At 41.7% G+C, this 69984-nt stretch overlaps 1 protein-coding gene and 2 pseudogenes across 1 annotated transcript; 1 reads left to right on the top strand and 2 right to left on the bottom strand.

Moving 5' to 3' along the window:
- Positions 1 to 3850: 3850 nt before the first annotated feature.
- On the bottom strand, positions 3851 to 10495 carry Maged1 (MAGE family member D1). Its single transcript, XM_028779601.1, has 13 exons — positions 10223 to 10495; positions 9598 to 9671; positions 8195 to 8893; positions 6996 to 7667; positions 6839 to 6902; positions 6585 to 6664; positions 6337 to 6428; positions 6062 to 6141; positions 5908 to 5950; positions 5654 to 5716; positions 5241 to 5355; positions 4263 to 4648; positions 3851 to 4051 (listed from the first exon to the last, which is right to left on the bottom strand). Exons 2-12 carry the CDS (start codon positions 9640 to 9642, stop codon positions 4271 to 4273), a joined length of 2331 nt encoding a protein of 776 aa, XP_028635434.1. The 5' UTR covers positions 9643 to 9671; positions 10223 to 10495; the 3' UTR covers positions 3851 to 4051; positions 4263 to 4270.
- Positions 10496 to 27577: 17082 nt separating this feature from the next.
- LOC114631305 lies at positions 27578 to 28168 on the top strand (annotated as a pseudogene).
- A 29541-nt stretch (positions 28169 to 57709) lies between these two features.
- LOC114631304 lies at positions 57710 to 62971 on the bottom strand (annotated as a pseudogene).
- Between the last annotated feature and the right edge of the window lie 7013 nt (positions 62972 to 69984).

The following is a 69984-nucleotide window of genomic DNA, read 5'->3' as shown; positions in this document are numbered from 1 at the left end:
CTCTCTCTCTCTCTCTCTCTCTCTCTCTCTCTCTCTCTCTCTGCCTCTCTCTCTCTGCCTCTCTCTCTCTCTGTCTCTCTCTCTCTCTCTCTCCCTCTCTCTCCCTCTCGCTCTTTGTGTATGTAAAAGCATACATGTCTTTCTTTCTCTCTGGCACACGTGGAGATTTTAAAAAATACATTTGAGAGTAAATTACAATTACACCCTGTTACTGCAAACATAAAAATAAGACCCCCTTAACATTGAAAGCCTTATTTATGTTTTGCCAGCTGTACAAGTTGCATTAGAATTTTAGAGGAGGAATAGAATCAAATCCAATTCGGAGTGTGAACAGGACAGAACAGCATTCCAGAGGCTGCCAACAAACATAGGGGTTACTTTGTCAGCTCCAGCTCCAGGCCCCACTGACACACTTTCAAACTCCTTTGTCAGGCTCCTTAGAACTTCTTGGGAGCCTTCATGTCTCTGGTGCTGCTATAACCATGTTGTCCTCTGACCCAATCCTGCTTGGATGTGAACACCCAGACCAGCAGCCCAGGACTCTTTGATCTAGCCTATCTTGGAGGATCCACAGTCCTCTGTGGATGATGGCGGTGGTGGTGATGATGATGTTGATGATTTATTTTTATTTTGTATACATTTGTGCTTTACCTGCACATGTGGCTGTGTACGGGAGTTGATTCCCCCAAAGGGGAGTTACAGATGCTTGTGAGCTGCCATGTAGGTGCTGGGAATTGAACTGGGACCTAGAGGAAGAAGTAGCCAGTGTTCTTAACTGCTGAGCTATCGCTCCAGCCCCTACCCTTGTTCAAATTTACATACACTAGATCACATAGCCAGAGTTTGGGGGTGATCTCATTTCCTCCCTCATGTACAAATGAACAACTGAAGCTCAGTGTAGAGGCGGAAGAGCTGGATGACCTTAGTGCAGGGCTTTGGGGCCTGGAATCCTTCCCACGTATGCTGCAGCTCACCTGAGCTCCTCTTCCTTTGGGGCAGATATAATCTGGAAAGTACGGATCTAGGCTGTGGGTAGTGACGGGCGTGGTCATAGCAATGCTTCACAGAAGACCTGTAATTATCCTGGAGGTTTATGGGCTATGGGTTACTCTTTTCGAAAACTGCAAAGCAACGTCCATCTACCAGAATGTGGAGGCCAAGGAACACACACTGGGACAGGCCTGAGGAAGGTGGGGTGCTCTGGATCCAAACCAACTGTTAAAGAACTGCATGCTGAGATCACCCTCCCAGGTGGAAAGGCTGTCTCAACGGTCAGACATTCCAGGTGCTTCCATTTAGACAGAAGTGAGAAGTGATAAGAACCACAGGCCAGACCCCTGGAGCCTCAGGGTTGTGACACTTCCTGCCAAACAGGTCTCAGGGTGATTCTCCAGGCATGCCTGAGAAGAGGACCAGGACCCACGCCCAGGTGAAAGGGAAACCTAAAGCCAGGACAAAAGGCACAACAGGGATTGGGACCCTATACTTCCTCCTAACCCTGGGCTCTTCTCAGAATGTCGACATTGCCCTGGACCTAAGGAATAATGGCCACTGTCCCTGAACACTATTGAGCCTTCCCCAAATAGTCTTTGCTTTTTTCTATCACATATATTTTCTGTTCCCACCTTGTTCATCTGCCAAATACTAGTTTTTAAGTAAGCTGTGGTCTAGGCCTATTTTTGTTCCTGGTGAGAAAGCCTCAGTAACTCAAGCAGTTCCGGGTTCAGGTCATAGCCAAAGACTATCCAGCTCTGCTTAGAGCTGTTTTACTCCCTCAATCCCCATTTTCTAAGCAACAAAGATCCCTCTTTATGCCTGTGTGAGAGACTATTTAAAAAAAATGTTTTGAGATAATTACGTTATTTTCCCATCTTAAAGCCCATGTCTTTCCTTCCTCCTCCCATATATCCCTTCTTGTTATTTTTCAAATTCATGACTTTTTCATGAATTATTGTTACCTTTTTAACTTTTTTATTGGTTATTTTATTTATATTTCAAATATCCCCCTTCCCGGTTTCCCATCTGCAAACCCTCCATCCCATCCCCCTCCCCTGCCTCTATGAGGGTGCTCCCCACCCACCCACCCACTCCTTTCTCCCCGCCCTGATATCCCCCTATGCTAGGGCACCAAGCTTCCACAGGGCCAAGGGCTTTTTTCATTACTTATTCACTTTACATCCAGATCGCAGGCCTCTCTCTCCTCTCCTCCAAGTCTCACTCTCACAGATCCCTCCCCCCACTACCTCTCCCCTACTCCGCAGAGAAGGAGAAACCCCCTTGGGTACCACCCCATCCTGGGACATCTAGTCGCAGCTTTTTGAGGCCTCTCTCAATATAAATTCTGTATATGTGATGAAGTTCCCTGATCCTGTGTCAACAGGGGATTGTGAAGGCTCCAGGAAGGACAGGCTACATTTCCAGAGACTGTAAAGAGGTAATCTATTAGCTCAGCCCTTCCTGGCTAATAGGGTTATGGGCATTCCTTCTTACAGAAAAGACTGGCACTGGGCTCATGGGGTTAAACCTATTCTTGCCTTTATCCTAGTTATTTCACTTTCCACATGGACATAATAAACATCCTGGAACCCTAAGCCATTGACCATCTTCTGTTCTCCACTCTGACACCACCAGGTGTTTGATTTCTGATTTTTAAAAATTTATTTTTATTCTTTAATCCTTTTTTACAGTCCAGACTTCATCCTCTTCCTGGTCTGCCCCCCACTCCTGGCCTGCTCCCCATCCCATACCTCCCCCACCCCCATCTCGAAGAGGATGTCCCCACCCCCCTCACCCTTATCCCCACCCTTCCCCACTCCCTGGGACCTCCAGTCTCTTGAGAGTTAGGTGCATCTTCTCTGAGTCCAGATCTGGCAGTCCTCTGCTGTAAATGTGTCAGGCTGGTGTATGCTGCCTGGTTGGTGGCTCAGTGTCTGAGAGATCTCACGGGTTTGAGTTAGTTGAGACTGCTGCAGCTTTTCCCTAAATTCAACCACTGGGGTCCCCAGTTTCTGTCCATTGGTTGGGTGTAAGTATCTGTGTCTGTCTGTCAGCCGCTTTTGGGCCTCTCAGAGGGCAGCCATACTAGGTTCCTGTCTATAAGCACACCATAGCATCAGTGTCAGGCCTTGGAGCCTCTCCTTGAGCTGGATCCCAAGTTGGGCTGGTCACTCACTGTACCTCCTCTCCCTCAGTCTCTTCTCCATTTTTGTCCCTGCAGTTCTTTTAGACAAGAATAATTCTGGGTCAGAGTTTTGATTGATGCCCTGTCTTTCTGCTAGAGGTGGGCTCTACAAGTTCCCTCTCTCACTGTAGGGCATTTCATCTAAGGTCCCTCCCTTTGAGTCCTGAGAGTCTCTCACCTCCCAGGTCTCTGGTACAATGTAGAGGGTCCCTGTATCTCCTACCTCCTGAGGTTTCCGGTTTTCATTCTTTCTGCTGGCCCTCAGGGCTTCAGTCCTGTCCCCTACCCCCATCCCAATATCTTATAATGTTTCCCCCTTCCCCTCCCTGTCCCCTCTCCCACCCAGGTCCCTCTTACATGTATTTGTTTTGACCATCCACCTGCCTTCACCATTCCTTTTCTTATGCAGCATATCCATCACATTCATTCCTTGTGTGATATGTAATGAATAAACTATTACCCCAGTCCTTAGATTTCATTGACAATTGTGTTCATTCATCCCTCCTTTGGTTTCCAAACCATTAGTTGGATCGACTCACATTTCCATCTTGTGAAAGCTGATCTGCCCTTCAGGTTAGATCCAATAAATATGTTGATCTCTCTCCCTCCCCCTCTCTCGTTTTTTCTCTCTCTCCATATACATACAAAAAAGATGAAGAGCACATTTAATTCACTTTGCAATTTCAACATTTATTTCTGATACCAAAACTTGACAACACACAAGGAAAAAAAAGTAATAGAATAGCAAATAAATTTATCTTGCATGCCACTCTCAGTCAACAGGATGTGGCTCTCTAGATAGCTGTGTTTTGAAGGAATCTGAGGCTTCAGCCTCACTCAGGGAAAACTATTGCAAATGATGAGCAGTATCTGTGGATACAAGAAAAAGAGAAAATGATTCAATTAGCTGTCTCAAGTAATAAAGAACATAAACACCGAAGAGTACTTCTCTGTACTTCCCTTTTCTCCACCATGGGTTTTGTTACTACTAGCTTTGGAATGTGAATACAATTCCCCCACTGGCCATATATCCCCCCCCCCCCGGGACCCCTACGGGCTTAATTCAAAGTGATTTACTTACCTGACAATTTACTCAACCCAGAAGAAGCCAATGGCACCGAAGTTGGCGGCGAAGTTGGCGGTGGCAGTACCACTGGGGCCAATGATGGGGCCAGTAAAGGCCTGGGGAAATCTGGAGCGGGCATTCTGGTGGTATCTGGCCCAGAAGGTAAAGGGGATCCTGGACCAAGGATCTCCAAAATCTCCTTCCTCATCCCAGGTCAGCAGCTCAAACTCAATGTCATCCCAGCTCCAGGGCCCAGACACAGCCTCGTCTCCAATTCCCATGCGGTTTCTTGCTTCAGCTCGGGCCTCTGCCTCAGCTGCAGCAGCATCCAGAGCGTCCAAGGCTTCATCTGCAGCTTCCATGAACTGTGCAGTCCAGTCACGAGGGTCTCTCTTCTGAACCTACAATGAGAAATAAAAAACAAAACCAAACCTTTTACAATATTCAAGATACACAATCAGTAAGAGGAATGCAAAAAGAAAATACTGTATTATATATATATATATGTACTGTATTTTATTGATAAGTGGACGATCTAAAACTAGACTCCTAGGAGTAGATTTGAATGGTGGTTGCCAGGGGTTTAAGTGGGATGAGGAATAGGGACATATTCATTAAAGTGTATGAAGTTTAGCTAGATGTAATGAGTAAGCCCTGGGTACCTATTATGCAACAGAATGTCGATTAGTTAATGAGTAGAGTACATCTGTAAATTGCTGAGCTGACTTTTCCTTGTGTGTTCCTATGTGTGCGCACATACATGTGCAGGTATGTTCAAGGATAGAAGCCAACCTTGTGTGTTGTTCCTCAGGTACCATCCACATTATTATTTGAGATAGTGTTTAACAAGTAGGCTCGAGCATGAGCCCGTGTGAAGCCCTGTGAGCCACTCCTCCCCAGCACTGGACTGCAAACACGCACCATCACTCCCAGCCTTTTTACACAGGTTCTGGGGATTGAACCCAATTAACCTATCATCGATTCCTCCATTACCTCTGCAATGAATCTCAGCACTTTCATCTTGCTAGTCTCATGGTAGGAGCGCAGACCCCAGAGGAACTCGTACTCAGGAGGGTTGCTGTTGGGCACTCGTCTGTAGTCCAAGTATCTGAGAGAAAAAAAGAGTCTGTGTGTATGGGCAGTCTGCAAAAACAGTACATATTATGCTAAAGTTGTTGCTTCAGGTTTTTATAATCTTGGACCACCCTTTCCTGAGAATGTGTATTATGAAAATAGTGGACAGGCTTTACTTATATCTATGCTGTAGAAATATTCTACCTCAAAGAGTATCTTCAGTAAACACTTCTGAGTAAGTCTGTGAGCCTACACAGGTGCGCTCTAAGTCATGTTTAGAGAATCTTTTTGGATGCAGACCAAGCAGAGTCAGAATTACAAGGACCACTTACTTCTGCTTTACAAACTCGTAAGTAAGAAGTTTTCTCAGATCACCAAGGAGGGGATGTCTGACCCTGTTGGTAAAAAAAGAAAATGACAATCAGAGAATTTGCCTGAAGAAAAGTTAAGAAGGAGAGAGCTTAAAGATTGTTTTCCTATCTGTCCACATCATAATTTAGACTCCCCCAAGGCCACCAGGTTAATGCAATCTTGGTACCATCCCCTCCTGCTAAAGGGTACTTCAGATGAAAGAGCCTCATCATACCCAGGACGGAGTCCCATCTTGCGCAGTGCTTCCCAGAGGACAGCTGTAATAGGAGGTGAGGGAGACAAGGCACGTTAAGTGAGCATGAAAATCAGGCTGTAGCCAACACCCCTACCCCCCCACCCCAGTCCTTGCTCCACGTCCAGTCACTCACCCTCACTGGCACGGTTGCCATTCATGAAGATAATGCCCAGAATCACTAAGAGGAGGCCTAGTTTCGGTGTGTCTTTGGTCCTAGAGGAGTACAAAAAGAATATAGACATATATACACCCAGAAGTCATTTGCATGAAAAACCCCTCAAGTATTCCTCAGTAGAGATCCTTATGCCCCCACTCTGCCCATGACCTCCTATGTGACTGAATACTGAAACTCTTATGGAAAAAGGCATCACTGAGAAAGACCATATTCCATCCCCTCTCCCATCTTACGTTCCAAGGATGCCAGCCAGGGACTCAGGAGTACTGATGAGAATATACAGATGCTCTTCTTTGTCAATTTCCTTCAGCTGGATTCCAAATTTCTATAGAAGAAAAGATTATGAAATAATGGCAGTTAGGATAATGTGCCAATAGGCAGGCAGTCACAGCCCTATAAACCTTGTCCTAAACTTCCAGTAGTTATCTCACAAAATGGAGACTTATTGCCATCATTCTAGTTTCTCAGTCTGGCTCTTTACCTTCTCCAGGACAAAGCATGCGCGTTCAATGATTTCTGGATAAACGTCAGTGTATTCGCGGATGATATCCCTCAGCATTTCTGTGGGAGAGAAGAGAAGCACCTGGATTGAGCTGGAACATCTCAATAGCAGCCCCTTTGCCAGCCCTGGTGAGGGTAGCCCTAGGTTCCTCAGAAGTAGAACCAGCTATGGGAGGGAGGGGACAGAATAAGCAAAAGATGCCCCAACAGGACATCAAGGACAGAAGAATTTACCTGAGCGTTTGATGGGCACCTTCGTGTAGTCTTTAAGCATCAGGTACTTGACCAACTTATTTGCCTGGGGAGAAATAATTAAAATTATGTTTGCATAAAACTTGGCTGATTAGAAATGGAAGGACTGCAGTAAACTGTGGAGGGGTACAGCACTTACTCTTTCCTGAAGAAGGGCCACATCTCGGGGCTGTGGAGGACCCTGGTTCTGTGAGGCACGAGAGTTGGGGGACGATCTCAGATTAGGTGAGGGTCGTAAGTTCTGCCAGTCAGGGGGAATTGGCCAGTCAGTGGGGATCCAGTCAGGTGGAAAAGGCCAGTCAGAGGGAAAGGACCAGTCAGGAGGCATTGACCAGTCAGGGGGTAATTGCCAATCTGGAGGGCCTTGCCAATCTTGAGGGCTCTGCCAACTAGGCGGGGCTTGCCAACTGGGTGGACTCTGCCATCCAGGTGTACTCTGCCATGCCATAGGGTTGGGCCAAACAATGGGGCCGGGCCAGACAATAGGATTTGGCCAGATCACTGGATTCTGCCAGATTACTGGGTTAGGCCAGATTACTGGGTTCTGCCATGCAACTGGGTTCTGCCAAGCTGATGGGGTCTGCCTAGCTGGGGGAGTCTGTCGTGCTGGTGGGGTCTGTCTGGTTGTCTGGTTCTGCCAGCCTGAGGGGTTCTGCCAAGCCAGTGGTGTCTGCCACAGCACGTTAGGGGGTGGTGCAGCAGGTGGGTTCTGAGTGGTCACTGGAACTGGAGCAGATCTCCAGTTCCCGGAAGCCAGTGAGGTGCGCCTTTGATCCCCACTGCTGTTCTCTTCCACATTCAAGTTATTAACCTGCATCATTAGAGAGAAGAAACTTTCAGGGTCACTATTAAACCTGGGAACTCCCAGTTGCTATCCTAGGAAGAATCTAGGAATCCTCACCTATACCTCACTAGCCATTTTATTTCTCTTTGTCTGTCTCCAAACCAGACAAAGAAAAAAACATAAAGTGGGGCCAGGGGTTTCTCCTTTTCCCCTATGACTACTGGCACTGTTTGCTTTCACTCATTTCTCCCCAACTGTGTTCTTTCTCGATGGTGAGGTAGATTTTTAAGATCTAATGATAATTCTGTGTGACCCTGCCTAGCTTAAGACACGGTGTTTACTGTGTAAGATGGCCTACACACACTGCCTGTGTCCTTGTATCAACTCACGATAATCTGTGGACAACCAGGGGTCAGGAATAAATATTTACCTCAGCACCCCCTACAACTTTGCCAAAATACAGATATATACATGCCCTTTATTTTGTTTGGAGCAAAGGAAACTCAAAGAAAGGAGAGACCCCAAAGCAAAGGGAACCTAGGAGGGAATCTCACCTTGCGGGTCCTCTTGCCCCGAATTATAGTCCGAGACTCCACATTCTGAGCTTGGGAGCCATCGGCTGATGTCTGGGCTGCTGCACCATCAGTTTCAGAGATACCTGCGCTGGTCCCTACGTCAGCCATTTTGGTCTGATTTACATTCTGGGTCTGGCCATCAGCTCCAGGGACTTTAGTGGTGTCATTCCAAGCCTTAGCTGTCTTAGGCTGGTTGTTGTTGGTCATCTCATTGGCACTGGGAGACTGAGCGAAATTGTAGGTGGCACTGGAGCCAGCCTTAGTAGTGGTATTCTGACCCTTAAAGGCCATTTCCGACTTTTTAGCTGATTTGCCTGTGGCTGCTGCCTGGGAAAAATCAGAGGCAGCATGTGGACCTTTAGAGGTGGCATTCTGTGACTTAAAGGCCATCTTAGACTGATTCTTGGGCATCTCCTTGGCATTACGTGCCTGAGAGTAATCATTTGGCCCCTTTGTGGTGGTATTCTGGGCCTTAAAGCCTGTCTTAGGCCTGGCAGCAGCTGCTGAAATCTCAGTATCAGCCTTCTCATTGGCAGTTGGGGGCTGTGAACTCTGGGGACTAGCATTTGGCCCACTGGCAGCTGCTGTGGCCTGGTTGGTGGGCGGAGCCTCGGAGATCTGGATGGCTTCCATCAAGGTCTGCACAAGCAAGGCGCTGTCTTCTACAGAGGCCTCAGCCTGCAAATACAGGAGGGGGGAAAATTTCAATCTCTGGGCCTTACAAGCCAGATCAGAAGGAGGGGCACGGCGCAACGCAGCAGGGGAGCTGTAGACAGGCGTCTCAGTTCTCAGACGTGGGGGCAGAGGCGGGTCAAGGGGAGGGGGGGCGGGAACAAAATTTAATTAGGGGTAGAGGGGGCAGGGCAAGGTGAGGGACAGAGGCAGCAGGGACTGGTGCGGAATGTGGTGCAAGCACTGAACCCCAAATGGGTTTAGAGACGGGCTGGTTAGGCTTGCGGTGGGAAGCTCAAGACCCGAGGGGGGAAGAATTGAGGAGGATAAGCGGGGAGGGCGGAGGGGGAGTCTCGCGGCGTGGAGAGGGGGAGGGTGGAGGCGAGAGGTTGGGGGATGGGGCGACAGACTGCTCTACACGCGTCAGGGTTATGGAAAAAAAATGGTTCCTTACCCAACCCGCATTCTCTGGGCAGAATGCCCTGACTAACAGGGTCTCCCCTTTCTCTAAGCAGGGACCGATGACTGAAAAGGGCCGCCCCTCCCCCCATTCGATAAACGCTAGAAATTTGAGAGCCCGCGGAGTCTAGGCCGGAAGAAGGGCAAAATCAGATCCTGCCATTTGCGCCACCTAAGGGGCCGGGGGTGGGCGTAATCTGTCAGCAGGGAAAATGGAGGAATTGGGAGCGCGGGGGGGGGGGGGTTCTCACCTGGAAGCCGCGGAGGCCTGCACCACCGTCCGGTTTCTGAGCCATAGCTCTTGTCTCTCTGGCAAGAGCAGAGCCTAAGGGGGGTGTGGGAGAGGAATCAGGCATTATACTACAGAAGGAAAATACGTAGGACCTAATTGTGTGTGCGTGTGTGGTTTGATTCTGGGGGCGGGTGAGGTGCTGGGTACCGGAGAAACAGGCCTAAACGGAGCGGGAAAAGTAAACGGTCGTCCCGATAGACAATCTAAAATTTCAGAAGCTGACACGGAAAAGCTTCAAATCCGCGTTTGGGAATCAGATAAGAGCTCTGAATGCGGTAGTTTACGGGGGTGGGGGGAGGCGGTTAGCGGGGAGAGCTTCGAGTCTGGAAAGTTGAATTAAGGTTTTGAATCTAGAGGAATCGTATAACGGATCAAGGTCGGGAAATAGGATTCAGTGAAGGAATTGGATAAAGATTCAGGGAATGAACGGGGGTTCACATTAGAAAGGGTCGGGAGCGGGGTATGAATCCGGAATCAGGCAGAGGAGGGGGCTTCTGAATTCAGGGTAAAGGGTCTGGGATAAAAGAACGGGGAAAAAGGCGCCACACCAGGGGGCAGATGCCCAGTCTGAGGGCGAATCTCACCTTGCCTCAGGCCCCAACCCCAGTCCCCTCGCTGCTTCCTTCTTCACGACTCAGAGGCTCGGGACTGCGCTGCTAGGCTCTCAGCACCCGCACTCTCTCCTTGTCCAGGAGAAAATGCCAGCGCGGCAGCTCGGGCGACCCCGCCTCTTCGCCTAATATACCACCCACCGCCTCAGGAAGCTTGGCGCATGCGCAACAGATCACTGTCCAAATAAGAGTCCCGCTTGCTTTCCCAACAAAAGCTTCATCCTGGAGACCTTGTCGCGCATGTGCACTTGAAGGAGATCCCGCCTCTTTGCCAACACACTATCCCACCGCCAACCAGGTTGACAGTGTACAAAGGTTCCTCCTCCCCTTCTTCTTACGCATCCACTCCTTCAACAGATGCGCAGAGCCTTTTGGTCCCACCCCCTTGCCCAACACACCAGCCCCCTACCTTTATCCGCAATGCGTCTCTACTCAGTCCCGCCCTTTTTCCCGAACTTTCTCTAGCCAGGTCCGCAACTACCTCCCACCCCCTTGCGTAGAGCCTCTTAGGTAGGCCGCTGCAGGGGGTCTCTTATTTCGAAACACGCTAGGCCTCTGCTGAGTTCACCCACTTTGAAACGCAGAAACCTTAAAGGCCAGAAAAAAAATACGTTGCCGAGATACCAGAGCAAGGGTCGGCCCGAGGAATCTATATGCTTCCTCTCGCTAGACTCAGAAAATTAGCTTTTCTCTCGCCCTTTTTGCAGTTTTTGCGGTAGAAACATTTCGTGAGGGGTGGGTCCGAGAGGTGAGGGAAGGGCGTAGGGCAGTGGGCTCTGTCCTGGGGCTTCTTTTTCTCACAGGCAGCCTTAGGAGATGGATGAAGGTCAGCATCTTCATTTAACACATCTGGTAGCTAAAGCATAAACCCGCTGTATGAACCAGGGCATTGAGCTAGTAACAAACAGAAAAGACAAAATTTGCCACAGCACAGTGGTGTACACTGGTAATCCCAGCACTTTGGACACAGAGGAAAAGCCACGAGTTCCAGGCCAGCTGTGCAACTCTGAGACTTTATCTAAAGGACAAACAAACATCCATGTGGGGCCTGGATTTTCCTTGCTGTAACATCTAGTCTGAGAACAGAGGTACTCCTTAATCCTCTATTGGAATAACAAGATTCCCTCTCCCCGATATTTGTTCCAAGGGAATAAGGCTTGTGTTCTAGGAGGCCTGGCATATGTAGGAACCCTTCAGGTTCACTCTGTGTTCCTCTTGGCAGGCAGTCTCCAGGAGTGAGACCGCAGGCTTGTTGCCTGCTGGAGCAGCCAGAGCAGTCAGGTGTGTCTGCTCTGTTCTTGCAGAAGGAAGCTAGGCTTGGCTTTAGAATTCCGGGATGAGTATCTGGTCTGTCTGTTCCTGGTTGTGTGAACCCCTGAGATATAGTCACTTTAGTGGACTTCTCTGAGCCTGGTTTACTCACTACACAAAATAGGAATCCCAGAAAGAGGGTTGTGTCCAAGGACACACAGCCAGCTGTGCTTCCAAGATGGCTGGAGAAACAGACACAGAAAAATGGCATACAGATGCCAAGTGACTCACACCGAACCCAAATCCCAGGCAGATCTTAGCGCATTTCCCATTTATTCTGGCGTCAGCTTCTGCGAGGAGCCTGCATATGAAAGAAAGCTAATGCTAGGAAGGACTGCAGCATTTTGTCCCCAAGGGCCAACATCAATTCTGCCAGGCTGGATGACTTCCCTCATCTGTTGCATAGCAACCTCCCCTGTCAGCTGCCTGTTTTTCCTCAGCACTTCCTCTGTAAAGTGTCTGCAGTGGGACGTGATCAGACTCAGGAAAGGAGAGCTGAGGTGCCATTTTATGTTTTATCTGCTTCCATGTCTGTATCTTCAGTCATGATCCAGCCTATACGTTATGGACTCGTATCGTGTTCCCCACCTCCCTTCTCCAGGTGGATATCTCTTGGTATTCTTAAAATTATTATTTCCAAATTTATTCTGTTATATATATCCTCCTTACCACCGTTTCCTTTAGTTTTGTTCTTTTAGTCACATGGGATTGGGAGCTTCTTTAGGGATATTGATATGGAAGGTTGCCCGATTCACTCATTGTTGTACCTTCAGCATGAAGAACAATGCCTAGCACATTTTATATTCTCAGTAAAGATTGGTTGATAAGTGAATGAATCACACAATCTACCCCATTGCTAAAACAAGAAGCCCGAGAGGAAATTGTTTTTTTCCCGATAAATTCACTTATTATTTTTTGTCATATACAGAGACATAATTCATTATGGAAACAGTTTATATGCATCATTGAGGATTGAAATATTGTCTAAATGCTATCGAAGTTAGGTAATCATTTTTGAATCCTCACCACCTTGAGCCAGTGGCTAAGGCTTTTATGCTACATTTTCATATAGCATTTTAAAACACAGGCACCCAGTTTCTTACGTCAATAAGATAATGCACGTGGAAAATATTTTAAATTACACTCTTTTGCCTAATATTCCACATTCTTCTTTCAGTTCTCTCAGAGGTGCATTGTTAGCATGATGTTTAAATTCCTGCTTGATCAAAGACTCATGTTTTTATCATTTGACAAGAACCAGGAGCATACGCATTTTTACATGTTTTATCTTACCAAAAAATCTTTTTCTGCGTCATTCTTTTAAAATGTTTAACGTTCTTTTTTGTTTCTGTTTGTTCGTGTTGTAACAGGGATCCTGGTTAGCCGAGTTCATTATAGGGGAAAGGCAAAGGACTGACTGACTGACCAGGAAAGACAAAAGACTGGAATGCAGGAAAAAGCTTTTATGGAGGAAGGCTCGCAGGCTCTTTCCTTGGGATTGGGAGGGGAAACTGGGAGGTGAGAGTCTGAGGGATGGGACATGAGTCTAGATAGGCTGCTTTGTTGTTGTTGTTTTAATTAAAACCCCTGGGTTTTAAATAAATAGGAGTATTTTTCTTATTTCTTATCCAGATGTTTGTCCCTGAGCATGTCTGTCATTCTAACTTTCCCTCAAAGTGTGTGTGGGTTTGTCTCTGTGTGTATGCCACATACGTGCTGGCTTTTGGATGCCAGAAGAGAATTGTATTCCCTGGAACTGGAGTTATAGAGGTGGTTGTGTGCCACCTGGTGTGGGTGCTGGGAACTGAACTGACATCAGCTAAAACCGCTTGGCCATCTCTAGCCTCTATTTTTTAAAAAAACATTTATTTGTGTGTGTGTGTGTGTGTGTGTGTGTGTGTGTGTGTGTGTGTGTATACAGATTTCCATCTCTTTCTCTTTAAGTTAAATGAACAACAGTGCAATTTCTAGGACTTATAGTAAATGTGTGTTAGCTTTACAAGAAGCTACAAATCTTTTCTAGAGTGGCTGAGCCATTTTACATTCCATTAACCACATATAAGTGGTTCGATTTCTACAGATCTTTGGTGACATCTGTAGTCAGACTTTTTAGCAATAGTGTGTAGGAATAGCTCACCATGGTTTCAATGTGCATTTACTTGGTGGTTAACTGAATATATTTCTGTGTGATAATTTCACACCCGTGTCTCCTTTTTAGTAAAATGTCTCTGTATACTTTTTTATCCATTTTCTATTTGGGTTGTTTTATTGCTTTTGTTAAATATGTTGGATCTTAAGAACAGTGCTGCACAAGCAGGAGGATTTGAGTTAAAATTCCTAACACACATGGAAAGAGCTTGGTAGAGATTTGCACACCTGTTGTGGGGGTGGAGACAGGAGGATTGCTGGATCGTTCTGTCTGGCAGTGAAAGACTTTGCCTGGGAATAAAACAGAAGCACCTGACATCCTCTTTGGGCTTCCGTGAGTGCATAGGTGTGTACATATGTACCACACACATTTGCCATACTTATACCTACACACATGTATGTATACAGAGTAGTAAAAAGAAAAAGTTAATTAATTTAAATGTTGAATATTGACTTTTTCTAGTTTATTCATGAGTCTGTTGTCAGATATGTGGTTTGCAATTTTTTCAGTTTATAGTTTATCTTATTCTCACTTAATACATTTATTTTATTTTTTATTTTTATATTTATTTGTGTGTGTGTGTGTCTGTGTCTGTGTCTGTGTGTCTGTGTGTGTCAAGGTGCCCATGAATGCTGGAAGAGGATGTTGGATCCCTTGAAGCTGTAGTCACAGATGGCTCACATGGGTGCAGGGAACTAAACCTCATTCCTCTGGAAGAGGAGCAAGCACTTGTAACTGTTGAGTAATCTCTCCCACCCCTCTCTCTCTCTCTCTCTCTGCCTCTCTCTCTCTCTCTCTCTCTCTCTCTCTCTCTCTCTCTCTCTCTCTCTCTCGTGTCTCTGTCTTAGTAGTCTTTAAAAAAATTTATTTATGTTATGTGCATTTGGTGTTTTGCCTGTATGTCTGTATGAGGGTGTCAGATCCCCTGGAACTGGAGTTATACATAGTTGTGAGCTGCTATGTGGGTGCTGGGAGTTGAACTCAAGTTATCTGGAAGAGCAGTCAGTGCTTTTATCCTTTGAACCATCTTTCCAGGCCCTCTTTATATTCTCTTCTCCTCTCCCCTTCCTCTCTCTCTCTTTCTTTCCCCCCCTCTTTCTTGTTTGAAACATGGCTTTTCTGTGTACAAACTCTGGCTGTCCTGGACTGTCTTTGTAGACCAGGCTGGCCCTGAACCCACAGAGATTCTCCTACCTCTGCCTCCTAATTACTGAGATTAAATTCATGTACCACTATGCCTGGCTCCTTCTCTTTTTCATTTAAATTTTATTTAATTTTTTATAATCCAGATTTTATCCCCCTCCTAGTCTATCCTCTGACTATTCCCCATCCCATACCTCCCCCAACCCCACCCTCATCTCCAGGAGGATGTCCCCACCCCCACCCCCTACCCCCAAACCCTACCAGACCTCTCCACTCCCTGAGGCCTCCAGTCTCTTGAGGGTTAGGTGCATCTTCTTTTTATTTTATTTTCTTTTTAAAAGAAGATTTATTTATTTTTATTTATATGAGTACACTGCAGCTGCTTTTAGACACACCAGAAGGGTGCATCGGATCCTGTTCCAGATGGTTGTGAGCCACCATGTGGTTGCTGGGAATTGAACTCAGGACCTCTGGAAGAGAAGTCATTGCTCTTAACCGCTGAGCCATCTCTCCAGCCCCTTCTTTTTATTTTCTTAATAGAGTGTTTTGCAAAAAAAATTTTGAATCTTGTGGAAATAAAATTGTTTGATTATTTTTGAAAGGTTTGTAGTTTTTGTGAATGGTAGAACATGCTTATAACTCCAGTATTCTGGAGGATGAGACTGGAGAAGTGAAAATTCAAGGCTAGCTAGGGCTACATAGTGAGACTGTGACTTCAACCAACCAACCAATGAACAAAATAAACCAAAGATGGTTGTTTTATGTCATTTCTAAGGGCTCTTTAAAGATATTTAGTATATGAAGACTTTTTCCTTTTATCTTCCATACGTCTTCTAGTTTTAATTATAAATGTCTGCCATCTATTTAGTTTTGAGGATTTTTAGAAGATTTACTTTGTTTCTTTTATGTTGTTGTGATAAAATGTTCTGCCAAAAAGGAAGTTATGAGAGAAAGGATTTATTTTGGCTTATCGTTACAGAGAGATACATGATACAATCTATCATGGTGAGAAAGACATGGCAACAGGCAGGAAAGCATAGTGGTAGGAGCAGGAAGCCAGCTGATATTACATAAGCACACAGGAAGTAGACAGGAAAAAGGAAGTAAGGCCAGGCTGCAAGCCTCCAAATATACTTGCTCCAGCAAGGTTCTACCTGCACACAGCACCACCAACTGGGGACCAACTGTTCTAACAGAAGCCTGTGTAGGGTAATTCACATTCAAACTACAACACCAAGCAAGCAACCACTGACTCCCACTCATAACCTTTAGTTTTAAGTTTTGTTTGAATGTCTGAAATGTAAATAAATAAAATATCCAATAAAAAATATAAAAAGAGAAAACATGTATAAAAAAAGTTTTGTTTGTGATATGAAGTTTAAGTTGAGGTTTGTTTGTTTTTTTCCCTCCAATTGGAGGAAAGTTAGAGTTATAAATATCCAACACCACAACATGGGTTTGTTTAAAGATACTTTCTACCTATTGTACTGGTCTTGCACTTTTGTCAAAATTCAATTGGTTTTATTTTATTTATGTGAAGCTATGTTTACATTGTCCACCCAATGCCATTGTTCTATGCTTGGTCACCTATCAATACCACAGCACTAATCACTGTATATTAAGTAGAACAATTTCTTTAAGTTTATCTTTTTTCCCCAAATCATCCTATTCTTTTATTGTTTTCACATATTTTTGGAAAGATATTGTCAATATGTAAAAACCACTTTGCTTGACTTTTGATAGGAATTTCACTCAAATTGTGTATAACCTTAGAGAAAATTAATATTTTAATTATTTAATTTTTCTAATCCATAACCTAGTATGTTATGTAATTTGTTATGTTCTCTTTTGGTTTCTATATTAAGATTTTGTGGGGTATTACTACAAAAGGGCTGTACATATTGTTAGTTGACACATCTATTTTAGTATTTTAGTATTATAAATACTATTCTACCATTAATTTTGGTTTCCACAAGTTCATTGTGTATATGTATATGTACATGTATACATGTATACATTTGTATATGTATATATGTATGCACACACATACACATATAATTTTTGTGGCAATGTGAATAAGAAAGCAGGCAAAATGATATCATGTTTACTTTATTTATTTATTTATTTATTTATTTTGGTTTTCTAGGACAGAGTCTCTTTTATGTAGCCCTGGCTGGCCTGGAAATCACTCTGTAGTCTTAGTTGGCCTCAAATTCACAGAGCTCTACCTGCCTTTGCCTCTGCCTCCTGAGTGCTGGGATTATTAAAGGTGTGTGCCACCATGGCCTGATTTACAACTTAAACTAATGTGGTAATCTATAATTATATCAACTGCACTTGGGCAATTACTTAAATAAATACCAATGAACATTCCACTAATAAGTAAAGGTTACCAGAAGAGAAAAGGAGAAGAAACTTCTGGATTCCTCTTCCCCAACTCCTACCAGACTTTTCCCACCTCCCCACCCACCCACCCAAATTCACACCCTTTCTTCTTTAGAAGTCAAGCAGGCATCTAAAAAATAAAATAAGATAAAATTAAAAGAAACAAACTAGAATAGGACAAAAGAAATAAATAAACAGAAAAAAGCAAATAGCATAAGAAATAAATATAGACACAAACATATATTTGTACACTCAACAATCCCATAAAAGCACAAAAACATGAAATCATAATATATATGCAAAAGACTTGTAAAGTTAAAAAAACCAAGATAAATATAGTCAAAAAATTTTCCAAAAATACTATTGAGTTAGTTTTGTGTTGTCCATCTACTGATGAACACTGAGCCTACCCTTAAGCGTAGTTAGTATACCCAGTGAGACTGTTGAAGAAAATGAATTTTTCCTTTATCAGTGTTTGTCAGTTGGCAATAGCTTTTGGGTTAAGATGGGGGCTTGTGTCCACTACTCCTCAGTCATCGAATTCAATCATTACATACACACACACATGCACAATTTTAAATAATATGCATAATTCAAGACTTGTTTCTTTTTAAATTATAACATTCTATTACAATTATTTTGACACAGCATTTTTTTTTTGGTGCCAAATTCCTTTTTCTAAGCAACTTGGAAAACTATATTTAGGGACTAAAATATTTATAATTGGACTTGTTTATAAATTCTTTATTTGGAAAAAATGTAAATCATCACAATCTTTTTTCCTATTGCTTCTCTATAGTTTTAGATAGCCTTTGCTATTCAAAAGGCAACCGAATATTCTATTTATCTGGGAAGCAATTGAGAAATGTATACTTAATGTCTAAAATTATGTGTTCTTTCCCCATTATTTACCTTTGAAAACTATGCAATAAGTGAAGACTTACTTCCCAACTTTGTGCATTGAGGGTCTACTTGCAGGGATTCCTCTCTTTGTCTCTTCTGATAACCTTTGTTTATTAGTGAAACGTTCACTGGTGATTATTTAAGTCATTGCCCAAATGCATTTGATATAATTATAAATGACATAAATGATGTAAATAATAAATAAGATACCATATTGCCTGCTTCCTTAATCACGTTGCCACAGAAAAAGAGTAGGTCTTAATCCAGTAAAAGAGTGATGATTCCTTCCATAACATTGCTGTCATCCTTGTACATCTTTCAGGCAGGTTGCTGTCATAGGTTGAAGGATTCATGAATAGGTGATACTGGTGATTACATTTTCCCTCTGGTGGCATGCAGAGTACGTAGTACCTTCTAGCAGCATGAGCACTAATCAATATGAATGAAGTTTGTAGTGAGGCACCAGCTCAATTTATACACATTCCTGACGTAAGTCAGTGATGTCTTCAACAACAGGGTCTTACCACCAGGTTGTGGAGAACAACCAATAGCCTTGGCAGTAGCCTGTGATGTTGAGATGGGCGGGGTGGGGGAGGTTATTTCTGGCACTGGAGGCTTCATTTAAATGGTGACTTCATTTATATTCTTTTTGTATATGTATACATTTAGGAATATTGCACATTAGTAGGTTTTCATATGGCATTTCAAAAGGCCCTTAGGGTTAGTTGTTCTTCCCCATAATCCTGTCTTTACCCTGATTTCACATCCCTCCTCTGCATTTAATTCTCCTGTTCTCATTTCTTCTTTATCTCTTTATAACACTATATTCCATTTCCCCTTCCTTGAAAGATTCCCTTTTCTCTTCTGATTTCTTACTGAGCATCTAACTTCTATGGTTATACTGATTGAAGCACACATATTTAAAGCTTAAAAGCTAACACACATTTGTGTTTTGAGGTCAGTGTAACCCCACCCAGAATGATTGTTCCTAGCTCCATACATTTACCTAAAACTTTCATAATTTTACTTCTCCTTAACTGCTGAATAATATTCCGTTGTGTAAATGTGCCAGATTTTCATTATCCATCATCAGTTGATGGACATCTGGGCTGTTCCCAATGACTGGCTATAGACAACCAAATAACCCTATTAAAAAATGGGTTGTTGGAAGATTACTTCCTTGCTTTTTCTAGGTTGCAGTTTCCCTACTTGTGTTGGCGTTTTCCATCAATTATCCTTTGAAGTGCTGGGTTTGTGGAAAGATATTGTGCAAATTTGGTTTTGTCATGGAATATCTTGGTTTCACCATCTATAGTGATTGAGAGTTTTACTGGGTATAGTAATCTGGGCTGGCATTTGTGTTCTCTTAGGGTCTGTATGATGTCAGTCCAGGCTCTTCTGGTTTTTATAGTCTCTGGTGAGAAGTCTGGTGTAATTCTTATAGGTCTGCCTTTATATGTTACTTGACTTTTTTCCCTTACTGCTTTTAGTATTTGGGACTTCATAAAATTGCAAAGTTTCTCTAAGGCAAAGGACACTGTCAATAGGACAAAACAGCAACCAACAAATTGGTAAAAGATCTTTACCAATCCTACATCTGATAGAGGGCTAATATCCAATATATACAAAGAACTCAAGAAATTAGACTTCAGACAACCAAATAACCCTATTAAAAATGGGGTACAGAGCTAAACAAAGAATTCTCAACTGAGGAAACTCGAATGGCCGAGAGGCACCTAAAGAAATGTTCAGCATCCTTAGTCATTGGGGAAATGCAAATCAAAACAACCCTGAGATTCCATCTCATACCAGTCAGAATGGCTAAGATTAAAAACTCAGGTGATAGTAGATGCTGGCAAGGGTGTGGAGAAAGAGGAACACTCCTCCATTGTTGGTGGGATTGCAAGATGGTGCAACCACTTTGGAAATAAGTCTGGTGGTTCCTCAGGAAATTGGACATAGCATTACCTGAGGACCCAGCTATACCACTCCTGGGCATATACCCAGAAGATTCTCTAACATATAACAAGGACACATGCTCCACTATGTTCATAATAGCCTTATTTATAATAGCCAGAAGCTGGAAAGAACCCAGATGTCCTTCAACTGAGGAATGGATACAAAAAATGTGGTACATTTACACAATGGAGTATTATTCAGCTATTAAAAACAACGAATTCGAGAAATTCTTAGGTAAATGGATGGAACTAGAAAATATCATCCTGAGTGAGGTAACCCAATCACAAAAGAACACACATGGTATTCACTCACTGATTATTGGATATTAGCCCAGAAGCTTGAAATACCCAAGATTCAACTCACAGACCACATGACGCTCTTGAAGAAGGAAGACCAAGTAGGGGTGCTTCTGACCTTCTTAGAAGGAGTAACAAAATACTCAAGGGAGCAAATATGGAGACAAAGTGAGGGACAGAAACTGAAGGAGGGGCTGTCTGAGACCATTCCACCTGAGTATCCACCCCATGTGCAATCACCAAAGGTAGATGCTGAGGTGGAAGTCAGGAAGTGCATGCTGACAAGAGCCCGATATAGCTGTGTCCTTAGAGGTCTGCCAGAGTCTGACATATTCAGAGGCAGATGCTCACAGCTAACCCCTGAACTGATCATGGCGTTCCCAATGGAGGAGTTAGAGAGAAGACTGAAGGAGCTGAAAGGGTTTGTGGCCCCATGGGGAGAGCAACAATACCAACCAACCAGAGCTCCCAAGGTCTAAACCACCAGCCTGGGAGCACTTAGGGTGGGATCCCTGGCTCCAGCTGTATATGTAAGGGAGGATGACCCTGTTGGGCATAGGTGGGAAAGGAGATCCTGGGTCCTATGAAGGCTGGACGCCGTGTGGGGGAATTCGTGGGTGGGGAGGTGGGGGTGGGTGGTAGGCACATCCTCATAGAAGCAGGAGGAGGGGGGAAGGGATAGGGGGGTCCCTGGGCGGGGGGGAATGGGGTAAGGGGATAACATCTGAAATTTAAATAAAATATCCAATAAAAAATAATAAAAAAGTAAAGAAAAAAGAAAACAAGGGGAGAAAAAAAAAGAACAGAGCAACAATGAACAGGGATGAGCAAGTGTCTCTGTAGTAAGATGTAGAGTCATTTGGGCACATGCCCAAGAGTGGTATAGCTGGATTTTAATTTAGACATTTTTTTCAGCCACTGGTATAGCTATGATGGTTCCAAGGCTCAAGAAAAGCTGGTAAGAATCTTGTCTATGTGGAAGACATGGCATATAATAGCATAGTTAAAAGAGGGACTATAAAAAGCTTAACAGGGAAAAGGAATCTAATACATCTCTTTTCTCCAGAAATCTGCTGCATGCACAATATTACTACTTGTATTGCTCATTGTTCCCTAAAGGTCCAGAACTGAGAACCAGTAGACATATGAAAAGGGGACCTATTAGTTCTGCTTACAGGATGTGTTTGGGTAGTTCAATAATAGCTGTCTCATGACAGAAAGGCTTAAATCCAGTAGTTGTTTAACCCATGAAGCTTAATATATCTACAGTCCCAAGCTGGTACTTCTGAAGGAGTCCCAGAGAGATGCTGCTTTTCAGTCTAGGATGAAATTCTGAATAAGCTGGATTCTAATACCAGCTGCATTAACAATGGTAGATGCCAGTAAGAGGGCAAGTAGAGGAAAAAAACCAGTCTCTGTCCATGTAGTTTTATATGGACTAGCACCAGAAGGCATGATCCAGATTTAGGGTGTGTCTTTCTGCTCCAAAGAGTCTGGAAAATCCCTCCCAAAAGTGCCCAGCAGATGGGATTTTAGCTGATTCCAGATGTAGTCAAGTAGGCAAGCAAGATTAGCCATCTCACTACCTATAAGAATAATGCTACTAGGAAAAAAGGTTGACTCAATCTGGAGGTTCTTCAGAAAATTGGAAATAGATCTACTTAAAGACCCAGCTATACCATTCTTGGGCACATACCCAAAAGATGCCCAACCATGCCACAGGGGCACATGTTCCGCTATGTTCATAGCAGCCTTATTTGTGATAGTCAGAAGCTGGAAACAACACATATGTCCCCCAAAGAAGAATGGATACAGAAAATGTACTTCATTTACACAGTGGAGTACTACTCAGCTATTAAGAATGAGGGGATCCTGAGTTTTGCAGGCAAATGGATGGGACTAGAAAATATCAACTTGAGTGAGGTAACTCAGACCCAAAAGGACATGCATGGTATGTATTCACTAACAAGTGTATATTAGTCAAAAAAGCACAGAATACCAAGGATACAATCTACAGAACTCAAGAAGGTTAACAAGCTGAAGGGCCCAAGTGAGGATGCCTCAATCCCACTTTGGAGGGAGAAGAAAGCAATCACAAGGGGCAGAGGAAGGGAAGGACCTGGGTGGAAGAGAGGACAGGGAGGGGAAAAGGGAAATCAGGTATGGGGATGGGAACAGGAGTGAAGCCTTGAGGGCCAGCAGAAAGAATGGAAACAGGCAACCTCAGGAGGTAGGAAGTGGGGGGGGGGCTCTAGAATATACCAGACACCTGGGAGGTGAGAAACTCTCAGGACTCAGTACCTTAGATAAAATTCTCTACAGTGGGAAGAAGGAACTTGTAGAGTCTACCTCCAGTAGAAAGACAGGGCATCAAGTGAGGAATGGGATTGCCATTTCACAGTCCAAAACTCTGACTCAGAATTGTCCCTGTCTAAAAGAACTGCAGGGACAAAAATGGAGAAGAGACTGAGGAAAAGGAGGATCAGTGACCAGCTCAAATTGAGATCCAGCTCAAGGGGAGGCTCCAAGGCCTGACACTATTACTGATGTGCTCATGGAGAGGAGCCAAGCACGGCTGTCTTCCAAGAGGCCCAACTAGCAGCTGACTGAGACAGATGCAGATACTTACACCCAACCAATGGACTGGGAATCCCTATGGTTGAATTAGGGAAAAGCTGGAAGAAGCTGAGGAGAAGGGTGAACTCATAGGAAGACCAGCAGTCCCAACTAACCTGGACCTCTGAGATCTCTCAAACACTGGACCACCAACCAGGCAGCACGCACCAGTTGATATGAGGACCCCAACACATGTACAGCAGAGGACTGCTGGGTCTGGACTAAGTCAGAGGAGATGTACTTAACCCTGGAGAGACTTTAGGCCTCAGGGAGTGTGGAGGCCTGGTGGTGTGGGGGTGGGGAGTGGGGACATCCTCTTAGAGAAGCAAGAGAAGGAATGGGGTGAGGAACTGTCTGAGGGTGGGCCAGAGGGGAAGATTGAGTGCAATGACTAAGAAAAGTGTCAGCTAAGTACTTGCTATATGCACAAATTCCTTAGGAGAAAGAACATACAGCATATTTATGCAACTAGAGCTTTTGCAAGCGTTTTAGGGTTTGTGAAACACTGGAGAATTTCTGATGGGAAGTCTTTATGTATGAAAGGTTTTTGTCAACAGTCAAAGCTGAATCCTCGGAGTATTTAGAATTAAGAGAACTCCTACAAATACAGTGATTATAACGACATCTTCAAGCACGATACCAGTCATACTTGATATCCAAAGACTCCACTCCCAAGGATTTATTGGTTCATTGTCACTATAAAAATGTGGGACACCTTCAAATTTTCTTTCAATCTAAGAAGTTTCACAGAGGGGATTTTCCCATGCAGTAGAAATTGTAGTTAGTGGCCAAGCTTTTTCAGCAATACAAAACTTCCTGATGCTCAGAAACACAATGAATGTATTGGTCATGGAAAAGGCTTCACAATAAACTTGGACTTTTTAACCATGTGAGACTTTGTTGTAGAGAAATATTCCCTCCTTCTAACGCACGAGTAAAATCATTCATGCCAGGATCAGAACTTACTAAGCATGAGGGAATTCAGAGTGGAAATAAACTGCACAGTAATGAATACAGGAAAGGGCTTCTGGAGACATTTATCTAAATAGAACACCAGAAAGTTCACAGATGTAAACAGATCCTTTCAATGTAGTCAATATAATAATGCTTTTATCTAGATCAAATTATATTAATCATTGGATAATCTTTTGCAATGACCGCCTGAAAATCTTCAAACAGAAATCAATCCTTGCTCATCATCTGCAAATTCATAATGGAGAAAAACACTGTGCCTATAATGAATAAGCTTTCAATTAGAGACTGAATTTTATCCATCATCAAAGGATTCATAAAGACAAGACCCGCTATGTATGTAGAATGATGAGTATGGTGTCAACAGTATTTCAGCTTTATTTGACATCAGTAAGTCCATAGTAGGGAAACTCTTTTATACGTAGTGAGCATAAAAAGCATTTCAATCTGAAGCTTAATCTTACTCAACATCAACGAAACACAGGGACAAGAGTCATATTAATATTATGGTAGTCTTTTGAGAAAGTCAGACCTTGCTAAAAAGATAAACTCCACATAAAAAGATAATTATAATATTTTTATTCATTTCATGTACTTATATACCCACTCAAGTGCCAATATTGGTACAGAGTTTGTTCTTAGAAAAAATCACATAGTATCCTACATCATTATTTGAACTGCATATGAAGAAATAAACTAAAAAATTACATGAGATATAACTATTTTTCAAAGATTCTGTCACTGGAAGAACAGGATCCTAAGGTAGTTTAAATGCTCTGGCTTATAGTGGCAATGTATGTTAAAAACACAGGGTGTGCTAACCTTTGTTGATCATTCAGTAACTCATTTCAGGAATCAGATTCACGTGCTTTCTTTCTTCCATACATGCTTTGGAGCACTGAGCATTCAAAACACAATGAAAAGCTAGCCTCTTCCCTGACAACATTTCCTGCTAACTCAAACTGGCTGACTCCTTTGACACAGCTTGCATATCAAACTTCACAGCCCACTTTCACAAGAGGAGTCACATGGATTGAAGCCAGATACTAGCACAAGACTTTGTGTATGATATTGCCTTTTCAGGTCAAGGTTTGTGATCCTTTTCCTTTTACAAGGCCTTTATTACAGCTTAGAAATATAAAGTTGCAAACAGGCTCTGATCGTATTATAGGTGTTCATATAATCTTTTCATGTATTTGTTCATGTGCCATTTTGTCTGCTGGCCAGCTGTTAGTCCATGTCTATGATTTAGCATATTTGTTACCTTTAAATAAATGTTGTGTGAAAAGTTTACGTTATAAATCCCTGAAAAGGGATTAAACCAAATTGGTCTATTAAGTAGAAAAGAGTATACATATGATTAGTTCCAATTCCTTTTAAAGTTATAACTATTTTATTTTGCAAACAAATTTATTTTATGTGTATAAATGTTTTCTATGTATGTATGTATGTATGTATGTATGTATGTATGTGAACTATGTGCATGAAATGCCTGTGGAAGCTAGAAAAGAGTATTGAAACCCCTGGAACTGGAGTTAGACAGTTTCAAGCCACTATGTGGGTCTAAGAATTAAACCCAGGTACTCTAGAAGAGCCTTAAGTGCTCTTAACTGTGGAGCTTCCTCTCTGGCCCCAAGATGTAACCATTATTAACAAATTATTTGAAATTTATGGAAAAAGTTAACTTGACATTATATAAACAATGTCATCACATAGTTTAAATTATATGTAAAAAATTACAACCAATAAAATAAAGTCTTAATACCATTCTTGGACCCAACACTGAGTCTCCTAGCCAGCATGCAACACTGGATTCCTTTTCTCTTTTCTTGGTTCTCCAGAAAACATAACCATTTGCTATTTTGCTCAGTTCTTCAGTGACACAAATGCCTTTTGTATCCCAAACACGATAATAGGGTTAATAAATAAAGATTTGTAGTTGTTTGTGCACTGTCTGTCCTGTTTTTTCTTGCTTATGAGATAGTTCACTCTCCAAGGTCATTGAAAGCGCCATTATCTTGGACAGCTTTTGCTAAGATGTAACATTCAGTAGCTCCCAGATACTTGTAAGGCTGTAAGAAGAATATGTGAAAGAGCCTTTTGAAAAATCCAAATGGGCATCTGTGGAACAAACTAGAAATCTAGGACAAGGGAAACTCCAAGGAACCATGACCTAAGATTCCTAGCAATAAAAGATATGGAACCTGAAACAGCCACCCCCTGTTACCAGGCAAGACTTCCAATGGAGGGACAGGGACACTAACCCAGTCACAAAACCTTCAGCCCACAATTTGTCCTGCCTACAAGATGTACAGGGGTAAAGATGGAGCAGAAATAGAGGGAAAGGCCAACCAATGCCTGGCCCAACTTGAGAGAGTCCACCCTTGACACTATTAATGACATTCTCCTATACTCGCAGACAGGAGCCTAACATAATTGTCATTTGAGAGGCTTCATCCAGCAGCTGATGAAAACAGATGCAGAGACCCACAGCCAAACATTAGTGGAAGAGGGGGAGGAAGGATTGAAGGAGCCAGAGGGGTCAAGGACACTATAAGAAACTCCACATAATCAACTAACCCTGGGCCCAAAGGGGCTCACAGAGACTCAATCACCAACCAGAGAGCACACATGGAGCAGACCTAGGCCCCTTATACATATGTAACAGATACACAGCCTGGTCTTCATGTGGGACCCCTAACAAACTGGAGCAGTGGCTATCTCTGACTCTGTTGTCTGTCTTTGAACTCCTTTGTCTTAATTGGGTTGTTATGTCTAGGCTTAATAGGAGAAGATGCAACTAGTCCTACTGCAACTTTATATGCCAAGGTGGGTTGATATCCATGGGAGGCCTTCCCTTCTTTGAGGAGAAAGAGAGGGGGATGGAGATAAGGGAGATGTGAGGGAGGGGCTAGGAGGATAGGAGGGAAGCCTCGATCAGGATGTAAAGCAAATAACTAAATAAAATTTAGAAATCCAACTGGAAATAGGATCTGCTTAAATCTGACAAGAACAAGAACATGATAATTTATAAGTGCATGGACGAGTAACCTTAGGTTGTACTATGTCACAAATGTAACTCGAATTAAATTCATTTTCAGTAAGTAGGTAAAATTGTTTATGTTGACTGGAGCAGAGGCTCCCCCTAAAACTGTAGCCTGACTGTGGTATCTGTTCTAGCGTCAGTGAGAGAGGAAGGGCCTACCATGGCAAAGACTGGATGTGCCAGGATTGGGAGATAGCCAGGGGGTCCACCCTCTCAGAGTAGAAGGGGTGGGGGGATTGCTGGTCTCTGTGAGAGGTGACTGGGAGGGGGCAGCATTTGATGTAAATAAATAAATTTAAAAATTGTATATGCTGTGTCTCCTAATATTAAGAGAGGAAATCAAATAAAAAAGAGCTAATAATGTTTAGAAGGATGTAAGAACACGTTTTCTGTAACAAAAAGATAAAAAAGAATATGCTTTTAGATTAAAAAGGGATATTTAGGTGGTACTTTTGTCCTAAAATAAAAGATTATTTTCAAAGAGGTATACTACAAAATCAAAATAATTAAGCATGTTTCACAGGGTCTGAAATAAGAAGTAAGTCTTGATGGCACTTCACCAAGGCTTAAATCGCACATCTTTCTACGATCTCCGTGCCATCAGGGTGAATGGGGTGAAGATAGATTTTTACACATTTCGAGACAGTGCAGTGCTGATTGAGGGTGTGGTGTCACTCTGAGAAACAACTACTTGGGATTTCACCAGCTCAATGAGTTGTAATGTAGCTTTCCCAGGTGCCTGGTGGATCTCAACTTCCCAGCACCTGGTTTGGACATCAGAACTGTCAGAATGAGGAGATCCTGAACAGCCTTATGTATGTCTGCCCTGGGGTTGTATATTAGCCCACCTTCAATCTTACCTTACACACAATCTTCAATCACAAGCTTAAAGTGTGATGTCACTGCACAGAATGAGCATTCTGTCTTTGCCTATCTGGAAGACAAGCTGCTCTACCCTTATGATGACCCATTCTCTCTCACGACTGGTCCCAAGCTCATCATGTGGTGTCACTCAGATGTAGCCTGGAACTTTGAAGTTTCTCATCGGACCAGAAGGGGAGGCCTTCCATCGTTACAGCTACACCTTCCAAACCATCAACATTAACCCTGACATCAAATGTCTCAAAGCTGCCTTCTAAAATGTGGACTGCTGGGGCTAGGGATTTCTCAGTGTTTCTACTCCCAAGGTAGTCTTTTTTTGGGATTCCGTATTATATCCTAAGGAGACATTGGGGGACTAAATAGTTCCCTTAATATCACTTCCTTCATTGAACACCTTGCTTTCTCTCCCTGCCTGTTTTCTTTAGCTCCCTCAAGGCTCTTGGTGAGTTCACTTGGGGGTTCGAAGTCTGGTAGGATCTGAGCCTTTACAGACTGATGGCACCTTCCTAAACCCTTATGGGAGATGTCTGGGCCCAGAGCCAGACTTCTTTAGAGTCCAATAAAGGGCTGGTGGGGGTGGGGGTGAGGAGAAGACTTTAAAAAATGGTAAACTTTAAAAAAAATCTAAGGTCAGATATTAGGAGAGAAGGACAAAATCACAGAAACACTGTAAGTTAACTTTTGACTTTGGAATTTTGAAATAACAAGGACAAAATGGAAACAATCCTAAGACCCAGGGAAAAGATTGTAGGCAAGAGAATAAGCCCGATTGATATAACAGGTTTAGTCCTTGGGAATGTTTTTGTTTTTCCTCAGGCAGAATGACCTTGCACCCTAGAAAAAACACAGGCTAAAGAGATTCTTAAAGGGGCAATGTTTGCCACAGGCTATTGGAAACAAATACACTTGGAACCTGGTAAATTATAGTCATCATGTGTCTCCTAGTTCCTGAGTGTGGCTTATAAAAATGTCAAATTTCAATATGGGAGCTAAGTTCTCTGTATTAGTTGATAGCCAGGACCTTTTTATAAACAAATTTATGTAATAATCTGTGCTTGTGAGACTGACCAAAAACCCCCAAATCTTATTTTTGTATGTTTTAGTCTTAGAGATTACGATTAGTTTAGACAGAATATTTTCAGTCTATAAGAGTTTACATAATAGTACAAGAGCACATACAGACAGGGATTGCTTTTGTTACCAGGTAGGTGACACATGATAAAAGAGCTGTATTAGGGCTCTCTAGGGGATCAGAAGTGAACAGAATAAATATGTATTACTGGAGGATTTGTTGGATTGGCTTATATGATATGGTCTGGATTGCCCAACAATAGCTATAGTCACATTTGAGAGGCTATGGACCAGTAGATGCTCAGTCTACAAGACTGGATGCCTCAGCATCCTCAATCTGGCACTGTAGATCTGATACCCCAGTTTTGCACTCATTGGAGTTATGTCTGGTACTTTCTTGTACTTGTTATTTCATAAGACTATTTCACCAGTTTGTATCCCCTCTCTCTTTGTTATGCTTAATTTGTCTAAAGTTTTGTCAGTCTAACATTTTATCAAAGAACCATCTTTCTTCACTAAATTTTTATACTGTGTTTGTTTGTTTCTATTTCACTAATTTCCTTGAATTTGTTTCTTCCTATTTCCTCTTTTTGGATGTTGTATGTTCCTGTTCTTCTAAAACTTTCAAGTGCATCATTAAATTATTAATACAAAATTCCTTCAGTTTTTTAATGTGGGCACTTAGTGCTATAAACTTTCCTCTTAGGACTGCTTATATGTGTCCCAGATATTTTTTTGATATGTTCTATTTATATTTTTATTTAAGTCTAGGAAATAAAACAAAATCCTTCTTGATTTCTTTTTATCTCAATTTTACTTTGGTAGTGTGTTGTTAAGTTTTCATAGATTTGTGTACTTTTTGCCAACTGTTGTTGATATATAGCTTTATTCCTTTGTGGTCAGATAGGAAACAGGTATTATTTCCCTATATTTGTTGAGTCTTGTTTTGTGTTCTAATATGTGGTCAATTTTGAAGAAAGTTTCATCAGCTACAGAGAAAAAAGTTATATTCTTTATATTTGGAACCAAATGTTCTATCAACCTACATTAAATCTCTTTGATTTACGATGTCATTTAACTCAAGAACTGTGTTTAGTTTTTTCCAGATGCCCTGTCTATTGGTGAGAGTATGGTATTAAAATCACCCACGAGCGTGGTGTTCTGGCCAGTCTGTGGTTTTAGATTGAATAATGTTTCATTTATGAAACAGGTACCTCTGTGTTTGGTGCATGCAAGTTTAGGATTATAATATCCTGTGGGTGGATTCTTTTCTTTGATGAATATAAATCCCTTCTTTATTTCCTCTAACTAGTTTTCATCTGATCTCCATTCTTTCAAATATTGAAATAGTTAGTACTTCTTGTTTCTTAGTTGCCTCTCCTTGAACATCTTTTCCCATCATTTTAGTTTTAGGTCATGTTTATCAATAATAAGATGTGTTTCTTGGAGCCAACAAAAAGATAGATCCTGTTTTCTAAACCAACTTATGAGAGTGAAGTAGGTAAGTAACATTTTGTTTGTTGATTTCAAGTCAGGTCTTTCTGCTTGTCTGTGTGTCAGGACGGTGAGTAAGAAGCTACCATCTTGGAAGTTCATCATCTTCATTACCTAGATATGGCCCTTCTCTGTCTGCTTATCAGAGATATGTCTCACTTCCACTCCTTCAACATTACAAGTTGGGCAGCACATGACAACACTCTAAAAACACATGTAACATGACTGCATTTAGCTATTGAGAAGGGCAAAGGATAAGGTGAAAGTCTATTTTTTTTTTGGTAAGAAAATTTGAGCATTTTTGGTCTTGACTGGATTGGATTGAATTGATTGATCCTGGAGTGTGCAGCTCCCAATGTGGAGAGAGAATGGGAAAGAGCAGATGTAGAAGTTAAGTCCTGTTCTTCTTCTCAACCCCATGTTCCCAGAAATAAGACTCAGACTCAAAATATATTCACAAATACCTTGGCCAGATAGCTAGGCTCATCTCTGACTAGATCATAACTAAAATAACCCATCTAATTTAACCTACATTCTGTCACATGGCAAGTTACCTGTGCTCAGGTGCCATGTGTCCATCTCCTCACATCTTCCTAGGTGGATCTCCTGAGCCTCACTCTATCCTAGAATTCTTTCTGCCTCTTGGGTGTCCCACCTTCTATTCTATTATTTTTAATAGGCTATAGGTTTTTAAATTGACAAGTGATGGATCCATACAATATACAACATATTCTCTCTATAGGAGGTGAAAAAAATGTCATTGGGAAAAACGGTTCTGGGAGACAGCCATATCTATCACCTTGGCTGGCCTAGCAGGGATTTGAGTCATGGCCTGAAGGCTTCAGGGTAGCCTAGACATAAGTCACCATGAGAAGTGATGCAGAAAGTCAGAGTGCAATAGTAAATAAGTTTTTATGTGGCCTGGATGTGGGGGAGAGAATTACGAAGGGCAGTGTATAATACTGAAGGCAGAATGACAGACTTGAGGTGGAAAAACATTATAGACATTATAAGAACATTTAAAAAGAGCTTGACATGAGTCAGAGAAGTGGGCATTATGGAAAGCATGGCAGAGAAGAAATAAAGACTAAAAGAAAGGCAGAAAGAAAGAAAGAAAGAAAGAAAGGAAGGAAGAAAGAAAGAAAGAAAGAAAGAAAGAAAGAAAGAAAGAAAGAAAGGAAGGAAGAGTTAACACACAAGAACATGTGACGGAGAAAAAGAAATTCCTTTTCTAACTTTTCTCCAAAAGATGGGGAGCCACAGCTCATGCTGCTGAGCAGGCAGAGATCAGGGAGATCACTTTTTTCTGTGTTAATTGATTAATTAATTAATTTACTTTACATCCTTATCAGAGCTTCCCCTCCCTCCTGTCCTCCCAGTCTCTCTCTCTCTCCCCTCCCCTTCCGCTATGTACCTCTCCCTTTCATGTCACAAGACTGAGCCCACCCTTGACACTATTAATAATATTCTGCTGTCCTTGCAGACAGGAGGCTAGCATGACAGTCATCTGAGTGACTTCACCCAGCAGCTGATGGAAACAGATGCAGAGAGCACATGTTTACAAGCTTTCTGCCACATCCACAAGATACGAAGGGACAAAGATAAGGAAAACCATTTGCTTACAAATTCCTGGGGAATAGTGTCTGGGATTACCTTCTTGTCAGAACAGTGGGCTTGTCAATTATTTCTCTCAAGGGCCAGACCAGAGGGGCAAGTGTGGCATGACTTTCCTAAGCTGTGGATCTGGTCTTAAAGTGACAGGGCCCCAATCTAAGCCATGGCTGGCTACAATATAAAACCCTGGACAGCAAGGTTCAGGAGTGACTCCCTGCTTCACAAAACTTAATACAAACAAAATATTTGATAGCTTAATAAACAGCACCCATAAGTATAAAATGTTTCTGAGTCCTTATAGTAAATCATCAAGCTTGAGGCTGCTCCTGTGGGCCGTCTGAACTAGAACATACTAAAAACGAAAGATAAGAAACTTCCGTGAGAAAGAAAAATGTTCCTAGGAGGAAATAACCTTCCCTTTGATGTGCCTTGATATGAAACATAAGCAAAACCCTGCTGACTGCCCCTTCTCTCCTTTTTGTTAACCTGTAACAACCTATCTTTTCCACATGGTTTCCTAAGTTCTAAGAGAGGCATTCATTACATTTCCTTATCCTCTTAAAAACATGTTTTAATTAAAATAGAATTACGTAAAAACTGCTCCTATGCCCCATCTCCACTCTCAAATTAAGTCTATTCGCTTTGAGTACCATTGTTACATACATAAATACATGTATGGACACATGCACGCACATCCACATACAGCTTCCTGAATCCATTTTTGTTGGCACTGTGCATATGCTTTCAAGGCTGACCACTCTGTACTAGATAACCAATAAGGAGGCTTATTTAGCCCTGGGAGAAGCTAATTTTCCTTCTCCTAGCAGTCTTTAGTTGCCTGTAGTTCTTTGTTTAGGGTGAGACTACATAAAAATGTATCCCCTTTCCAAATTAACATGCCCATTGATATTGCCATGATTTCTGTCTTGTTTATGCAGCCATTTCTATGAGAGACTGTTTCACAGCAATCTTCTTGGTATTCTGGCTCTTGCAATCTTTCTGTCCCCTCTTCTGCTATGTTCCCTCAGCCGTAGACGTGATGTAGATGTATTCACTGGGGATCGGCTCCCCATGATGCTGATTTCTGCAATGTGGGCAGTTGTAGTTTTCTCTGTGTTGGTCTCCATTTGTTGAAATCAGAGGCTTCATTGATGCAGATCTATAGGTTTAAGGTTAAGATTGAGAACGCAGTATGGAACAGTGCTAGTCTAGCAAAGTGGAGTTGTAGATCCTTTTCTAATGTCCCTGACCTCAGTAGCCCTAGGAAGCTGCCTAGGTTTCCAGTAGTAGGTGTATTTCTCTCCTGCTGAATAGGCCTTAGATCTAGCTAAACAGTTGCTGGTTGCTACTGACATGTGAGTAACACTTATTGCTCCTTTATGCATGCCTCACAATGCTGGTGTTACAACTAGATAGGTCTGTTTAGTTGCTTCCCTCCCTTAAAGTATTTCTTCACAGTATTTTCTGGAACAACGGAAGTTAAACTACAGAAAAAGGGCTTTCAAGGTGAGATACATGTCAAATCATCTGAGTCATGTGTCCTGTGTATATGGTGTCTTCAGCAATAGGAGTCCACCCTTAAACCATCAAAAGCAAGCAAAAATCACATAAATCATTATTGTTTGGGGAGTTGTTTGGACTATCCTGACTAACCATTCAAAAGGAGCTTTCTTGTGCATAATACTAGGGGTTTTGTTGGTCTATGGTCCTCTGGGGGTGATTGTCATCCCAAGTGGCTTAACTTCATATATATGCACATATATATACATGTATATGTATATATATGTATATATATATGTACGTATATATATGTGTGTGTGTATGCATATATATGTGTGTTTATGTATATTTGTTTGTATATATAAATATATGTATATATTCATATCTGTGAATATATATTGGAAAAATGGTGGTTAAACTATAGGAAAGAATATATATTCATTTCAATTATGCATATTTTTGTTAAAATTGCAGTGATCTATATTTAAGGCACGAATGTCTATGATCTTGAGTAGGGTCTCACTCCTTTCTCTGAAAATTTTCTGGGAATTTAAAAGAGGACTATTCCTTCCCTACATCCCTGTGATCTTATCAATCATAAACCACTTTGTGATTCCATTTATCTTCCTTAGTAATTGTCAAAAAAATAATAACCTTAAAATTCACCTAAATCCTATATAGAGAGTTATTGTAAAGACAATGAAGTCCAACTTTCTCTTGAGAAACCCATACCTGCGCTTGAATATACATTACTTTCTGAGACTGTCTTTAGAAAAATCTCATACTCACACTTTTGTGTGTGTTTTACTTTCTGAGTGCTTCTCTTTCTCTCTTAACCCTCAAGCTAAAAATCTATATTAAATGCCTTTAATAAAACCCCAACTCTGTTTCATTACACTAGTCATGAATTCAATATTGGGCTGAGTGGAGGTGTCTAAATGATTAGGGGACCCACCCAGGCTGCTGTGGGCAACAGCATGCAATTGCCAGTTTTGGTCATAGGAATGCAATTGTAGTTTCAAACTACTACATGGAAGTTTTAGAAATAAATTTTGTCTCATTCTGAGTAATTTGATGAAAGCTCATGCTGTCTCTCCTCTATTGTTGGTGGGACATGGGCACCACTTTATCTAGCATACTCATGTTCTAAATGCTATCCACTCCTTAATTACTTAGTGTCTCAGTTATCAGTTCACTGTGTGGCAGTGTTCATGTGAAGGGCTCAGTGTTATTCACAGTTTGAGCACCCACTAGTGGCCTTAGAATATAGCATTTGAGGCAGGATAGAAAATTATGGGGACATGTGAAGGCGAAGGGGACTTAGGAATCTGGTTAAAACTTCTCATCAGATTTAAAAATAATTAAAAGTTTCAACCTAAATAACGTTTCTAGCATAGAGATGATAGGGAAGACAGGAACATGATCTGGTATTGGGTGGGGAAGCAGGACTGAAACCCTGAGGGCCAGTTGAAAGAATGGAAACAGGCAACTTTGGGAGGTAGGAGGTAGGGGACCCTTTAGAATTACCAGAGACCTGGGAGGTGAGAGACTCTCAGGACTTAAAGGGAGGGACCTTAGATGAAATGCCCTACAGTAGGGAGAGGGAACTTGTAGAGTCTACCTCCAGTAGAAAGACAGGGCATCAAGTGAGGGATGGGGTTGCCATCCCACAGTCAAAAACTCTGACCCATAATTGTTCCTGCCTGAAAGAACTGCAGGGATGGAAATGGAGAGGAGCCTCAGAAAAAGAAGGTCCAGTGACAGGCCCAAAGTGGGATCCAGCTCAAGGAGAGGCCCCAAGGCCTGACACTATTACTGAGGCTATGGAGCACTCACAAAAAAGGACCTATCATGACTGCCCTCCAGAAGACCCAACAAGCATCTGAAAGAGTCAGATGCAGATATTTGTACCCAACCAATGGCGAGAAGCTGCTGACTCCTGTGGTTGAATTAGAGAAAAACTGGAAGAAGCTGAGGAGGAGGGGCGATCCTGTAGGGAGACCAGCAGTTTCAACTCACCTGGATCCCCAAGATCTCTCAGACACTGGACCAACAACCTGGCAGCAGCTGATATGAGGCCCCAACACATATACAGCAGAGGACTGCCGGGTCTGGGTTTAGTCAGATGCACCTAACACTCAAGAGACTCGAGGCCCCAGGGAGTGGGGAGGTCTGTTGGGTTGGGAGTAGGAGGGTGGAATGGGAGGGAGGGGACATCCTCATGGAGACAGGGGGGAAAGAAATGTGGGATGTGGAACAGTCAGAGGGTGGACCAGGAGGGGGACAAAATTTAGAGTGTAAAAAAAAATTAAATAAAATTAAAGTATTTTCAAGTGTTGGAAAGATATCTAAGAGACACTTGACAACCTGAGTTTGCTCCCTGGACTTGAAAAGATTTCAGGGAATAACAGATTCCTGAGATGGTTGTCTGGAGAAACAACAAAGCAGTCTGAACATTTTAAGTACTTGTTACATACCAAATCAGTTCACTTTCATACTAGGGATTATATATGTTTCATTGAATATGTAGATTGCTTTTGGTAGGATGAACATCGTCACAATATTCATCTTACCAACTCATGAGCATGAGAGTTTTGTTCCATCTTCTGGTATTTGTGTCAATATAAAGCTTTCATTGTATAAGTCTCTCACTTCCTTGTTTAGATTTATTCCTAGGAAATAATTGAGGCTATTGTGAATGGCATTGTTACCTTGATGCACTCTCAGTATGTTTGTCATTTGTGTACAGGAAAGCTAATAATCCGGGGATGTTAATCACTCGCCAGATGATGTCTAGTAGATTCATCTGTGTCTTTTATGTATAGAATTTTATGTTCTGCAAATAAATATACCTTTAATTCTTCTTTTTCTTCTTTATCTCCTTCACTTGTTTCATTGCTTTAGGAAGACTTCAAGTACTATGTTGAACAGGAACAAACACAGTTGACATCCTTCTATCGTGCCTGATTCTAGTAGAAATGCTGAGTTTCTCTCCTTTTAGAAGGATGTTGACGGTGGGATTGTTGTAGTTGCCTTAATCACATATCACCTATACATCTATTTTCTCATTGGTACAGGAAAGGACTTTCTGAACAGGATCCTGATCATGCAGCCATTAAGGCCAACATTGAATAAATGGAACTGCTGGGAGCCGACTCTTAGCCGAAAGCAGCTATCATCTTTACAGCCATCTCAAGCCATATACCCTGACAAGAGACTTGTTTTCAACGGCCCGAAACAGCTGAGCACACTCTGATAAACATCTTGTTACACTATTTAGTGCCCCCAGCTGCAAGGTGCACATGGTATCCATGACTACAAGACATGTGACGTAGTGCCTTCAGTTGAGCTTGTCCACGAGGGCAAGTCACGTGGTAAAGGGTATAAATACCCAGGATTTCCTTTCTATAGAGGGGACTTGATGAAATTTGATCAGATTCTGTCTTGTATCCATCTTTTGCGTCTCTCGCCCCTCTGTCCCCACTCTCTCTCTTGCTAGACCCTGACCTGCAGACCAGAGCAGCAGAACAGGCCATTACAAAGTAGCAGAATGGGCCGTTACAAAGGAACAGGCCGTTACATGGAACCTCATGAAACTTAATGTTTCTGGACAGCAAAAGACACCATCACTCAAGTTGAAGAGGAAGTACACAGAATAGGAAAAATCCATAGCAGCTATACATTCAACAAAAGGTTAGCATCTACAACATATAAGGAACTAAAAATGTATACATGTATAAATAAAGCAACCCAATTAAAAAATAGAGCTTAGAACTATTTAGAGAGTTTTCAAAAGATGAAATACAAATGGCCGAGAGACTTTAACACAGGGGTTCTCAACCTTCCAATTCCTCATGTTATGGTGACCAGAAAATTATTGTTGTAACTTTATAACTGTAATTTTGCTACTGTTATGATTCATAATGTAAATGCCTGTGTTTTCTGATGATCTTAGGTGACCCCTGTGAAAAGGTCATTCAACCCCCCAAGTCTCAATTCGAAGGTTGAGACCCATTGCTTTAACAGAACATTCACCATCATCAGGGAAATGCAAATTAAAATTAGTTTGGGATTTCATCTTACCTTAGTCAGAATGACTAAGATCTGGAAACAAATTATTTTAAAGGCTGGCATGGATGCAGAGGAAGAAGAGCATTTATTCTCTGCTGGTAGGGGTGAAAACTGGTGCAGGCATGATGGAAATCAGTGTGGCAGTTCTCCAAAAGGCAGGAATAGATCTACATGATCCAGCTATATCACTTTTGGGCTCATACCCAAAGGACTCTAGATCCTACTACAGAGATACTTGCTGCTTGTTCATCTTCACTTCTGCTTGATTCAATGAGACATGGATAATGAAAGTATGATATATTTACAGAGTGGATATTATTCCGCTATTATGAAAAATGAAATTGCTGGGAATGGCCGTGCACACCTATAACCCCAGCACTCAGGAAGCAGAGGCAAGTAGATCTCTGTGAGTTTGAGGACAGTCTTGTCTATGTAGTGAGTTCCAGACCAGGCAGAACAGTGAAAACATGTCTCAAAATAAAACAAAAGAACAAAAAAGAAAAAAAAAAGAAATTGGCAGGGAAATAGATGGAGCCGGAAAGAGTCGTTCTGAGTAACACAGGCCTGGGAAGACAGTACATCACATCTCTTCTTTCAGTTGTATATGTTAGCTTTGAATCTTTCCTGTATGCTTTATTTGGAATTCACTTAGAGGTCAGGAAACTACAAGAGCCGTGAAGAGGGGCTTTCCAGGGTGGAGAGCTAGAATGCATTGGTTTAAAGGCTTAAAAGTAAATTATGGAACAGGAAGAGATAAATTGGAACGGAGGAGGGCAATACAGAGTAGAAGAGGGAAATTGTGAGGGATAAATAATACTAAAGACTTTTCTAAAAAGCCATATGTAAAGATACTACCGTAGAAGCTTTCTAAACTATATTTGCAGAATCCATGAAAAGAGTTAAAATAGAGTTATTCTATAACAGATTGACAAGGACTAGCAAATAAAAAGCCCATTTCCCAGGAGTGTGCTACTTCTTTTTGGAGTTGTTGGCCTCTACAGTTCCAAAGATCCCCAGACACTAAAGACTATTTTCAATGCTCTTGGTTACCCTCCAACACTTGATATTAGGATTCTACTGTTACAGATATTACACATCCGAGTCATAGGACATGGAGAAATCAAACTGATATAAAACTGGACTCTTCATCCCTCCTGGCTAGCTTGCGTAGTGCAAGAAGTTGCTATACGTTGTGTTGGAGGAGAAAAGTAGTCATCAGTTTTACCTAGATGTGAGAGTCCTGTGAGCTACAGTAATGACTGGCTGGGCAAGATGTGCCCACTGGTACAATCATAGTACAAAAGTCTTAAGAGTAATCAACCACTCTTTGATTTGGTGTAGGTCCCACTACACAGGATGGAACCCCTACCTGGCATAATTACTGGGCTAAGAATGTATGACTAAATATAACACAGACCCTAGAAGAGAGCATACTACTATTACTCTATTAAATACATATAATATAAAATTAACTCCTATCAGTATCAGGAATTATCTGATTAATCCCCAGATTAAGGCATCTTATAACCTTGATCAGAGAAACTCCATGTTACAGGAGATGGTGATCAACACAGAAACCCACAACTGGCCAATGTGTACAGGATAAGAGGTAGAATTTTTAGCCATAGATGGAACATGTGTACTACACCTTTTCCCCCAAAGGCTCAGAGATCATTGTTGAAAAGGAAGCGGAAAGAGTATAAAGGCCAGAGGCATCGGATGACTGCAAGGAGACAGTGGCTTCTGGATACAGCAGTGCAGTTTTGCATGTGAACTGACAGTATTTGTGACAGCATATATTTACCCATGCAAGCCTAACCCAGACCAAATTCTCAATCCAAATATTGCTGAAATCCTGAAAATCATTAAAGACATAATACTCTCCTAAACAGGAAAATCTAAAAGGAACATATAAACTTCTAGACTCGTATGACCTATCAAAATTAAAGTAAGATGAAACAATTAAAGCAGATCTGTAACAGTGAGATCAAATCATTAATCAAAATGATTAATCCAGGTCCAAGATGATTTACTGTAAATTTTACCAAACCTTCAGAAAGAACCACTTTCAAATACACTGTTTTTTCTCCAGTGGCTGTTTCTGGCATTTGTGTGGAAAATGAAGTAGCTGAAGATTCATGGCTTTCTACTCAGTCCTTTTTGTGTGTGTATCCAATTGATATACATATCAATTTTTTCCTTTCCCAATATTATCCTTTTTTGTTACTATGGCTCTAAAGTATATTTGAAATCAAGAACGACATTTTACTTTATTCATTGAATTTTGCTTAGTATTGCACTGACTACCTGAGATCTTTTATGCTTCCAAACAAATTTTAAGATTTCTTTTTTATATTTCTTTTTTAATATTTATCTTTCCTACTTTTATTTTTTATTAATCATTCCATTCATTTACATCTCAAATGATATTCCACGTCCCAGTTACTCCTCCACAACCCCCCCATCCCACATCTGCCCTCTCCCCCTCCCCTTTGCCTCTATGAGGGTACTCTTCCACTCACACACCCTCTCCTGCCCTACCGCTCCAGCATCACCATACGCTCAGGCATCAAACCTCCACAGGACCAAGGGCCTCCCTTCCCATTGATGTCAGGCAAGGCTATCCGCTCTACATATGTATCTGGAGCTATGGATCCCTTCCTGTACACTCCTTGGTGGGTGGTCTAGTCCCCGGGAGCACTGAGTGGTCCGGTCAGCTGATGTTGTTCTTCCAATGGGGTTGCAATACTCCTCTGCTCCTCCAGTCCTTCTGCAAGCTCCCCCACAGGAGTCCCTGAGCTCAGTCTGATGATTGGCTCCAAGAATCCATATCTGCATTGGTCAGTTGCTGGCTGAACCTCCCAAGGAACTGCCACACCAGCTTTCTGTCAGCAAGTACCTATGGCAATGGCAACAGTGTCAGGGTTTGGTATTTGCAGACATGATGGATCCCAGGTAGGGACAGTTCCCAGATGGCCCTTCCTTCAGTCTTTTTTGTTCCTGTTCTTCCTTTAGACAGGAACATTTCTGGGTTAACAATTTTGAGATGGGTGGGTGGCCCCATCCCTCAACTGGGGGCTGTGCCTATCTACTGGAGCTGGTCTCTACAGGTTCTGTCTCCCCTTTGCTGCTCATTTTGGCTAAAGTCATCCCCGTTGGGTCCTGGGAGCCTCTCTTTTCCCTGGCGTCTGGGATCCACCAGTGGCTACCCCCAGTTCCAGATGGCTCAGCTGTTAAAGGCTAGGCTCACAGCCCTTTTATATTTCTATGATGAATGGGTTTAGAATTAGTTGGGGATTTATTGAATCTGAGATTACTTTTGATAAGGCATCTATTTCTGCATTATTGATGCTTCTGATATATGAGCATGAAAGAGCCTCTCTTCTCTTGAGTATTTTAAAGTTTTCACTGTAGAGCTCTCTCACTTCCTCGATTAGATTTATTCTTAAGTAATTTTGTTTGATGTTTATGAGAGTAGCTTCCCCCTGCTTTCTTCCTCATCCTGCTTGTTACCGGTATAGAGGTGAGCTAGTGAGTTTTGTCTAATTCTGTATCCTGCTAATTGCTGACAGGGGTTATTAGCTCTAAACATTTTCTAGTGAAGACTTTGGGATCTCTTATGTATAGAATCATATTATTTTCAAATAGTGATACTTTGACTTCCCTTTCTTATTTGTATTCTCATTATTATTAGTTTTTCTTAGGATTGTTTCTGCTAAGACTTCCTGTACTGCACGAAAATGAGGAATGTGGACACTCTTTTTGTTCCTGGTTTTTGTAGAAATGTTTTATACAATGTCTGTAAGTTTGTCCCACTTTGTCTGTTATGTTGTTATGTTGAGATATATTCTTTCCATTCCCATTTTCTTCAGTAATTTTATCATGAAGGAATATTTTATTTTGTCTAAATCCTTTTCTGTCTACACAAATGGTCTTATGATTTTTATCCCTGAATTCATTTACATGATGTGACATTTTTGATGTCCATATGTTGAACCATCCCTACACGTGTGAAATAATACTAAATTAATCATAATGAATGATCCTTTTGATGTGTTCTTGGATTTGGTTTACAAGCATGTTGTTAAGAATTGTTTTCATCTATGTTATTCAGGTAACTTAGTCTGTAATTTTCTATTTTTATCTTATCATTGTTTAGTTTTGACATCAATATAATACTGGCTTTATAAAAAGGGTTTGGTAATATTTTTTGCTTTCTTTTAATGGAACAATTTGAGAAGTATTGGTTCTTCTTCTACTCCTTTGGAGCCTCTGGTGAGTCATTTTGTCACCAGGTCTCCTTTCCTCTGTCCCAGTGCAACACAGGAGGTATACCTTTAGGCTATTGATGTCTTTGACAATTGCAGCTGCTTTCTCAGCACCAACTTGAACGCTCTATTGTCTTGAAATTTCCTCTATGGGGTAAATTAGTTCATTATCTTTGAATTCAACTTCACTCAGATTCTAAGGACTTGGGTAGAAAGAGGCCGTGTTAATGGTCAGAATACCACAAGGATGGCCCCTAGCCTATTTCCCCCCCCCCATAAGAACCGTTTTCTTTGTCTGTCCTAGTTTTCTTTCTGTTGCTGTGATAAAACACAGACCAAAAGCAGCATAGGGCAGGAAATGACTCATTTGGCTTACACATCCAGGTCACAGTCCATCACTGAGGGAAGTCAGGGTCGGAACTCAAACATGTACTTGAAACAAAACACAGGGAAATGGTGTTTTCTGGATTGCTTACTGGCTTATGCTTGTACAGCGCAGGATCATCTGTCCAAGGAATGATGATACCCATAGTAGGCTGGGGCCCCCTACATAAATTCTCAATCAAGACAACATCACAGACATTCCCACAGGCCAATCTGGAGTATCCCTTAACTGAGATCACCTTCTCAGATGACTCTAGGATGTGTTAAGTTACTAGGACAACCTCTAAAACCCCATGAGCCTGGCCTCTACTGTCAGTGTTTCTTCAAGCATCACCATCTTTCAATATTCTACCAGAATTGCTCATTGAGTTGTGCTTCTGCAATTCAAGAGCTTTTCTATCCCAAAGTTCTATAGTCTCCCATATCCTTCCTAAAGCTAGTTTCAAATGCTTATGGACCATATAGCAAAAGCTCCACCTCTCATTACCAACTTCTGCATTAGTTTATTTTCATCTTCCTGTGATAAAATACCTCTACAAAGACAACTTGACAAAGGATTTATTCTAGATCACAGTTCAAGGGTACAGCCCATCATGCCACGGAAGTCAATGTGGCAGAAACTGAAGCATTGAGTCATATCGCATCCATAGTCAGGAATCAGACAGAGAAAAGGACCAATGCATCCTACTGTTCAACTCCCTTTCTCCACTTCTTCAGTCCAGGAGCCCAATCAAGGAATGGCACCACCCACAGCATGAACATCTTCTCACCTCAATTAATTCAATCAAAATAATTCTCCATGACATCCATCTCCTAAGTGATTATAGACTCTGTCCAGTTGACAATAGTAACCAACAGAGGTACATTGAACAGTCAAGTCCAGCCCTAGCTACATAGACCCAGTTTCAAAAGAAATAAAAATAGTGATGTAAATTCTTTATTTTTGTGATCCACACTTAATTCTAAGCCCCCACTGCTGGTCTTCAGCATTTGTATTTCTACAAACAACCCAGCTAAGGTTATTCTAGCCCTTTTCTAGCAGGTTTCTCAGTGTTCTTCCATTCTTAATGAGTTGTCCAATTAAAAAGCCACTTTACTTGGAAGAATCAATAGCATTCCAAGAATGCCACAAGAATAGTAAACATCTATATTTCTACTCACCAGAAAACACTCTCTTGTCTGTCCATCTAGGCAGGAAACCTGGGGGATTATTTTCAAGTTCATAGAAAGGAACAGTATGGTGGTTATTTATTTTTCATGACACTTCTTTAAACATGGAAGGTCACATGGTGTTTTATTTTCACAGTTTTCCTCAAAGTACTTAGACTTTACTCAAATCCACACAGAATTATAAGAGCAAAGGGGATCCTGATTGGCCATTGCTAGGATATCATTCCTTTAAGTCCAAGGCAGTGTGATTAAGAATAATATCATCAGTACACTACAGACCCAACAGGTACTCATAGACAAAACAGGCATCTTGGGATGGAGGATAGCATGGGGAATCCTGGTAGTGCTTCTCATAGGAGACAGGAAACTACTATGATAATGTTGATAGTCTCTATGAAGACACACCAGTGGAGTAGCACTAATTACACAAATGTGGGAACAATGCAGCAACTATAAAAGTTGTGAGCTTTATTGTTAAGATACTCTGACTCACTGTACAGTAACATAAACCCTGATTAAGTCATTCTGGAGCATTATCCAAAAGGCTTAATTCTTACCCTTTATCAAATCTCTTAAAGTTCTTCATTAGGAAAAGGAGGAAAACGTAATAAAATAATTTAAATAAAACCATGCCTGAGGATGCTACACGACAAACTTTCCAATCACACTTTTGAGGAATATTTTTTTTTAACTACCTCAGTGTTTCATCAAAAGCTAATGTTTTAAAAAATACAAGGTTTATAGCATAATCATCATCAAAGAAGATTCATCCAGCAAGTGATGGGAACAGATGCAGAAACTCACAGCCAAACTGTAGATGAGGCTCGGGGAACACCAAAGAAGAGGAGGAGGATTGTAGGAGCTAGAGGGGGCTGAGGACACCAGGAGAACACGACCCACAGAGTCAACTAAGCAGTGCTCACAGAGACTAAAGCAGCAATCACAGAGTCCGTATGGGTCTGTGCTAGGTCCTCTGCATATATGTAATGGTTGTGTAGCTTGGTGTTCTTGTGGGACTTTAACAGTGGGACAGGATGGGGGCGTCTCTGATTCTTTTGCATGCTCTTAGGACCACTTTCCTCCTATTGAGTTGCTTCATCCAACCTTGATGAGGGTTTGTGCCTAGTCTTATTGTAGCTTGTTATGCCATGTTCAGTTGATATCCCTGGGAGGCCTGCTCTTTTCTGAAGGGAAATGGAGGAGGAGAGGATTTGGGGGAGAGAGAAAGTGGGTGGGATGGGAAGACTAGAGGGAAGGGAAACTGCAGTTGGAATGTACTGTATGAGAGAAGAAAAGCTAATAAAATATGAGGTTTATTCCATTTGATAAAATTTTAGCATGATGAAACATTCCTGTGGACCTTGTGCTGAATGTAAAATACAATTAATTCATTTAAAATAGTAAAACAAAACAACAAAGCCATCTAAACATTTTACGTACTTGTTGCATACAGCAGCAGTTCACTTTTCAGTATTAAATATGTATTAATTTGGTATTGCACATTACCAGAAACTTACTGAGTAAAAATTTCAGTGTATGACTCTTGTAATTTTGGTGTCAGAAATATAAAACTCTATTTTCCTAGTTTTAAAATGTTAGCAAGGTTTCCTTTTCAGAGGCTTGAAGGAGAAGCTGTTTCTTTGGACTTACCATCTTCTAAAGCTTGTTTCTATTCCTTGTTTATGGTGGCTTGCTCTATTTTCCAGGCCAACGAAACAGTATTTTCCCTTTTCTCCAACTTCCATGTCAGACTCACATCTCTCTAAAATTCTGAATCTTCTACTTACATTTTGCAGTTATGCTGAGCCTGATCCACAATATCCTTATCTCAAAATCCTTGGTCATTTTTTTTGTTTTTTTTTTGTTTGTTTTTTTTATTGGATGTTTTATTTACATTTCCTATGTTGTCCCTTTTTTTGTTTTTTGTTTTTATTGGAGTTTGATCATTTTTTAAAAGTTCCACACAGCATGACAAATTCTGGGGACTAGAATGCATAATTTGGGGAAGACATTATTCAACTTTCTATAAAAAGAGTTTAGGAACAGGGAAACAGGCAGACAGAATTCACACTTTGGCATACATCTGGGGAAGAAGAGCAAAAGTTAAAGTCTTTAACCCAGAACACACATTTGCAGCAAAGCTTCCTCTGAGAAAGGAAAGTCCTAAGAAGAAAGTCATAATGTCAGGAGCAGGTACTGGTTCAAGCAAGTACCATTGTTGTTAATAGGACATATAATATTATTGACATTTCCAAAGAATCTCAAGGGCTAATGTTGTGGCTAACCAGTGGATTGCTTGCCTACCTGTGGTCGTGAAGCTTTCTATTCACCTTTTAGCACTATAAAAAAATAATAAATTGAGAAATCCAAACATTCAAAACAGAAAATAAAATATTACAAAATAAGAGGGAGTATAATATCAGTGACATATCTACAGCAGAACAGATGCGACCATCTGACTCTATCTGGTAGGAACACCAGGGCTATATTTAGACCTATAGAATACACAGTCATATTATTCATCAAGAAGAAATAAATTTGGAATTTAACGCTAAGTTACAGCAAGTATGTTACACAAAGAAGATAAATTAGTATGAAACAAAGCACTCAAATGACAAAGTCCCTAAACCACTACATTGAAAATAAAGCTCCTAATTCTAAAACATGCCTATCTTACCAATCAACTACTATAGTGTTGACCCAAATAAACAAAAGACTCTTAAAATATGTTATAAAACAAAGTTGTACATTTCTGCTTGTTCTTCCGGGAATATGGGAGAGAAGACAAAAATGAAGTAATTACAATGTTTGAGAATATATGTAAGTTAAATAAAATATTATTATTACTATTATTAGGCAGACAAATCGACACAGTTAAGACAACTACAGAGCTTTTTTGTAGTTTGCTGTTTATTTTCAGGGAACATGGTAGTGATATCTAAGATCCCAAGAGTCTTCAAGTTATGTCTAAAGTTTTCTGACTTCTGGTGATTTAAAAATTATTGAGGTGCCCCAAAGTCTTCGGTTTATGTTTTTTAAAATTTATTTATTTATTTATTTATTTATTTATTTATTTATTTATACACTCCAAATTTTATCCCCTACCTCCTCTCCACCCTATGACTGTTCCACATCCCATATCTCCTCCCCACCCTGTCTCCATGAGGATGTCCCTACCCCCCACCCCTCACCCCACCAGACCTCTAAACTCCCTGGAATCTCTTGAGAGTTAGGTGCATCTTCTCTGACTGAACCCAGACCCAGCAGTTATCTGCTGTATATGTGTTGGGGATGTCATATCAGCTGGTGAATGCTGCCTGGTTAGTGGTCCAGTGTCTGAGAGATCTTGGGGGTCCAGGTGAGTTGAAACTGCTGGCCTCCCTACAGGGTTGCCCTCCTCCTCAGCTTCTTCCAGCTTTTCCCTAATTCAACCACAGGTGTCAGCAGCTTCTCTCCATTGGTTGGGTGCAAATATCTGCATCTGATTCTTTTTGGCTGCTTGTTGGGTCTTCAGGAGGGCAGTCACAATAGGTCCTTTTTTGTGAGCATTCCATAGCCTCAGTAATAGTGTCAGGTCTTGGGGCTTCCCCTTGAGCTGGATTCTACTTTGGATCTGTCACTGGACCTTCTTTTCCTTAGACTCCTCTCCATTTCCATCCCTGCAGTTCTTTCAGACAGGAACAATTATGGGTCAGAGTCTTGCCTATGGGATGGCAACCCCTCCCTCACTTGATGCCCCGTCTTTCTGCTGGAGATCTACTCTACAAGTTTCCTCTCCCCACTGAGGGCACTTCATCTACAGTCTCTCCCTCTGAGTCCTGAGAGTCTCTCACCTCCCAGGTCTCTGGTAATTCTGCAGGGTCCCCCACCTCCTACCTCCCGAGGTTGCCTGTTTCTGTGCTTTCTGCTGGCCCTCAGGGCTTCAGTCCTTTTCCCTCACCCAATACCAGGTGTTCCCCCCACACACACACACCTCCACTTTCCCTCCCAGACCTCTCCTGAGTTTTGCAGGCAAATGGGTGGAACTAGAAAATATCATCCTGAGTGTGATAACTCAGACCCAAAAGAACATGCATGGTATATACTCACTAATAAGTGGATATTAGCCAAAAAAAATGTATAGAATACCTAAGATACAGTTCACAGAACTCAAAAATGTCAACACACTGAAGGGCCCAAGCAAGGGCGTCTCAGTCCCACTTGGGAGGGAGACGAAAGCAATCACAAGTGGTTTATGTGGGTTTTATAATTTTTTAATAGAAATTACAAATGAGAACACACTTCTGTGTCATGTGCATCTAAAATGGAGAGGCTGGATGACTCCAAAGTCCTGTTTACAGCATAGTTTTGCCATCCTGATACACTCTGACTGGAGAGGTTAGAAGTCTCTGGAACCTCACCCCTGGTGTATATTTCGTCCAGCCCATGTAAACCCTATTAGGAGGGGTTAGAATACTCAGAAAGCCTCCTTCCATCACACACTTCCACCAACCAGGTCTAGACTTTGGCTGGGGATATTAGTAGCCTCAGGGCCTTGGCCTCTGGTGTCCACTTTCACCACCTACAATGCTTCCTAGCTGGTGAAACCAAGAGCATGACTACCTCCCCTTGGCACACACTTTTCCCTTCTCATGTGCACAACTGTTAGTTAAGCCAAAGGACTCATGATCTCCGAGACAAGAACACACTCCTGATGTGCTGTGTGCAGCCATGGGTGTGAAGCCAGTGGATTTGGATTTCATTGCATTCCTGGTGCATACTCATGCCCTCGTACTCCACTGTAGTTCATTCATGAGGCTAAAGAATTCTACACTATCAAAACCTGGCGCATAACTCAGACAAACCAGTGCATCCTGACTGGGTAGCTAAAAGGATGTGGGGCCTTCCATGATTGGGGATGCCAAAGGCTGTGTAACAAACCAACCCCTGGTACGCAGGCTGTACACTCCACATGTACTCTGGCCCATCAAGTTAGATGACTTAGGACTCCCCAGCCCAAACACTCATTCTTACCACACTGTATGTACCCTGAGATCAGAGAATGTGTGAAACCCCTAGTGAGAGAACTCTTCTTGCTAGAGTTCATAAAACCTGTCTCATGAGACCAGGCGCTGTATCCTCCTAGCTGAGCTAGAATAAGCCCAGGTTTCCCATCTGTGAATCACAGAAATACTGACAAACCTATTCTAAATGAGTAAGTTGTAGTGCAAAACCACAAGTAACATGAAAGGGTAAGACAAAATACTCCTCCCCAAAATGATCAGTCTCATAGTATTGACTGGCAATGATAGTAACCTGGGCAGAATTCCAGACAAATAACCTGAAAGAATGGTTATCAGCATGTTCAGTCCATTCAAAGAGGGTGTAAATAAGCACCTGCATGGATTCAGAGTATACAAATAATCTGAATGAAATGAAAGGAAATAAAAACACCCAAATGCAGTAAAAAAAAAAGACAACCTGGAACATGAAAATAAAATTCAAGAAAGAAAGAAATACTGAAGAAAGCCAAACAAACGATACTGGACATGAAACTACCAGTGAGTCAAATAAAAAGCTCAGCAGAAGGCTTCAGCAGTAGATGGATCATGAGGAGGACAGACTATGGCGTGAAGACAAGGTAAAGTAACTAAACCATGCAGTGGAAGTCAATTATCCATCCTTTTTATTGAAAATAGACTTTCCCTCATATAACAGTTTTCCTTTCCTCTACTACATGCAGCTCCTTCCTACCTCCTCTCCCACCTGGATCTACCCCTCATCTGTCTCTCATTAGAAAGCAAACAGGTTTCTAATAAGGATCATAATAAAACAAAATAAAATATAATAACATAAAACAAAAAACCCAACACACCAGAATAGTTCAAAACAAACAAACAAACATAAGGAAAAGAGTCCACATAAGAAACAGATACAGACACAGAGACCACTCAGCCCACACACTCAAAATTCCAAAAAAAAAAAAAACCAAAAAACATTTAAGGGAAAACTATAACACACACACAAAGGACCTGTAGGGTAAAAATCGAATTAAAACAAATAAAATAAAAAATAAGATATGATCCCTCAGAAAAGCATTGATGAAGGAAGGCCATACATGAGCAATATGGACCATTGTCTTCTGTGACTCTATTTGTTATAACAAATTTTTTATCTTTTCATATCTTCTTTCATATATTATTATATCCTGACCACAGTTTCCCCTCCTTTCCATCAACTTCCCCTCTCCTCCAGATCCACTCCTCCCCTGTTTCCCATCAAAAAAAAAGGGCAGGATTCCCAGAGATATCAACCAATCATGGCACAACTAGTTAAAATGAGACTAGGTACATACCTTCATATCAAGGCTACACAAACCAATCCAAAAGGAGGAAAAGGATCCACAAAGCAGACAAAATAGTCACAGATAGCTCCAACTCCCACTGTTGGGGATCCCACAAGAACTCCAAGCTATACCAACATAACATACATGCAGAGCAGAGGACCTAGGTCTGACCTATACAGATTCCCTAATGGTTGTTTCAGTCTCTGTGAGCCCCTATGATCCATGCTTAGTTGATTCTGTGGGGTTTCTTGTAGTGTCTTTGACCCTTCTGGCTCCTACAATCCTTCCTTCCCCTCTTCCATGGGACTTACTGAGCTTTGACTGTTTGCCTGTGGGTCTCTGCATCTGTTTCCATCAGTTGCTGGATGAAGCCTCTCAAATGATGATTATGCAAGACTTTTGTCTACAAGTATAGCAGAATATGGTCAAGAATCATTTCATTGACTACCCTCTGCCCCCTTCTTGTTTGGTTCTATCCTAGGTCTCTGGACAATCTGGTTCCTGGCCCTTCAGGCAGTGTTAAGCATGGGCTCCCTCTTGTGGCATGGGTCTCAAGTTGGAGCAGTTTTTACTTGGCCAATCCCATAATTTCTGTGCCACATTTACCCCAGAACATCTTACAGGTAAGACAAATTGTAGGTCACAGGTTTTGTGGCTGGCTTAGTGTTTCCTCTACATTGGTTGGTTACAGAAGATGGCAGGTTTGGCTCCATATCCCCCATTACTAGGAGTCACCTTCACAGATTCCAGGGAGCTTCCATTGCACTAAGTTTCTACCTTGCCCCTGAAATGTTCCCCAATTATAGTCTCCATGCCCAGTGCTATCTCCCTCCAACCCGACAACACCTGATCCCTCCTGTTCCCATCCCAATCACCCATGGAATCTATTCAACTTTCCCTTTCCAGGGAGATCCTTGTGTCCTCCCTTGAGCCTTCCTTGTTACTTATCCTGTAGCATGATTATCATTTATACCTAATATTCACTTACTAGTGAGTACATACTGTGTTTGTCATTCTGAGACTGAGTTATGCCACTTTGGACAATTTTTTTCAAAGATCTATCCATTTGTCTGCAAATTTCATCATGCCATTTTTTTCTTTTTTTATTGGATATTTTATTTATTTACACTTCAGATGTCATCCCCATTCCCCATTCCCTCCAGAAATCCCCTACCCCATCCCCCCTCTTTCTTTTTGCTTTTATACCATTTTAATTACATGCAAGTATTAAGGTCAGTTCTAGGTTGAGGAACTAGCAATACAATAGATGCAAATAGTCAAGGAACGAGCAAGACATAAACACAAGTACTCAAAGAACAAGCAAGGCAATAAACAGAGTTCCATGAACACTCCCATGATCACTGTTTCTAAGGGCCTATCAGGATGACCAAAATAGCTGAGCCAACTTCCCTGTCCTAGCCCAAAGTCATTTTCATGTCTGAAGCCTACATCCTCGTTCGAGCCTAAAATTTAGATTCCTGCCTGAAATTACTTTTTGTTCTAGCCTAATATTTAGATTCCTGCCTGAAACCACTTCTTTGTTCTAGCCTAATGTCAGATTCCTTCCAAGCAGCCCATTTCCTTGTCCTTGGCCAATGTCATATTCCTGCCAAGCAGCCCAATTCCTTGTCCTTGGCCCATGTCAGATTCCTGTCAAGCAGCCCCAAAAGCTTCCTGTTTCTCCCCCTTTTAAATTTCATAAACAAGACTGAGCCTGTCTTAGGTCATCTGACGAGAATGCCTTCCTTACTCATCATGAAACTTATCAAACCTTAGGTTGGTAAGGCTCTGTGCAGAATCTTACTCGCCCTTGGCTTGCCAGCCTGTTAAATTAATAACTCTGTCCAGGGGTCCATTTTCAGTTTCAACCATGTACTTTGGCTGCCAACATGTTGATATTGTTAAAGACGAATTTAACACAATGGGCAGGAATAAAAGTATTCCCAGGACAAAAATGGCTAGCATGATCAAGCTATATATGCCATTCTTGAAGCTTGACCAAAATAGAAATACTGACCTCAGGCCATGGGTAATTTTATCAGCAGTATCTGCCACATCAATGCTCAGCAGAGCATCATTCTTGAAATTCATAAGCTCACTATGCAAAGTTAAAACATCCAGAGAGGTGTTAGAATTATGCCAAATATACTGCAAGTGTCTTTAAGCTTTTTCCTAATTATAATCACTATCATTGCAAATTTTAGAAGTAACACAATTCCAAAGGTATTTGGCATGACATTTGAGATGGTTCCTTACTCTTAAACTCTGAACCTCTTTCCAATAATTTGAATAGAATAAAGAGCATCAATCTGTTGTTCCAAACACCTATCCAAATTCTCTTGCATACTCAACACATTAGTAACATTTTTTGCTAAATGATTAACAAAAGTAGCTGTCTTAACTTCTTGTGTCAAAGTAATTGCAGAAGCAGTGGTGCTAGCAATTAATATAATACCAGCTGATTAAAGCTGTTATACCAGCAATAATCAAGCCCACTATCCTCTTGCTTCTGCTTAAAGCCTGACTCATTTCTTCCTTGCAAGGTGTTTTTAGAATACCAAGGTTCTGTGATACTTAGGGCAATAAAAGAAAACATGGTTGATAGACCTCTGTAACTGATATGCTGGATTTGAACACACTGACACAACTAGAAAGTGTACAATCAATGCAACTTACATTAAATACTGTAGAAGAAACAAAAGTCATTTTAACTTGACAATTGAAAGAGCCCTAACACATGTGCTAACACTTGTTTAAAATCCAGATCCTACCCCAACTTTATCTCTTGCTAACATAATATCATAGAGAACTGCAGCTAATGTCCAAATATATCTCTGACAATTTCCAGAACCAGACTTCCAAACAAAGACTGTTATTTCCAAGATGTGCAGCCCTAATGAAGTAGTGACTAAACAAATGCTAAGACAAGGATTTTTGCCTGGTCAAGGGCTAGGAAAAGAAGGACAAGGCATTAGGGCATTGGAAAGGCCTAAGACTCATTCTAACACTAGAGGCTTAGGGTATTTTCTGTAATGTGACAATCAAAAAAAGAGACCTAGTACAAATAGACCTAGTACACGTAGACCCAGTATACACAGACCCAATATATGTAGACCCAAGACACATAGACCCAATACACATCACATGAAAGGTACTTATCTAGACAACATTCCTGCTTACAACTTTAATTTCTACACTGTTTAGATCATTAATTATCTTAAACAGATTGGTTGCCTTCATACAGGACCGCTTTCAGCAAGCTCAGCTATTCACCATGGCAATTATCCATCGCTATGAAGAAATGCATTGAGTGCATGCTCATAGGTCCTTTGGTTTGAATTCATATGTGGCTTTGGTCTGGTAGTCAGAGATGGGTAAGAGTGTTCTTGAGCTAAGACAGAGGCATACATCAATACTGCTATGTGTGTTCTTGTTCTTCATGACGTGTAATAAGGAGCAATATAGACACAGACCTGAGCCAGAAATGGTCGCTTGACCACTCTACCCTAGACGGGATGATGGAAAACAAGTAAATCTTGTGAGGCCCATTCAGCTACTGGTACTGTTCATCTTTAAAAAACTAAAAAGGGGAAATTGTACCCTTCCACAGCCTTGAGCAGGCCAGAAAGAATTTGACCTTGCTACAATAGGACCTAGGTGGAGTCACGAGCAACTTCTTATAGGAACTTAGAAGAATAGACTGCCCGCTGACCTTGACTTGAGACATAATCTGGCTAAAACAGAGGAGGTGTTAGGTGGGGCTTTCCCTATATACACAAGAGCTGAATATTAAACTCTGAGTCTTGACCAGAGAACTTTGTCTTGGCTCCATGTTTCTCTCACCCCTCTGTCTCCTTTTCATTTCCAGCCCTTCTTTCAGGTGAACCCAGTTTGTCTGTGGCCGCTGGCAGCTACACTCTTCTGGTGGGTCTGAAGATAGCTACACTGTACTCACATAAAATAAATAAATATTTAATGTCATCATGAGGTCCATCATTTTGTGTTATGAAATGCAAAATACTTTGTCAAAAATAACAAAATAAAAAAAAACACAGAAAAGAATTCCTGATATCTACAGAAGGCCTGGTTTTGGATACTCAACAGACTATCTACTAGTGTATACTTAAAGCAATTATTATGGTAGGATAAAAAATCCACTTGAAATAATTATAAAAGTTTTATTACTTACACTGGGCCAAGAGTATTACCAGCCACCAATAACAGCATAGAATAATTTTCCTAGATTATTACTTAGGTTCTACCTAAACAACCACAGCTGTTTTAGCACAAGTATATGCAGGAAAGTAGAGGCTCTCTTTGTCTCTTCTGGTTAGTTTTTATTTGGAGTCTATTTTTACAGACAGGACAGCAATGCCTACTCACTTCTTTTCTTTTTTATTCTTCTTGCATACAGTGCATCTCAACCACAGTTTTCCCTTCCTCTACTGCTTCCTACCCTGCCCCCTACCTCCTGTATCCCCCAAATCCACTTTTCCTCTTTCCCTTCAAAACAGAGTAGCCCTCCCAAGGATATCCACTGAATGTGGCATAATAAGTTACGATAGGACTAGGCGCAGTCCATCACATCAAGGCTGGGCGAGGTAACAGAGTAGGAGAAGGGTCCCAAGGTCTGCTTGCTTCTTGATCCCATTTACTTGGAGTCTATTTTCCCATTCTTTCACTCTATAGTGGTGCCCATCTTTAAAGCTAAGGTGATGTATTTATAAAAAGAGAAAGAATATATGTTCTATGAGTGTGTGGTGAGGTATGGGGAAGGGGATGTCTCAGCAGGCTCATGCTGAGGCATCTCTTCCCCTTGAAGGACCAGCCACACGACAGTATAGTATAGACTAGAGTTTATTCAGGGTTTGGGGAGGGGAGTTAAGAGGGTAGTAGAGGCAGAGAAAGGCAGAGAGAGGGATAGAGTAGAGAAGTAGAGGCCGGCCATGAGCATATGAAGAGAGGGCAAAGGGAATGGGGAAGGGGTGGGAGGACAGGGCGGGAGCAAGAAGACAAGAGATCAAAAGATCAAGGGAGAGAGAGAGAGAAGGGAGCAAGTAGCCCCTTTTATAGTGAGTCAGGCCTACCTGGCTGTTGCCAGGTAACTGTGGGGAAGAGCATACCTGGCTGTTGCCAGGTAACCATGGGGTGGAGTTAAGTCAGAAAGCTAACATAAGGTGTTTTTTCTTGGAGACAAAAATGAATTTTGCTTCTTAAGCCTGTGAGCTAATTTGATTGGTGAGTTGAGGCCATTAATATTTATATTTCTTATTGAAATGTATGTGTTGATTACAGTCATTTTGATATTTTTGATGGTTTGTGTTCTTAGCTGTGGTTTGTTTTTCACTAAACTACAGTTTTGTTTTGTTTTTCTAGAGCCTCTTGGCTGTGTTTATTTTTCTCCAATTCATAGTATTGTTTCTAGCATTTGTTTAGTGATTTTGTTTGATATAATGTTTTTTTAGTTTGTTTGGATCGTGGAAACTTTTTCATTTACCTTCAACTGTGGCAGATAGTTTTGCTGAGTGCAGTAATCTATGTTGACAGTTTGGGTCTTTTAGAACTTGGTGTGTATTGTTCCAGATTCTGCTGGCTTTAAGAGTTTTAAATGAGAATAAAGTATCATTCTGATTATATACAATCCTTTAAAACAGAGGAAAACTCATACCAGACGAAATGAAGAGAACTGGAAATGAAAATTATGAAGATAAATGTATTATTTATTCTTTAAATCTTTTTTTCCCTTTGTGTACAGAAATGTTTAATAACTAAAACACAGAAACAGACAGGCCACATCACAGGCCCTGACATTCCTAACTCTCACCTTTACTTTCAGCCAAGGAAACAAAAAAACAGAGAATGCAGAAATGATGGGGAACCTATCAAAACGAACAAACGCCATCAACAGACATGGACTACGCTGCCTCAGGCGGAGAGAGGAATGTGTCTCTGCAACCTGCTCCAAGTAACGTCTCAGAATGATTGATATTCCCAAGCACTCCGACATGGCAAGCCATTCTCATGCATACCTGGTGTAGGAGTATCAGGAAAAAATAAGTAATAAAAATAATTATATATATATATATATATATATACACACACACACACACACACACACACACACACACACACATATATGTGTATATATGTATCTGCTAGCCAGTTAATATTGCATTGCTTGCAAGTGCAGCAGTCACCTGAACAGTCAAGTAATTAAAACAGTAACAAATAGAATCTGGAATCAAATATTAGCTAACAATAACAATAACAATAACAATAACAATAATAATCCAACAGATTATGAGAACAGAGAAACCACACGCCAGGGTTCATGTACACATGTGTGTCTAAACAAGTCTTTGTATCAGAAGTCCGTTTCCTACAAAAGCCACACTGATCCATTACTGAGTTAAATAAACTGTCGCTCTCACCATTATTAAAGGTTAGGAAAATTTCTGTACATGTAAAATTATTGCTTTTTTTTGAAAAATATATTTAGCATGCTCGTCTTAATCCATTTCCTGCCTTTACAAAATTTCACAATAAAAAAAAAACTAGTAAAGCTTTTGCAAAAAATTTCACAGAACGTTTTCATTCAAGGCAGCAGTAATTTTTGATAATGCATAAAATCCTATGTGCAAACATCTGGAACTTGCAGAAGTATCGCCGTCACACACAGTGTCACAGCAACGGGAAGAGGAATCGCTGCTACCTGCGGAGTACAGCTCCGACTGCGCACGTCGCGTGGGTTCAGAGCCTCTGCTAGGGCCTTCACCCCACCGCAGAAACGTGACCTTGCGTGACTAAGGAAGAGGTATATAAAGCCGTCCTCGCCCTCAGGCCTGGCGCCCCCCCATTAATCTGTGGACAAAGTCACTCGTCCAATGGTGCTCACCAGGCCCGACAGGGAAGGACATCTATTTGCTGGGGTGGTGCAGGGAAAGGCTGGGTGGGGAGGGGGGAAACAGAAGGTTCCAGAGCACTAGCACCCTAATGATCTAGGGCCCCCAATCTGCTCAAGGATTCTTCTGCCATCACCAAAACAGGCCCAAATTGGGAGGATTCAGTGGCTTAATCTGTTTAAGACATAGAGTCTTCTTCTGTGAGCAGTTTGCAGAATGTAGCCCTGTTACAAAAAAGGTCCTGAGAATAAAAAAGACACCTGCTCCTCTTAGTGTTCAACTACTGTTTCTTTTCCAAAGCAGACTTCTATGTGTCCCACCTTTGCAGTGTTTCCTGAGCCGGACGCAGCCCGAATGGTGAGAACGCAGCATGGCGGGGCATGAGCAGCTCAGAGAGGGTCGTGGCCGGACTCCTAAGCTAACCTCGAGGATTTCCTCGCCCTGCCTCACCAAGTTCATCTACACAGCGCTCGAACACCACCTGAACACCCCTCTATCTCACCTGCTACTGTAAGTACCCACTGAGGCAGGGAGAGGCAATAGTGCAGACCCCTCGGCTCCCACGTCCTGACAGCATCGTCTGTCCTAAGCACTGGACCTCCCCACAACGCTCAGCCCTTCACTCCATCCAAACACACCAGTATCTTTTTTCCAGTGTCTCATGCCTGTCTTGAGTACTACAGACTCCTTGAGCTCCTACTGTGCCTGCCAATGCCATTGCTTATCACGAGGAAACACAGGCCATGGTTGATGAGCACATACATGTGTGTGAAAGCTACTCGGAATTCTAGGCATAGCATCTTTGCTGTCCCTAAACATTACCAAGGGAGGCATCTCCCTGGATCTGCTCTAGCGCAACAGCTCCCGGGTCTAAGGTATCTGGTCAGGAGACCCTGGATCTTCTTCCCCAAAGTGGCCATGGTCACTGCTGGGAGCCTTCCAATCACCCATGAGGCCACAGTCAACACTATCACGGGGCTGGGCGCTGGAGGTGTGTCTCTAGGTCCCCTTTCGGAGGGGCCCCGCTGGCACAGTCCCTGGGGTAGTATGGTCTCTCCCTTGTTTAGGGGCATCTGTGGAGGCTGTGTGAACTTCAGAATCTCGTGGACTGTCACACTCAAATGCCACTGTGTGTGCCCGAAGGTGGGCCCTGAGTTGGCTGGGCTGCTGGAAACTCTTCCCGCACTCCACACAGACAAACTCTCCCTGGCGGGCCTGTGTCCGTGGTGTCCCTGTCTGTTAGTGATGTCCCTCTGTGCTCAGGCCCAGGGTTGCTGACACCCCAGCCCTGGTAGAGTGTGGTGAAGTCCTTTGGAATGTACGTCTTAAAGATACTGAGGATGTCCAGGCGTTTCTCCTGCCCCTCAGCTGCCGGCTCCTGCTTGGTGGAGTGTAAGGTAGGAGGCGCACCAGGTGGGGCCTGCAAGGCCGCATCCCCTCTGGACCCCACGGCACAGTCGGCTAGTGTTCTCAGCTCCTGGGCCACCTTCACAGGGGGTTCTCGGGGAGGTAGAGGAGAGCCTCCTTCGCCTTTCGAGGGAGGCTGACCCTGAGGCTGAGGACTGAATTTGGCTTTCAGAAAGTCTGGGGCACTGTGCTTATTTAGAGGGGGAAAGCCAGTCTCCACTGCCGAGACCCCGAGTTTCTCCACTGGTTTGCTACTGGCTGAGGGCTGGGCACCAACACGGGTTATAACTGAAGGTGTGGGGGTGGCACTTCTGCTGAGGCCCCCACTGCCTGGGGAAGGTGCCAACCTGGAGCTGGCCTCCGGTTTGGGTTTGGCCAGGGGTCCCTGCACTGCAGCACTGGGCGGTTCCTGGCCTTGGCCAGCTCTGGTCTGTCGATATCCCTCGGGGCCAGAGGCCCACAGAGCACAGGGGCCCCCAGAATGGCTCTCCTTATTCTTAGGCATGCTAGCGGCTTTTGTGGTCACCCCAAGGGGAGAGGAGCTGCCCTTTGATCCTGGTACTCCACCTGGAACCTGGGTGCGGGTGAAGCGAGAAAGGAGCAGGGGCTGGCACTCCTTGTCCCCAAGCGCAGGCGGAGGGCCTGTGCGCCCACTGCGAGGGAGGAAAACCAGGTTGCTGTGAATGCTCTTGTGGCCACTGGGCTGAGTCCACGGAGGTGCTACAGAGTTGCAGCTGACCCTGTGCCAGATGCGCTTGTGCATCCACAGGACCTCAGGGTAGTAGGTCTTGTGGTTACAGTAAGGACACGGGTGAATGACCAGGGCCTCCTGCAGGGAGCATGCTTCCTTACTGCTGGGGTCACGCCGGCTCGACTTCATGCTCAAGTCCAGTGGGACCAGGTCAGGGGCGGATGCCCGCTTTCCTACCCCACAGAGCTCCTTGTGCAAATCAGACAGCTTGTCTTTAGAATGCCCAGCCTGGCTGTCCAGGGTGTGCTGCGGGCTACTTATTTCCATGCTCGAAGGGAAATCTACCCGGTCAGTAGTGCTGGGCACCTCCTGCTTGGGGTGAAATGCTGGCATCTTTAAGTCAAGAGAGTATCTATGCTGCTCGGGCCCCTTGGTGGTCTCTCTGCTGCTGTTTTCAAGTATGGACACAGACGGCGTGGCCATCCCCACCTTGGACTCGCCGACGTCTCTTTCTGGCAGGTTATTTCCAAGTTTGTGATTCTGGTCTCCGTTGGAGAGCATGGTGGGTGCCTCTTCTCCGGAAGAGCAGCAAAGGCGTGGCTCCCCCCCCCAAGCCTTTGTTACGGTGCAAAGTTGGGCTGCGGGTCTCTTTAAATCTTTTTATTGATAGTTTACAGTTTAGACAAATGAAACTGTATTGTAACATTTATAACATACATATTACAATAACTAAATGACCGTCATGGTAGGATGAACAGAAATCTACTATTGTAAGTTTTTCATATTGTGGGACAATTAGTATAATAGCACTTGAGGTAAATGATATAATATACAAACTTTTAAAAATCACTAAAATGAAGAGAAAGCAACATGTTTAATGACATGGTGATATTGTCAGCATTAGATTCTTATCATTAAGTTGAAGAGGGGAGCCAATATCAGAAATATCTTATAATGTTTGAGGGGGTTTATGGAACCCCTTTGTTCAATGACTCAAAAACATGTAATGTATTCCTGGTATTGAAGTAATCCAGATCCAGAAAGACAAGCATTGTATGCCCTTCTCACCACAATACATCTTTAGATATTTTTATTTCAATTCAAATAACCACAGAGGTTAGGCGACTTGTAGAAGCCAGGGAGGAGGAAAGGTCTTCTTAGGAAGAAGAAATAGAATACGGAGTTATAAATGGATAAAGAGGAAATTAGAACAGGAGGATTAAATGGGGAAGGTAATGTGAGGACTGGGTAGAGGGGGAAATATGGGGAGAGATAACTTATTCTAAAGCCGTTTGAAAAGCCATGCGGAAGCCTACTACTGTAGAAGCTTCCAAAAATATATACATATGTAAATGGATTTAAATAGAGTTATCATATAATGGGGGAGACAATGCCTTAAGACAATATACTGCTTTTCCATTTTTGAGAGATCGCCATACGAATGTCTACAATGGTTGTATTAATTTGAGCCCTGCACCAACAGTGAATAAGGGTTCCTTTCTCTCCACAGTCTCTCTAGGGTTTGTTGTCAGATATATTGATAACAATTCTGATTTGGGTAAGGTGGTATCACAAAGTAGTTTTAATATGTATTTCCACAGTGACTATAGATAATGAACATGTTTTAAAATAGTTACTGGTCATTTATATATTTTTTTTGAATACTTTCTATCCACTTTAATAGCCCATTTGTTGATTGGCAGTTTTATTTCCTTGGTACTTGTATCTTTAATTCTTTGTAAATTCTGGATATTAGCCTCCTGTCTGAAGTGTAGGTAGTAAAGATTTTCTCCCAGCTTCATTCTCATTGCTTATAATGGGTCTGTTTAAGTTATTTATATCTTCAAGGCTTAATTTTAATAAAGCGATTTTAAAAATTATTCTATTTCTTAGAATAGTTATGGGATGGATGGAAGGACTGGGATGGGAGGATCAAGAGGAGAAGGGGAGAGGAGAAGGAACCGTGGGAAGGAATACATGGAGAGACAGCTAAAATTAAGGGTCATTTGAAGGGTAATATGAGAACTTAATACAATAGAAGCTTCCTAAAATATAGACATATATGAAGACAATTAAAATGAAATCACCAAATAATGGGGTAACTGACCATCTCTTGTCACCAAATGAAGTTTTCAATACCAGGATTGGGGTATATCTAATTGAGTTGTTGGCTGAAGGAGCCCCATGGGAACCCAAACAACCCAGGCTGTCACCAAAACTATAGGTTGCTTTCCACCAACTGATAGCAAGGACCTATTACTCAAGATAATATCTACAAAACCCATTAATGATGGAGAAATTGAGCTGGTGCCCGCATAGAGCCTTCACCGTCACGTTCTAGAGTTTTTTTTGGTACAAGAATATGCTCTGTACTCTACCAAAAGAGAAACATAAACACCAAGCCAGCCACAAAGCCTTTATCTACGATGGTGTTCTGCTTGCAAGATATGGTAGGGCAATGGTGGTAGGGAGCTTGTGGGAGTAACCAACTAATAATTACTTTGACTTAAGGCCTACTCCAAGAGATGGATCACCAATTGTATGATCAAGAACCTTAGATTAGGTAGCTCAGAGACCCAGAGTTAAAGCAAATACTACTGGGGGAAAAGGGTAGTGATAAAATAACTCCTAATGACATTCTGGTGTACTCATAGATTAGTGCCTTTTTCAGTCATCATCAGAGAAGCTTCCTCTTGCAGCAGATGGGAACAAACAGAGACCCATAGCTAGACACTAAGCAGAGAGTGAGATACTTTGGAACCCTGAGGCCTAAATGGGATGTCTCCCTCACATCCGTCCCCTCAGGGCTCAGGAAATCTTGCAGAAGAGGAGGTAGAAAGAGAAATAGATAGAAAGGTAAAAGCCAGAGAGGATGGAGGTCACCAAGGAAACAAAGCTCTCTACATCAACATATGAATTCACAGAGACAGTAGCAGCGTGTACAAGGCCTACAAGTGTCCGGACCAGGTCCTCTAAGCTTATATTAGCTTCCAGTTTAGTGTTTTTATGGGATTCGCAAGTGTGTGAATGACTGTGTCTCTGATCTTTGTGCCTTCTTTTGATCTCTTTTCCTTCTGTTGGTTTGTCTTGTTTAACTTTGATGTGATAGTTTTTGTTTTATCTCATTATATTTTTTATATTTTGAAAAATGAATGAATGGATGAAAACCTAACCACTAGGCTAAAGGTTAACAAGTAAACTGTCACTTATAGCTGCTGGGAGAGGGAAAATTAGTTTTCTCCAAAGGAGTGACACTGAGTGTATGTCACTCCAGGGTGGCCTTATGTTGCCCAACATAAAATGAACTCCACATTTTTGGGGGTTTGTTCCAATTTTGTTTTCTATGTCTCTCATCCCCTCCCTCTCTCCTCCCCCTAAGTATTTTTGTGTGTTGTTTTAATTTTTTATTTCTTTCTTTTTTTTTGGTTTTGGGTTTTTTTTGGTTGTATTAGGTTATTGTTTTTTGAGAAGGAACTTAAAGTTGGGTCGGTACAGAGCAGGACAGAATCTGGAAGGACTGGGGGAGGGGGAATAATATGATAAAAATATATTTAAATTTAAAAAATTAAAATGATAACCATAATAATAATTATAATAACGGGGCTGCAGTGCAAGCATGGCTTTAAAAATTTATATTTTTATTGTTGTGCAAATGTGGGTGTCTGTGAGTGTGCTATTTGGACTGAAAAGGAAGTCAGATGGATTGCAGCTTAAGTTATGGGAGAGTGTGAGTTGAGAGGCAGGCATGTTGGGAGGCAGCAGAGGTCTTAGTGCTCTTAGGCTCTATGTCCCCAGCCTCCAACATGATTTTGAGTGGGATCTTGGACTCGAACTGCAATTTATGCATGCATGGTCTGGGCTTTACCCTCTGAGGTCTCTCTATGGCTGGAACAATCAGTTCCTCACCTGTGGTCACAATGTTCAGATTCCATCACTGGTTTCTGAGGGTGCTAATGACATATCTGTACCAGTGCTTTTCTAAAATCTGACAAATTTTCTAATTCTGAACAACCTGTGGGTGGTGGAAAGACTTCTTGTCCCTTTTCTGCTGTGAGCTTTTCAGTCCTGTCTGAAGTAACTTGTTGCTCGGGAGTAAAGTCTCTGCCTTTTCTTGTCTTTTGTGTTACGTTACTCTTCGGCTCCGAGTTCAAATTGTCAGCCATTGCTGTAGGACTCCTGTGCTGTGTTTATTCAACTAAATAGAAGACATGATTCCTTTTGTAAAGTCCATGTCATGTAAAGTCCATGTCAATGGAAAATTACTCAGACCCTCTTCCTTCCCAGAAGGGTGAGGCCACAGGGTCCCAAGAAAAACCACAGGACCCCCTCCCTTCCTAAGAAGGGTGTCGACACAGGGTTCCAAGAAAAACCATGGGTTATCAGACAAGCCCACCAACGCCAACCGACCAGTTTATCGCTAAAATCTGCCCTGCCCAAACTGTGTATAAGCTTCTGCCCAAGTGCGCTCGTGGCCACTTCTTCTTTGTGAGTCAACGGCCCAATGCGTTGGCCCAATAAAATCCTCTTGCAATTGCATTGATTGACCTCTTCGAGCTTCCTTCATGAGGTCCCAGTAGTGCAGCCATTGGGCTCCACACTTTCATCAGGGGCATGGGGGTAGGGGGGCTACATGAAGATTGCTGAAGACTGGCACAAAGACAATGCAAATGCTTCATATGTCAGCTTTCCCAGCGTTTGAATGGCCTGGCAGTGAGAAGGAAGGACTGGAATTGAGACAGCCATGCACAGAGGAGATACTTCCTCTTCACGGTGACCAGCCTCAGCCATTGGATACTACACTCAAATCACCGGAGTCACATTGTGATGTGGATTCTGTGATGTGACATGACCACTACAGTAACTGATGCTCGGCACTGATATGTATTTGATGAATGTAATGACTTGATTTTTATTTTCTTTGACTGTGTGAAAGGCCAGCTGTAAAAATAAAGCTTACATTAGAAGCAGTCTTCCATTTCTTCTGGGCCATTCAGCTTTTCTGAGTACACACTTTCTCAGCAGTTTCTAATTCTGTTCTGAATTTCATTGGAGTAAGTTGTGATGACATTCATTCCTTGATTTCTAATTTATTAATTTGTGTCCTCTCCCTCTTTCTTTTTGTTAGATTAGCTAAGGTTTTATCTATTTTATTAGCCCTTTCAAAGAATCGGCTTTGTTTGGTTAATTTTGTGTATTGTTCTTTTAATTTCAGTTTGAGATCCTGGTTTAGGAGCCAAAGCTTGGGACCTACACTGATCCCTGGGGTCACTGGGCTGGAGACTGTGTCACAAGGTGCTCTCGGATTCTGCAGAAGCTGGAGAGTTCTGTTTGTCTGTAGCTCGCCTATCTACCAGAAAGAAAGTTTAAATACTATCACCATTTTGAGTTGCTTCTCTCTGCTTCCTGCTTGAGGTTTAAGATGTGAGCTCTCAGCTTACTGCTCCAGCTGCCATGCCTGCTGGCTGCCATCTTTCCCACTGTGATGATGATAGACTCTTATCACTTTGAAACTGTACACTCAAATAAACCCTTCCTTCTATAAGTTTCTTTAATCATGGCATTTTATCAGAGCAATAGAAAAAGAAACTAGTACTACTATAGTGCTATAGGAATGAAAATGTGCAGAAGAAAAAAAACAATGTGCATAGACCAATGCAATAGAATAGGGATCTCAGACATGCGTCCATGTAAATAGAGGTACTTAAGATTTTACAAATATGTCAACAATATATATCAGAGAAAAGACAGCATTTTCAACAAATGATGTTGAGAATCCTAGACCTCAACATGTAGAAATACTGTACCCTTATTACTCACCCTGCACACAACTCAGCCTAAAACAGATTAAATAGCTCAACCTAAAGCTTGCTCCTATGGAACTGCTAGAAGAAAGAGTAGGTGTGCTTCAACTTACAGGTACATTAATAGACGTTCTGAATATGACTCAAGTAGCACAGGAAGACCAACAATTGACAGATAGAATTTCACAAAACTAAAAAGCAGGGGAAATAATGGGGGGGGGAAATCTTTAGGATCTAGAGAATATAAAGAACTAAAAAAGCTGTCCGTGAAGAAAACAACCCAGTTTAAACTTGGGCTGGGCTAGAGGCAGGGGAGAGGCTCAGTAGTTAAGAGCATCATTTTTTCCCCAGAGAACCTGAGTTGGATTCTGAGCATCCTCATTAGGTTGTTCATGACTTCTGGTAACTCTGGCTCTAGGGCATCTGATACCCTCTTCTGTACCCCACAGACACTTGTACTTACACATGCACATACCTTCACACATACATGCACCCGGGCACATTATTTTTAAAAATTTAAAGATAAATAAATAAAAATGGAGAATGGAATACAGAACTGAATAGAAAGTTCTCAAATCAAAATGTACTTGCAAACACAGAAAACAGTGTGCATTTATCCGTAGCTATCAGGGAAATGCAGATGGAAGCCACTTTAAAATTCCATCTCACTCTAGTCAGAGCAGCTATGATCAGAAATACAAATAACAACAAATCAAAGGGGAACCTTTATACTCTGTGCCAGTGTAAGCTAGTGCAGCCACTTTGAAAATTTGTCTGGAAGTTTCTCAAAAACAAAACAAAGAAAACAGAAACAACTAGAACTATGGTGTTAGAGATATGCGTCAATGGTTAAGAGCTCATGTTCTCCTGAAGAAGACTCAAGTTTGGTTCTCAGCATCCATGCTGGGCTCACAAGCACATGTAGTGTCAGCTCTGTGGGTCTGGTGCTCTTTTCAGATCTCTGCAGGAATTGTACTCAGATGTATGTGCATGTGCACATATGTAATTAAAAATAAAAACTATTTAAAAAAACTAGAATAATCTTAACACAGAGCTAATGGCTGTACTGCTCCTGAGCATACACCCAAAGGACCATATATTGTACTATAGAGATACTTGTACATTCATGTTTACTGCTGCTCTATTCACCGTAGCATCGAAATGGAGTCAATCCAGATATCCTCCAACTGATGAATGGATAAGAGAAATGTGGCATATATACACAGTGGAGTGTTATTCAACTGTACAGAAAATTGTAAAAAGTGCAGGTAAATGGAGGAAATTAGAAAAATTATGTTGTGAGTTAACCCCGACACAGAAAGACAAATACTGCATGTTCTCTCTTATATGAGGGTCTTACCACATAGTCTTTTGTCTTACATATTTAATGTGGAGTACATGTGGAATCTAGGTAATTAAAACAGGCCATTAAGGGTGGACTTACAAAAGAAGATATGATAGTTAAATGCATTTAAAAGGAAAGTTGAGAGAGGGGATACTGGGAGAGGAAAGATTCAAACATGGAGTGGGTGGGGAATGGGTACATGAAGGGGTGAAGAAAGATTTAACCAAAAGAAAGAGTATATGAAAAAGCTATATAGAAACATACAGTTTTGCAACCTGATTAAAAATATACTTAGAGGGTGTAGTAGAAGATAGGTGGCTGAAAACTTAGGGATGGGATGAACTGCAGGGACAAAATGGAGAAGAGACTGAAGGAAAGGCAATCTAGTGATCAGCACAACTTGTGATCCATCTCAACTGGAGACACAAGTACCAAGGCCTGACACTATTACTGATGTTATGATGTGCTTACAGACAGGAGCTGTCCCTTGAGAGGCCCTACCAGCAGCTGACTGAAACAGACACAGAAAATTATGCCCAACCATTGAACTGAAGTTGGAGACCTCTACGGTTGAATTAGGGAAAGGCTGGAAGAAGCTGAGGAGGAGGGTGACCCCATAGGAAGACCAGCAGTCTCAACTAATCTGGACCCCAGAGATCTCTCAGATTCTGAGCCACCAACAGGCAGCATACATGAGCTGATATGAGGCCCCTGACACATATAGCCAAGGACTGCCTGGTCTGGCCTCAGAGAGAGAAGATGCACCTAACCCTTGAGAGACTTGAGGTCCCAGGGAAGGGGGAGGCCTGGTGTAGGGGGGAGTACCCTCTCAGAGGCAAGGAGGAGGAGGAATGGGATGAGGAACTGTGGGAGGGAGGAAAAGAAGGGGGCAATGGCTGGAATGTTAATAAATAATAAATAATAGAAATAAATAAATGAAAAAAAGATATTTAAGTGGGAATAGGAATAGGGGCCCTAGGGAGGTGAAGAAATAGAGGGTAGGTTAGCCAGAACTAATGACGTACGAAGAAGCCTTATGGAAAACCACTAACCTGTAAGCTAATTTAAAAATATAATACAAAAAATGGAGTTTGTGTGGATAGAAAGATGGCTTGGTAGTTAAGAGCTCTTGCTGCTTTTCCAGAGGATCTGAATTCAGTTCTCAGCATACATATTACATGGCTCACAACCACTCCCAACTCTAGCTCCAGAGCATCTGACATTTTCTGGCCTCTTTGGGCACTAGTACATACTTGGCATATACATAAAGGCACAGATACATACAAATATATGAAAACTTTAAACAGGAAATCTATCAGAGGTATTCTGCATAGATGGGCAACACTGCTTCCTGAAGACATAGGTTATTAAATGAAAATCTAAGTGCCAGGCACAGAATATTTCCTTCTTTTAGTTATAAGTGACAGAGGCTCTGAAGGCACCCACAACATCACTATTTATTGCCACTGCTTTTGGTTTTCTACTGTAACAAAATTGTCAGACACTATTGCTGAATACATCACACACCTTCATTGTAATACATTGAAATATCAACCTCAAAATGACAAGGAAATTCCTTGATAGCTAGTTTTTGTGGTACTACAAGATTATACACTAAATGCTGGGAGAGAAAAGAAATTGATGACCTTGCCCAAAACTGTATCTTATCCTCTACAAGACTGACCTAACAGGAAAGCTGTGCCTACTGGACTGATGAAGGCTCTGGGAGCAACCAATTACATTCTGATTTGATGAGTGCTACTCCATTTCACTACCCTCCTTCCCACACAAAAATCTTTCTTTTGTGACACCTAGAATAACATATACAAATACATATATGCACGAAGTAACAATTAATGACAAAAGAGGACATGAATTTGAAGGAGAGCATGGAAGAATATATGGGGTGGTTTTGAGAGTGGAAATCAAAGAAAGAAATGCTGAAACTAAATTACAATCTCAAAAGAAATCTAAAAACAAAACAACCGAACCAAACAAGCAAAAATACCCTACAGAAACACCCTGTCTATACTCTTTAGTAATTAATGAAATAACCCCATTTCTTGGCCATAGATGAGTTATGGTTCTCCCTCACCATTGGTACCCAAATTTCCAACTAGTAAACCATAACACAATGCTATGCTATAAACCTGTGTGCAACATTCTGCTTGGGAAGGATCTGGCAGATTGGCAGCCTCGGATAGCTCATCATGCAACATAGGCAGAGTGCACTATGATGCAAGAAGGTTATTGAAATCAAGAATGAGGACATGTTTCTTAGAAGATGTTTACCTTGTAAAATATATAAGGATTAAAACTAAGTTGACACCAATAGGAAAAAAGTGACATCAAGTGAGAGTCACAATAAATACACCACTGATTTCAGTGTCATATATGAAAACTTAGACTTCTGGCACTTACAGAAATAGCAAAAATATTAACAGTAAAAGTAAAAATGAAGTGATCTCAAACATGGTATAGCAACTCCTAACATAAGTATGTTTTCATATTAGTAAATTAACCATAAATATAGTGAAATCCACAGTATATACTGTGCTAATTTTAATTGAAGTTTATGTTTATTGTTTCACTATTAATTTTTAAAATAAGATGCAGAGGCTAGGCAGATGTTTCCATGATTTAGAATGCCCATTTTTCCAGATCTGAGTTCAATTTCTAATACCCACATGGCAGCTAACAAATATCTGTAATTCTAGTTCCAGGTATTCAGCATTCTCTTTTGGCCTCCATAGGCACAAGACATGCATGCCAAACACCTATACACCTGAATTGGAAAGAAACAAATCTAAAAAATAGCAATTGTTTATATATACAATGATTCCCATTTCCCTATCTGCTAAATGGGATATTTTGTCAAATTTCTAGAATCTCAAAAACTTATAATTATCTTCTAGTTATAATCAACTACCTATATACCTCCCTTGAATATATCAAGAAACTTGACTTCTTTCAGTTTTGTCTGATTTGAATACTCTTCATAGCTTCTCTACTGTCATATCTTCTCCACGCAGTCAAGCACCACCTCCCTGTTCCAATCCATTTCCAGATGCCCTTTCTGTGCTCCTAGAGCATGTCACCACATTTGCCTCTGCCTAATGTAATACTGTTCATTCATTTTTGACATTGCCATGAATGTTCTTCATGTTCATGGGGCAAGTCAGGTTTAACTTCACATGCCCTGTACCTATCATAAGACCAGACACACAGTAATACGTTTCCTATAATTAAAAATAGTTATTTAAATAGTTATTTGCCATGCATGTATGATGCATGTATGAGAGAGAGTTTAGGTGCCTCAGTGTCACAACACATGTGTGCAGTTCAAAGGTTCTATGATTCTACTGTTTGGTTCTAGAACAAAATTCATGCTGTTCAATTTGCATGGCAAGTACTTCTACCTAGTAAGACACTTCACTGTATTTTTCCTCAAAATTTTGATGGACAAATCTCTACATAAACAAACAAATGGAATGCTTACATGATGTTCAGTAGGATGTAGCTGGAGCCATTCAACTATCTTCAAAACTGGAGAGAAAGCGCCTCACAAAAATGTAGCAAGACTAAAATGAACAATACTACACTGACTACCTGTATTTTAGTTTCTAAATACCCATATTTATGGGGGAAAGCACGTAGTTCTTTTACAAATGGCTGATTTTAGAAGTGAGGTGTGAAATTTGGCCAGAAATCAAAGAAGGCAATGACCCATGAGATCATGTGAAAGAATAGAGGTGCCAAAAATAAAAGCTCCCTAATTTCTAAAACACCAAGAAATTTATTACAGTAGGTTGACATATTTAACATATTTTTTAAAAAAATGAGGAATTCCATTTATCTTTAGGAAAGCAATGACAGATATAAGAAAGCAACTCATTACTGAAATTTGATTAACAAAATAAAATAGCAGTATCCTTAACTTTTGTGAAATATATTGCAGCTCACGCACAAGCACACACACACATACACACACACACACACACACACACACACACACACACACACACACACA

The sequence above is a fragment of the Grammomys surdaster genome, unplaced genomic scaffold (assembly GCF_004785775.1).
Source record: "Grammomys surdaster isolate TR1022 unplaced genomic scaffold, NIH_TR_1.0 357, whole genome shotgun sequence".
Taxonomy (NCBI): Eukaryota; Metazoa; Chordata; class Mammalia; order Rodentia; family Muridae; genus Grammomys; species Grammomys surdaster.
The sequence above is the reverse complement of the archived record's forward strand: the minus strand, read 5'-3'. Positions and strand labels throughout refer to the sequence as shown.

Coding starts and splice junctions, on each gene's coding strand:
- Maged1 (XM_028779601.1), bottom strand. CDS start 9,642: ATGGCTCAGAAACCGGACGGTGGTGCAGGCCTCCGCGGCTTCCAG. Junction 8,894..9,597: donor CAGGCCTCCGCGGCTTCCAG/GTGAGAACCCCC, acceptor CTGTATTTGCAG/GCTGAGGCCTCTGTAGAAGA. Junction 6,429..6,584: donor CATGCTTTGTCCTGGAGAAG/GTAAAGAGCCAG, acceptor TTTCTTCTATAG/AAATTTGGAATCCAGCTGAA.